Source organism: Marmota marmota, unplaced genomic scaffold (genome assembly GCF_001458135.2).
Source record: "Marmota marmota marmota unplaced genomic scaffold, marMar, whole genome shotgun sequence".
NCBI lineage: Eukaryota > Metazoa > Chordata > Mammalia > Rodentia > Sciuridae > Marmota > Marmota marmota.
Window position 1 is genome coordinate 42,546,431 of NW_026000108.1, and position 72,089 is coordinate 42,618,519.

General features: G+C 42.4%; 1 protein-coding gene and 1 pseudogene across 6 annotated transcripts; one reads left to right on the top strand and one right to left on the bottom strand.

The window, feature by feature from the left end:
• Positions 1-13,420: 13,420 nt before the first annotated feature.
• On the bottom strand, positions 13,421-43,215 carry Hopx (HOP homeobox). 6 transcript variants are annotated; one of them, XM_015482138.2, is made up of 3 exons: positions 21,852-21,995; positions 21,427-21,583; positions 13,421-14,196 (listed from the first exon to the last, which is right to left on the bottom strand). In XM_015482138.2, the coding sequence occupies exons 2-3, from the start codon at positions 21,568-21,570 to the stop codon at positions 14,119-14,121; spliced, it is 222 nt and encodes a 73-aa protein (XP_015337624.1). In that variant the 5' UTR covers positions 21,571-21,583; positions 21,852-21,995; the 3' UTR covers positions 13,421-14,118. The 6 variants fall into 6 exon arrangements, with proteins under 6 accessions (XP_015337624.1, XP_015337621.1, XP_015337625.1 ...); XM_015482135.2 differs by having other exon boundaries at positions 21,770-21,928; XM_048784538.1 differs by lacking the exons at positions 13,421-14,196; positions 21,852-21,995 and adding exons at positions 20,618-21,167; positions 43,192-43,215.
• LOC125611022 lies at positions 18,199-18,307 on the top strand (annotated as a pseudogene).
• Positions 43,216-72,089: the final 28,874 nt, after the last annotated feature.

The window sequence follows — 72,089 nt, forward strand, 5'->3', positions numbered from 1 at the left end:
AGAGCCATAAAGAAAGAAGTGACAATAGCAACTTTGGTGTCTAGAAGGGCCAAACCTGTGGGGATCTAAGTAGTGACCCACTCTGGGCCCCCTTGGTCACTTACCTTTGGTGGTTAGGGGGTGGATACAGAGCATCAGTATTGGTGCACTCACAGCCACAACAGTGGAAGAAAACTCTAGAAAGGAGACTGAGCAGAGACCGGTGGCTACAGGAAACGTCTGGCAAATAAGAAGACAAAAGTTGTTGGAGCCTGTGGAGTGGAGGAAACCCAGAGAAGGAGGGGTGGGGAAGGACCGGCATGTGGGTCTGTCTTTGGATAGCCGTGAGTCTAGCCACCTGCCTAGAATTAAAGTAAAATAAACAAATCTTATTGTGTGTACTGCTCACTGATTTATTACACATATGCACCTGTGGAAGGTTTAGAACATTTCCATCTTCCCAGAAAATCCTCTTATAGTCCAGGTTCCTGGACCTCTCCTCTTGTCTAGAAGTAGTTTCCACTCTTACTTATATCACGACAGAATTGTCTTGCCTTTTTCTTAAACTTCATATGAATGGACTCCTAAAGCATTTTTTTTAACTTGTGGATGGCATGTTTTTGAGGTCTTTCTATATTGTTATGACTTTTTTTTTCTTATTTCTGTGTGGTAGGTATTTCATGGTATAAATATGTCATGTTTATCCATTCTCCTGTTAATGGAAAAAAACCCCAAATATTGAAGGTTTTGTATTTTTCTAATACTGGGATTGAATCCAGAAGTGCTCTAACACTGAGCTATATCCTCAGCCTTTTAAATTTTGTATTTTGAGATAGGCTCTCACTAAGTTGCTTAGGGCCTAAGTTACTGAGGCTGGCCTTGAACTTGAGATCTTCCTGCTTCAGTCTCCTTAGTCACTGGGATTGTGGATGTGCGCTACTGTGTCTGGTGCAGGAACATGCACTTTTTCTTTTTTTAATTCTTATTTGTTACACATGATGGCAGAATGCAATTCATTTCCTATTACACATATAAAGCCCAATTTTTCAAGTCACTGATTGTACACAAAGTATTTTCACACCATTCGTATCTTCATACATGTACCTAGGGTAATGTACCTAATTCATTCCACCATCATCCCTGCCCCCTTGCCCCTTCCCTTCCCCTCCCTCCTCTTTGCCCTATATAAAGTTTCTCCATTCCTCCGGTGCCCCCCCCCCCAAATTGCCATTATGAGTCAGCATCCTCATATCAAAGAAAACTTTTGGCCTTTTGGTTTTTGGGGATTGGCTTATTTCACTTAGCATTATATTCTCCAACTCCATCCATTTACCTGCAAATGCCATGATTTTCTTCTCTTTTAATGCTGAGTATTGTTCCATTATGTATATATACCAAAGTTTCCCTATCCATTCATCTACTGAAGGGCATCTAGGTTGTTCCACAGTCTAGCTATTGTGAATTGTGCTGCTATAAATGTTGATGTGGCTGTGTCCCTGTAGTATGTTGTTTTTAAGTCCTTGGGTATAAACTGAGGAGTGGGATAGCTGGGTCAAATGGTGGTTCCATCCCAAGTTTTCCAAGGAATATCTATACTGCTTTCCAGATTGGCTGCACCAATTTGCAGTTCCACCAGCAATGTATGAGCGTGCCTTTTCCCCCATATCCACGCCAACACTTATTTTTGTTTGTATTCTTAATAGCTGCCATTCTGACTGGAGTGAGATGAAATCTTAGAGTAGTTTTGATTTGCATTTCTCTAATTGCTAGAGATGTTGAACATTTTCTCATGGGTTTGTTGATTGATTGTATAATCTCTTCTGAGAAGTGTCTATTCAGTTCCTTGGCTCATTTATTGATTGGGTTGTTTGGTGTTTTTTTTTTTTTGTTTTGTTTTTTGGTGTTAAGGTTTTTGAGTTCTTTATATATCCTAGAGATTAGTGCTCTATCTGATGTGCTTGTAGTAAAGATTTGCTCCCATTCTGTAGGCTCTCTATTCATCTCACTGATTGTTTCTTTTGCTGAGAAGAAGCTAGGAACATGCAATTTTAAAGACAGATCCCAGGTATTTTTTTTTTTTTTCGTTTTTTTGGATGGACACAATACCTTTATTTTATTGGTTAATTTTTTAATGTTTTAATTTTTAATGTGGTGCTGTGGATCAAACCCAGTATCTCACACATGCTAGGCAAGCGCTCTACCACTTTAAGTGCTGGCTGTCTTTTTTTGGGGGGGCACAACCCCGGCCCCCTCAGGTTATTTTTATTTGATATCTCAGCAAACATCTATTTAGAAACCCTGTGTAGAGATGCAGTGGTGCTTGCACATAATGTGTGCTGAGGTAATGGCAAAGACATTTTAGCACCTTGTTGATTGACATTACTTTTTTTTTTTTTTTTCAGAAGTTTTAAACATTTTGTTGAGTGTCCAGCTACTATGGATCTAACCCAGGGCCTTGAGCATGCTGGGTAACACTTTTACCACTGAGCTACATCCCCATTCCTTTTAAACTCACAAAAATCAAGGGAAAGTTTTGCCCTTCACTTCTCTGCAATTCTTCTTTGTTGTCATTCAGGTTAAAAAGTGGGATGCAGCTCTCCTCCTCTCCTTCCTTGATGACAAGGAGGACAGTCACCAGAGGCAACCCTCATCTCCCGATTTGAAGGGATTTAGGCGATTGGGTAGTTTCTATGGCCAGGCCTGGAAGTGGCCCACATCACTTTAGCCACATTCCAATGACCACCCTCACTCACACAGTTCACTCACCTGCAAAGTGGGGTGGGAAACGTAGCTGTGGGCACAGAAAGAAAAGGAAGAGGGTTTGGTAAACACGTGCAAACCTCTCCTGCAGGGGGGAAGGAAGAGACAGGGAGGCATAAGCCAGCGGCTAAGTGTTGTAATATGAGGAGGGAAAGATACAAACCAAATTTGGGCTTGGGCAGGCAGAATATCCAAAGAAACTGAGTTCTAAGCTGGTGGGGGTGGGGGCGGAGTTCATTTCTCTTTAGAACATGGTAACTTGTTTACTAGTGTGACTCTTTCTCCTGTGAGCAATTTTTTTAAACACCCAAACTTTCTATTTATTTTAAATTTTTTAAAATTGCATTTTATTTTTTGGTACTGGGATTGAACTCAGGGGCACTCGACCACTGAGCCACATCCTCAGCCCTATTTTGTATTTTATTTAGAGACAGATTCTCACTGAGTTACTTAGCGCCTTGCTGTTGCTGAGGCTGGCTTTGAACTTGAGATCCTCCTGTGTCAGACTTCCGAGCTGCTGGGATTACAGGTGTGTGCCACTGTGCCCAGTGTCCAAACTTTTTTTTTTAAACAATATAGCCATTGGGAGATAATTATCTCTTTTACTGAGCCACTCTTGTTCCCTGCGTTAAGAATAAATAGTGTAATGTGGCATATACTGTTGACTGACTGCCCAGAAGTAGTCATTCCTTTCTTCTCTCTTGATAAGAAAATGCCAATTGTCTTCAGCAACAATGTCTTCTAGAAAAATGGGCACAAGGAATGGGCTGCAGTTGGTCTAAGCCAACCATGGTGATCCAATTTACCCTTTGTTCATTCAATAGGTATTTAATAAGCTTCTGCTATACGCCAGTCTGCTTTAAGTGCTGGCTGTCTTTTATTTTTTTTGGGGGGGGGGTNAAAACCAGCCTCAGCAATTTAGTGAGGCCCTAAGCAACTTAGCAAGACCCTGCCTCAAAATAAAAATGTGGCTCAGGGATTGAACCCATGGGCACTCAACCACTGAGCCACATTTTTATTTTGAGGCAGGGTCTTGCTAAGTTGCTTAGGGCCTCACTAAATTGCTGAGGCTGGTTTTGAATTTGCGATCCTCCTACTTTAGCCTCCCGAGTGCTGGGATTACAGGCGTGTGCCAGCACACCCAGCTGTGCTGGCTGTGTTTACCAGTTATCAACATGGAGTTGGGCCTTATGCCCACTCCAGACAAATGGGAAGGAAGGGGAAGACAGCTAGGAGCTTCTGGGAAGAGGCCTTTCCTCCTGATAAAATAGATGCCCAAAGAGAAAGCGGGGCTTTTTCTTCCTGTGGTTGGATGATGTCATTTGGGATATGATGCCTGGAACTGGAGCAGTTATCTTGTAACCATGAGGAGGACGAGGAAAATCCCAGAAAAGATGACTGGAGCTCTGGCCGAGCTAACCAACCAAACCTGGAATCACACCTTTGTTATACAGGAAAATAGAAACCCGGTACTACACTTTCAATAGAATAGTTCTTTCTAACAAATGTACATTATTTTGTTTTTCTTGTGTTTTTTTTTTTTTTGGTTAAGAATAGGTAAATATTTTAATAAATGGATGAAGAACCTGATTTTCCACATTTTCTTCCTAGCTCTGTTGTTTAATCATAGAGGGATTTCCATCCCAGAAATCTTTGAGGACCGAAATCAAGTTCCATGAGATGTGTGTACTCCTTGTGGCCTACGAGAGTTTTGGAGACCTCCCTGAAGCTTGTTCAAACAGAAACGTGGCAAACTCCATATTCTAATTCAGAGCTTCCTGGCTTCTGGTTCAGTGAAACCCCAGCTAATGAATTAGGTTGGAAAGTCAATGATAGATATTTGAAATGAATAATAGAAATATTTGGGGAAAAAACCCTTTAATTTTGAAATAAGTAGGTTAGATAGCTTTTTACTGGAATGATTTGGCCTAAAGTCACAAATATTTCAGACATCACTTGGCTTTTCACTAACATCATGGTGACAAAAAAGCAAAAGACCTTTCTCATGCACTCTGGGATTTAGGTGTGAAAACATGTTTGCTCCGATTATTACACAGTTGATCCAAAAGACATTCATTTCTGCCCAGTTCTCAAGTTCTTCCATTGTTTTGACCAATCACTATCATTTGAGTGAGAACTATGGCATTGGTCTGCAAACCAACAGAAAATATATGGCAGAGGTAACTGGAGATACTTTAATAAAGGTACTTATTAAGGGAAACCAACAAGGGACAGTGGAGCATTGGGGCTAATGATAGTTATCACTTCTAGGCTTAGGATGGGTCATGGAAGGAGACATTACTGGAAGGTGGAGAGGCCTGTGGCTGTGGAGATGGCCTCCTGCCTGCACTGTGGCCTTGGGCAGAAGAACATAGCCACTGTCAAACCACAACTCTATAGGCTCAAAGCCAGGGGAAAAATAGCTGACATTTCTCTATGTTTATCTTATGATCTTCTGCTAGTGCTTCTTATTGGCTAAACCCAACCAGAAGTGGGAGGACCAGGGATCCTGGCTGACACTATCTATAATGGCATCCTCCTTGGCCACAGGGTAGGATGAAAAAGAATGAAGAATGGACATGAAAGGACAAGTGGAGACTGTTTATGTGCCTCTGTTTTCCCTTGTCAACAATTTAAGACCACTAAGCAGGTAGGCAGGCCTAGGCCCATTCTTAGCTAGATAAATGCCTTTATTGCTTACAATACAGACTAGGGTCTATAACAAGAAGCCCCTAAACACTGTAACTCAACTAAGATAAAATTTATTTCTGTATCCAGCTATTTCCTAGATAAGAGTCCAGGACTTGTGCATTGAGGTCAATATGAAGCTGAATTCCTGGGTAGATTGTAATTCTGCTAAAAAAAGTATTTCCAGGTCTTCATTCTTCAGAAATAAGGGAGGATTGTACTTCTCTGCCCCCTTGGGGTTAGATATGGTCATGCAACTTGCTTTGGCCAATGAAATGTGAGTGCAAATGTGTGTCACAGAAGTAGTTGGTTGCCAGTGCAAGACTCTCTCTCTTTTTCTCTTTGACTGAAATTTCTGGGAGTATTGATATACAGGACAGTTATCCTAGAAATTGCCCAGAGCTTCAGCAAATTCGTGGAAGTGAGAAATAACACCATTACTTTCAAAACACTGAGAATGGAGGTTGTTGGTCAGTGCCAATAAACCTAGTATTTCCTGACTAATAACTGAGACCGAGGCTCTTTCTCTGTGATTATCCTACAGTCCTTAGGCATCATCGTCATCCACATGATCTCAGATGGCTCATCACTACCTAGAATGGTTGCATGCTAGCTCAGGATGTGGCAAGGAAAGAGGAGAGAGCACACTTAATCTTTTCAGGGGCATGTGCACAAATGCCACCTATCTTTTTCTTGGCCACATCTAGTTTTGGATATCTCCTGCTGCATAACACATTGCCCCAAAGCTTAGCAGATTAAAACAACAAACATTTATTATATCAAACGATTTTGAGATCGGCATAGGGAAGTGGGGGTGGCTAAGGGGCTGAAGTTATCTGACACAGGCCAGAGGATGTACTTCCAATCTCGCTCACATGGTTGTTGGCAAACAGTTCCTCACTGGCTGTTGTCACGAGGCCTCGGTTCCTTGCTGTGTGGGCCTCTCCATAGGGTTGCTCAACATGGCTTCCACCAGAGCAAATAATATCAGAGGGAGGCAGGGTGGGGCTGGGCAGAGAAGAGGTCTTTCATGTCTTTTGGGAGCTTATCTCAGAAATGACACCCAATAATTTCTGCTGTATTTTATTAGTCACACAGACTGCCATGGTTTGAATATTATTTGTCCTCTCTGGAACTCATGTTGAAATTGGACTGCCATTATGGTGGTGTTGGAGGTGGGGGTCTTTAAGAGGGGATTAGGTTGTTAAGAGGGATTAATAACTTTCTTGTGGGACTGGGGTAATTCTGGTGGGACTGCGTGGGTTGCTGTGTGAGCAGGCAGTTATAAAGCAGGTCAACTCCTCAGGTTTCACTTCTGCACACGCTGGCTTGCCCCTTCTGACTTCCGCCAGGTTGTAAAGCAGCCTTCTCTAGATGTGGCTGCCCAATCTGGGACTTTCCAGTATCCAGAAACGTGAGCCTAAATAAACTTCTTTTCTTTATAAATTACTCCATCTCAGGCATTCTGTACAGCAACACAAAATGGATCAAGACACAGACTAAGCCTGGTGTGGGGTAGGAAGGAACTATGCAAAGCTGTGAATACCAGGAGGCAGAGATCCTTGGGGGCATCTTGGAAGCTGGCTAAAAACCTAATGACAAAGAAAAGTGAAAAAACTTAGTCTTTAGGTGGGTCACCATCTCTCAGACGAAACTCAAGAAGGGGAGAGGGCTAAGGGGACAAACAAAACTCTGTCTCAGCTGTCCCCCATGGCCATGCAAATATACATGTGCATTCTTATAAATCTACCCACGTTCTGTATCCTGACCATATTCTGTGCTTTGGGTTGGTAGTTCTTATGCCCCTGAGGATTCTTATTCTTAGGGTTAACATCTCCAGAAATTTGCATTCTTCACTCCCAGATGATGCCAAATTCCCATTTAGAAAGCTTTTAAAAACAGGAGTGGGAAGAAGAAGAAAGAAAATCCTTCTGCATTGCTAATCTGGAATTCTCAGGATGATTCATACAAACTCTGAGTCAGCTCATCACTGTATTTAAGTAATTGGATGAGTTACCTAAGTTGAGATTCAAACCAACATTTCTTATGTTTTTCTAAGTTTAGGGAGAAAACTCTTATAAGAAGCCACATTGATATTTGTTAACAGGAACACATTCCTCATGAGGGTTTGTAATAGTACAACTGGAATAGTGCAGGTGAAAGTGAAGGTGTAGGAAAAGGACTCTAGGAACCTTGGCTTCCATTCTTATACTTGTGTATAAAGGGCACAACAGCACAGCACCAGCCTACCTACATAAAAAGAACACACACGCAAATCTCATTATTTCATACTCCTGCTTTGCCAACATAAGCAGTGGCAGGTGTCCTACGTCCTTGCCTGACTATTGAGTGATACCTTTCAGCAGTTTCATCATGGGAAAAGAATGTACCTTCAAATTATTTTTATTATTATCATTATTGGTAGTCACTTTGGCACTGAGTGTAGGGACACATCTCAAACAGTTGGTATGAGGTTTTTAAATGACAGTAAAATATGTGGGACAAGATTTATATGTGGAAGGCAAGGGTTGAGAGAGTGAGTAGCAAAATGTGCCCAAGAAGGTAACAAAAGCTTATCTAACCACACATTTGCATCTACTTCAAAACAGAACATAACTTGGATGTCTGCAAATATTCTATTTATCTTTTCCTTTAATATGCAAAAATATTTTTTTTCTCAATTTCCTTTTGACTAAGAAAAGTCTGCTACTCTGCCCAATTATTTTCAAGATTTGTTGAACTGCTTCTTCTGGGTTCTAAATTATCCTAGTGGCTGATACTCGTCTTTCCATGTACTACTCTCTTCCTTTCTTCATCCTGCCATTAGTCAGGACTCCTTTTATGATGCATCACAGATATACACTATGAAGGGAATTCACAAGTTCATAGAGATAGTAAGGCTTAGGTAGACCATGGGGAGAATGATGATCAGAGTTGCAGGACTCTCTGTCTCTCTCTATCACTCTAACTCCCATCTCTGCTAGCTCCATCCTTTCCCATTACAGAGTGGCTGAAAAATGGATTCCTGCAACCAGTCCATCCTCAGAACTTTCCATGTAAGATCAATTGGGAAATCATCTCCAGATCAATTGGGAAAATTCTGGTAAAGGTCTTTTGATCACTTTGATTGCCTTAACTTACATTAGGAGCCTCTACATTGCTTCAGGGCCTGGAATTGTGATTGGTAATACTGGTCATGTGTCCACCTATCATGGGGTGGGTGGGGCATTTAGGACACCGAAATTAAGTGTTCTACCAGGATTGTGTGAAGTGGGAGGAGTTTCTGAAATGTACAGATAGCAGAAGAGGAGAGAAAGGAACAGCATAAAGTTCCTAAGCCAAGCCCACTATCCTCTCAAAGGTCCTCTTCTGGGTCAACTGACATTATATTTTCCTCAGTCTCTTCCTTGTTCAAATGCCAAAAGTTCCCAAATATTCTCCTACCAGAGTTTCCACTAAATTTACACTTTTTAAAAAAATTGAGCATAGTCACTGAATTTTTTCCCCTCTTCTCCTTCTAGATCTATATTTTGGACAGTCCCCCAAATATATCAAGATCTTTTTCTAAACAAAAAGCCAAGTTTTTTTCCTTAGGGAGAATCTTTTCGTTCTCTCAGGGCAATAGTTCAAACTGCAACTAACTTCTAAATATCAAGTATTTTTTTCCTTGATCTCTGATTATGCACAGAAAGTAGTCCTTCCCTTCAATATGGTAGTCCATAATACTAAGATTAACAAGTGGTTACCTCTGGGTGGTGTGATCCTGAGTAATTTTTATGAATTTTGTTTGTTATGTTGTATGTTTCCTTTTTGGATTATTTCTACAGTTAACAAATGAAACTAGTTCAAGTCAAAACAGGAGAAAAGGATAGCAGCCTGCTGTGTTACCTTTTATCAAGAAATGCAAAAATTACACAACCGAGTGTTACTCAGCAATAAAAGAGAATTAAATCATGGCATTTGCAGGTAATGGATGGAGTTGGTGTTATCATGCTAAGCGAAGTAAGCCAATCCCAAAAAACCAAAGGCTGAATGTTTTCTTTGATGAGTGGATGCCAATCCAATCAGGTGGGGCATGGGATGAGTGGAAAACTTTGGATGGGGCAAAGGGGAAGGGGGAAGGGGGCGCATAGGGGTAGGAAAGATGGTGACATGAGATGGGCATCATTACCCTAGGTACACGTATGATTGCATGAATGGTGTGACCCTACTTTGGGTACAATCAGAGAAGTCAAAAATTGTGCTCCATTTGTGTATAATGAATCGAAGAGCATTCTGCTATCATGTATAACTGATTAGAACACATAAATAAAATTTAAAAAAACCCCAGAAATATTATATACTATAAGAAATATGTGTCAACACAATAAAGGCTATATATTACAAACCCACAATAGCCAACATCATGCTGATTGAAGGAAACACTGAAAACCCTTTTTTTCTAACACCAGGAACAACACAAGGGTATAGTGGCGGTTACCAGAGGCTGTGGAGAGTAAGGTTAAGAGGAGTGGGGAAAGATTGATAAGGGATAGTGAGTTACAGTGAGATAGGAGCAAGACGTTCTGTTGTGTTATTGAACAGTAGTATGACTCTATAGATAACAAAAATGTATTCTACACTTCAAAAATAAATTATTTTGAAAGTTTTACTATGAAGAAATGATAAATGAGAATATAGATACCTTTATCATGAGTTAAAAATTACACAATGTCTGTATGTATCAAACCATCCTATGGTACCCCTCTTAATATGTACTATATGTAAGTTTTTATGTATCAGAGAAAATAAATTTAATTAAAAATCATCAAAAAACAAAAAACAAAAAACAAAAATGTGAACATGGAGACTATCATGCTAAGTGAAATAAGCCAATCCAAAAGTTCTTTCTGATATATGGATACTAACACACAATAAGGGTGGGGGAGGAAGCATAGAAGTTCATTAGATTAGGCAAAGGGGAATGAAGAGAAGGGAGGGGGGATGGGAATGGGAAAGACAGTAGAATGAATCAGACCCTACTTTCCTACGCTCATATATGAATACACCACCAGTGTAACTCCACATCAAGTACAACCACAAGAATGGAAAGTTATACTCTATGTATGTGTGATATGTCAAAATATACTCTATTGTCATGTAAATCTAAAAAGAGACAAAAAAAAAAAAAAAGAAAGAAATGCAAAAATGCAGCCAAGCATGCCCTGACCCCTGGGTTCAATTCCCAGCATTTCAAAAAATAAAATAAGAAATGCAAAAATGCTCCTTCAAGCCCCACCCCCAGTCTTCAATTTAAGTCTCATTGGGTAGACAGTGTCACATCACCACAACCACTTCAAGAGTGAGTAGAAAAGGGAGTATTTCATTTTTCCAGCTTCTATAGCCTGAATGGCCACAGTGAGGGACTTTGAGGATGATCTGTGCTGTGTCTGCAGTAGTGGAGCTAGGACACAAGGTGAGGAGAGAGAGCTTGGGCAATTTCTCTCAGTCTAGGGTGGATATTATCAGTTAGGGGCCTGACCCTGGGTGTCCAGCAGAGACTCTAGGATAACACTTGGAGCTCTGTTTTCTCATAAAGGCTTATGGATCAAAATAAGCCTGCCCTATGTACTTTAGTACTTTGTAGCAATGGTAATTATTACGTATTTACAAGAGGCTCTTTTTAAATAAAGTGTTACAATCTTTGTTTTATGGTTTAAAAAAAGCAAACTCAAGAATATTAGTCTTGGGAACAAATTCACATCTTAAAGAACACTGAATCCTCCTTCCTTCCCACTAGGGCGCTCAAGGACTCTATACTCCCTCAAGGGAAGTGAGACTTCTGCCCACAGGTTAACTCTTCTTGTCCTGGATTGTTCTTGAATCATGGCTCAGATGGGCTGGAAAGACTTCCCCCCTAGGTCTTAGACCTGGTTCAGCTTCTCTCTCTCATTACTGTATGAGCAGATCTGTGCTCTGTGTCACTGGCCCACAGTCCTCTCACTGTGTATCCAGTATCTGTGAGAATGCTTAGAAAAGTTTAAAAATGTTCTCTATGATCAAGTGTTAATATATAGACATACTTCTGCCTCATCCCTACAAGGAATATGCCTCAACACAATAAAGGCTATATATTACAAACCCTGCCTTCACCCTTCTTTTTTTCCAGAAAAAAAGTCAGCATCCAACCCTGTGGCTGGCAGATGCTTAGACCATCACTAATTAGGTTGAGGGGAGGATGCCAAGATGAGGCTATTCTGTTCAAGCCCTGGCTCACTATTTGTTTACAGAAGAAATGTTTTAAGGTGGGGGAGAGGAAGCTTGCCAAGGATGTTTAACAGGATCTTGTAAACAGTTGTATTCAGAACAATCGTTAGTGTTTTTACTCTTGGGCTCTTTATTTTAAAGAACTGGAAAACTGAGCTGGAATTGTAGGTAAGAGTTCAGAAGTGTTCACCAGCATCGTTCCTGGCTGCATTGATAGATATTATTAGTGGCCTTTCCAATATCCATCCTTTCCGTGTGTGTGTGTGTGTGTGTGTTTTACTAGGGATCAAATGCTGGTTGCTGGTGCACTTGAATCACCTAGCACATCCCAGCCTTTTTAATTTTTTAATTTTGAGACAGAGTGTTGTTAAGTTGCCCAGCCTTGCCTCAAGTTTGCAATCCTCCTGCTTCAGCCTCCCAAATTGCTGGGATTACAAATGTGTTCCAACATGCCTGGCTCTTTCCTTCTTGCTTTTTTTTTTTTTGGTTGGTTGGTTTTTGCAGTGCTGGGGTTAAACCCAGTAGGCAAGCACCCTATCACCCAGCTACACCCTCCAGGCTTTCCTTCTTAGCAACTGTACCCCATGCCCAATCACAAATGGACACTTTCCCAGATTCCCAGATTCACTTAGTGTTGGCCTTGTGACCCATTCTGGCCAGTGAGATGTAGATGAAAGCTGCTAGTGGGGACTTCCAGGCAGTGTGTGTGTGTGTGTGTGTGTGTGTGTGTGTGTGTGTGTGACCCCCCCCCCTTTTTTTTGTATTTTATTTAGAGACAGGGTCTGAATTGCTTAGTGCCTCTCTTTTGCTGAGGCTGGCTTTGAACTCGTGATCCTCCTGCCTCAGCCTCTTGAGCCGCTGGGATTATAGGCCTACACCACCTTGCCTGGCATGTGTGCGTAAACCTTTTTTAAAAATATTTTTTCAAGTTGTAGATGGATACAATACCTTTATTTAATATATTTTTTTAAAATTATTTTTAGTTGTAGTTGGACACAATACCTTTATTGTATTTATTTATTTTTATGCTGTGAACCCAGCACCTCACATGTGCTAGACAAGAGCTCTACCACTGAGCCACAGCCTCAGCCCCATGTGCAAACCTTTTTAAAAGGAAAGTCTGAGCTGGCATTTGCCTTTGGCTTGAGCACTTGCTCTAGCTGCCTCCCTCCCACCTCCTTTCCCCCACTACCATTGAAATGCAGATTCAGTCCCAGAATTGTCTCCAGTCTCTGGAGCCAAGTGCTAAAGATAGCAAAGTTGAGAATACAGAGGGACCCTAAATCCTTAACAGCATTAGGGAACTACTTGAATAGCCCAGGATTACCCACCTTTGTCTATTTGGTTCATCTGTTACCAAGTTACTATTCCATGCAATCTGACACCATCTTAACTGAGAGACCATTAAGACATTTATGAGCTACCTTAGCAAATGGATGTGAATTGATGTAAACTGACGGGTAGTGTCCTTTGAAACAGTGCTGCTCAAAGTTTCCTATGAATTAAAACCATTTGGGGACCTCAGTAGGAATGTAGAATCTGATTCCATAGGTCTGGATTGGGGTCTGAGATTCTGGGAGTCTCCCACTACCAGGCTTCACTGCTAATGCTAATGACTGGTCTTGGACCACACTTGGAAAAGCAAGGATTTGGAAAATGACAACTCTCAGTTCCTAGGAAGAACTGTTCTGTTTCTCTTTGATATGTTTCTTATTAGGTTAAAAAAATGTGTAAAGGACTCAATGCATTTTCAACAAAAAGTTAAGGTTTTATTTAGAATACCATTTCGGAGACAAAAAGCAGTTCATTTTATTTAGCAAAATAAATTTAACAAATGCATTAAATAAGGTAAATTCAAGACTTTTTGAATCTCTGGAGTTGCATTTTGGTTGACGTCTCTTCTAATCCATCGGGGTTCTTTCCCAATTAATGCAGCTATATGCCAAGGAACTGTTTTATAAAATCTGAATGACTCAAATACACCTCTGTATTCTCACCCAACCAAAAATGTATCAAAATGAAACATAAGGAGAAAAACTTAGGTAAGGAGATTCAGAAGGAAATGCCTTCCCTGCTCCATCATGTTATCTTTTCAACAGAGGCCTTGCTTGTTTTGAAATGGATGGTAAAAGCAAATTGTCATTGGGAGGTGAGGGTCCAAAGCAAACTTAGATGGCTTTCACACCATCTGTCATTCCAACCCAGAGGGAAACCAAGCCACACTGAGTTCCCAGCCAAGCCACTGCTTTATATGGAAGTTGAGGTTAGCTTCCGGTTGTTATTTTCTAGTTATATACAGCTAAAAAAAACACAACACTGTGTTAAATCCAGGACAGCTAACAATGGAACATACATCATTACACTGAAAAGTTGAATCGGCGTGGTGAAGTTGAGGAGAATCAGCAGACGGACCTCACGGAGGGGAGCTGCTGGTGCGGGGCCTCCTTAGTCTGTGACAGATCTGCACTCTGAGGGCAGGCCTTCCGACTGCCGCCACTGGGCCAGGCGCTGTTTAAACCATTTCTGGAAGAGAGAAGTGGGCAAGATTATCTGTCACATACTGAGAAACTGAAATGCCTGTTTACTTTCTAAAACATAGCCTCTGTGGCCCAGTTGGGAAGGAGGGAAGCAAGGGATGGGTTCATGGTGAAACGTTTCTCACATTTCACCCAACTTTTCTGTCTCAGGACATTTGCACAGTCATTTCCTATGCTTAGAATGGGCTACATTCTTTATCTGAGGGTCTTTCTGTGATCTACAGTTTTCAGCTTGAATAGAACCGTCTTGATGAAGTCTTCCTGACCACTCTTATCAAAAGTAGGTTCTCCTTATAGCTTTTAGTACCTTGTTGCCTTCTTAGAACTTTTAATATATTTAAAAAAATTATTTGCTTATGCATTCACTTTTCTTTTTGTTTTGTTTTTGGTACTCAGGAGTGAACCAGTGGAGTATTCTACCATTGAATTACATCCCCAGCTCTTTTTATTTTTATTTTGAGACAGGGTTCTCACAAGTTGCTGAAGCTGACTTTGAACTTGCCATCCTCCTGCCTTGGCCTCCTGAGTCACTGAGATTATGATTGTATGCCACAGTTCCTGGACTATTCACTTTTTAAAAAATCTATCCATCCTTCTAGAAACAGAAACTGTTTTCATATCATCACCATTGCATCAAGAGTTAGAGATTAATCAATATTTGTTGAATGAATAAAAGGAATTAAAGACATTGCTTGATGCTCAGATAGATCTCTATGGCTGATCTACTGTGGGCTTTGCTCATTGACAGCTAATTAGTAAGAATTTGATGAATAAAATGAATGGTAACTGAGCACTAGACAACCTGGCAGCACTCAGGGATCTGTGGAGTGGGCCAGCCCCCTCTCTCCTGCTCCAGGGCCACTGAGCAGTGAGAGAAGATGGAGAGGACCTAAGTTTATTAGAATCTTCCAGCTCTGTATGACTCACGTAGTCACATCTCATAGTGATCATGTGCCGGGCGAGGTGGCACAGATCTGCAACCCAGCAGCTCAGGAGGCCAAGGCAGGAGGATTGTGAGTTCAAAGCCAGCCTCAGCAAAAGCGAGGCACTAAGCAACTCAGTGTCTCTAAAGAAAATACAAAATAGGGCTGGGGATGTGGCTCAGTGATTGAGTGCCCCTGAGTTCAATCCCCAGTACTGCCCCAAAAAAAGAAGTGGCCATAATTTGGGGAATCTCCCCGATGGCATGCTTCTAGACCTGGTACCATAGGAAGACTAAAACATTTTGATGTGTTGTGATAATGCAGTATGTTACTCTCCTAGTCCCTGGCTGTCTTTGTTATGCTATGGAGTGGGTGAGAGTTCAGGAGAAGCATGCTGGGAATAGGGCTGGGGTCTGGACCAGGTTGATCAGGATTTAAGAAGTTGGGATTTAAGAAAACAAATTGGTAGGGTGTGGTGGTTCATGTCTGTAATCCCAGATACTCAGGGCTGACGCAGGAGGATTGTAAGTTTGAGGCCAGCCTCAAATTTAGTGAGATCCTATCTCAAATAAAAAGTAAAAAGGGTTGGGAGTATAGCTCAGTGGTAGAGCCCTTGCCTAGCATGCATGAATCCCTGGGTTCCATCCCTAGTACTGCCAAGGAACCCCCCCCAACAAAACAAACAAACAAAAAACCCCAAACAAAACAAACAAAACCCCCAAACAAACAAAACTTTGAAGAGGGAGTAGTGAGGAAACAGAGCAGCAAGCTTGATCCCCACCAGAGAGAACAGGTTAGCTTGACAAGGAAGTCGGGATCCCCAAGCTCTGTCCACCTCTGTGCTTCCCAGCGGCTCACATGTCCTGGTACACATTGGGAATGATGGTAGTGCCTGTCACTCAGTGTAAACAGGCAAGCTGCTTGGGGAGGTGGCCCAGGGCTCTGCAGCACTGGGCCCTTCCACCAGAAAGCTATATTGTAACTATTAGTTATGAAAACTTGAAAAAAAGTCCCTAAAAATAGAGCATCACTCAGCTCTTCTATAAATGAAGTAAGCTTGGTGGTGGGGGATGTCTCTACTCTCCCTTCTGAGCTTTCTGAAACTCACTCCTTCTAGGGGCAAGGGAATGAGGGGACAGATAGGAAACAACAGAAACAGCCCAGCTCTGAGACACCAGACCTGGGATGTGCTGATGGAGGCGGTGCAGAGGGAAGCATCTAGAGTGGCTCCATGCTTAGCATGACCTGATGGCTGCTCAGATGCAGTTTCAACCTCAGAACAGTGGGCCAGGCTCTAGGGCCATACTGGGGAAGATCTCATCTCTGTAGAGATCTAGAGATCTGAAAGGGAGTTTTAGTGTCAGCTCAAGATCAGAAGAAAGTGGGAAAAGCACAGGAGCAGAAGTGCCTGTAAGGACAAGTGCTGGAGGACAGGCTGTGGCGCTAGAAAGGGTGTGAGGCTCGAGGATGGCTTGGGGCTCCGTGTCAGTGCTAGGCTGGATGAACATCACAGGGCCACACCACAACGCCCCGATTGGTACAGCAGAGGTGTACCTCACGGCCACACACAGCTGTCAAGGTCAGTTGTCTATCCTCCTTTATACTGGGGGGTGGCAGCAGAGAAAAGGAATCTAAAGCCAGAGCAGAGGCCAGCAAGATGGGAAGGGAAGCCCTTTCTTTGGGGGTTGCTCTCTGGATGCCATATTTTACTCCTGGGGATCACTAATCTTTGAGAAGAGAAAGCTCCCATAACTTTGGTGGCTTCAACCCAAGTTCTGTGAAAGTTGGGCACATTTTCTTCTAGAATCCATATGTGTGTTCAGCTAACTCTGGGTTCTGGCCTGAGCACAGCGTGACACCAGCTTCCTTAATGAGGTAGCCCTGTGGGGGTTTCGAGGCCTCAAGTGCTGATTAAATAGGATTTCCAGTGACCAGAGCCCAATAAATGACAGCATTTTAAAGACTGACTAATTAAAACCTAGAGGAGGAAAATCTCACTTTCTATCAGAACTCATTTAAGACAAAATGGTTGAGCTGGCCCCATTCAAAAGAACCACCCACATCTTTACACTATGGAGTGAGGTAGAATATTGATGGCATTACCGAAAATTGCTTCAGCCTGGAACACGTTTGCGAATTTGCAAGTTGGCATCCAAATGTTTAACCAATTGAGTTCTAGCACTGGGGGATGGGAGTAGGTGCCAGAAAAGCTCAACTTTTTTAATATATATATTAAAATCAAATACATACATAATAATTTAACAAACCAGTTGCTATCCAACAAAAACCATTAAATCCCTCACTTGCGCCACCCCCCAACACAGTGGAATCTTATATGTCTCAGTTACATCTATGCTGATTTTCCACCTGGCTTTGTCCTTCCCTCCGTTTGTTTCTGTCATCCCCTGGGAAAGATATTCATCCCTAGCTTGCTTATAAATGCGTGCCCTCATTACCCTCACCCTCTGATGGAGATTTATTTACTCTGATTGAACAGATGATAATGAGACACTGGGATGGGAGGAGTTAGTGCAAAATAACATTGTTCGTATCCTTTTCTCTAGCAACTAACATTTCATTCTTTTCACGGGGAGACCTTTAGAGGTCTTTATTCCACAGATAAAACATCCAACAACTAAAAACCACTGGGTTCTGGGAACAAGCCCAAAACATCAAGAGGAGATAAAAAAAAAATACTGGAAACTTCTCCAAGAACCAATGCCAACTACACTGCACTTCAATTGTGTGTGTGTGTGTGTGTGTGTGTTTGTAAAATAGAGAACACTAGATCATCCTAGGCTCCCAAAGGGCTGATGAAAGAGCTTTCCCAGCCCCTTCTAACACTGACTTCAAAATGATAAAAAGAAGCATTCTAAATGGGTTCAACTAACTTAAATGTAGGTGATGTTTAGGTTACTATCTAGAGAGGGAAAAATCATTCTAGGACCCTAATACAACTTAAAAAAATTAGAGCATCCTTCATGTCACTCTGAATATCTGCCTGCCCACCCCCCCACAGCAGAGAGTTTTGTCCTACAGTGGGACAGCTATAAAGAGAGCTGCAGATTCTTTTGTGGTTGGTTCATAAGTGTAATGACTAGGTTTTTTCACGCCATCATGAGAGATGTGTCTTCCTCAAACTTGTTAGGATGTCAGTACATTACTCAACTGATGTAAGGAGGGTTGGAGGAAAAAAAAGAGGTCCACAACCCCCACCCCCCAGTCAGAGAATGTGTCTACCTTTTGGCTCCTCTTGCCCCTGTCAAATCATCAGTAGTGAGTCGTTGCAGGAACTGCCTCATAAGAATACCTCATGCTTATTTTTCTTGTTGTAAAGTATTATTTGTTGTAGGAAAATTAAGTGTGATGCTATCTGGAGGTGGCTGGTGTTAGGGTAGGGTGAAGATTCGGATCTATGTGATGAATATTATTTTGGCTTTGAACCTTGCTGTGTGAAAAGAACCACACTGGTGAAGAACAGAGACAGGGATGTGTTGATACAGATCCTGCTTATATGTGGGCCCAGCGGGCCTTGGCCCCCATGGAGCTATTCCAAGGTCCCCAAAAGAACTGCTACAAATAAAAATGATTTCATGAATGCCTGAAAGTTCATCATTGGACACTATATCTCCAAAAGATGCTTTTCTTTTTTGTAGAAGACACTTTTTAAAAAAATGTATAAGTTGTTTGAAGAGATTAGAGAACCATTCCCATCTCCTAGTACAGATGAAGATGGCAGGAGTGGAGGGCAGAAAGATTGGGAAGATGAGACCCAGTCTAGTAAGAAGTGACCAAGGACAGGCTGTCCGAGGAACCTAGGGGTCTTCTTTCCTGAAACTTGCTAAGCTGTTTCTCTTTGAAGCTCTGTGTTCCAGATGCCTCCCTGCAGGTCTAGGCAGGAAGACAGAGGCAGGCTGAGCTGTGGTAGCCGCAGGGAGGAAGAAGGTGTTGGCCCCATGGCAGGAAGAGGAAGCCAAGGGGCCCCTGCTATGAGGCTGACTCACCCACACCCACTGCTGTCAGGGCTGGGTCTACCATTTGTTTATTTGAGGATGGCAGAAGAGAGGGAATGGAGGGAGGGCTGCCTGAGAGGGGCAGGTGGATCTGATGTGTAGGTGTCTGTGCTGCAGACCTCAACCACAGAAAGAAGCAGGTGCCTTTCTTTCTGTGCCTACCCCAATTTAGCTTTTATTCTCTAATATCAGGTAGCTCTCGAGGAACGGTTGACTATGGCCTGGAGTGATCATTGTTTAATGCATGGAATTTTTTTTTTTTCAGAACGAAATATGAGTTTTCAGTCCTTTCCTCCTACCCACCCCGTTGTTTCCGTCCTACCTCTATCCTATAGAGGTCAAGAGTCTGGAATGTGAAACCAAACTTCCCAGGTTCAAGTCCTAGCTTGGCTGCCCCCTAACTGTGATCTTGGGCAAGTTACTTAACCTTTCTAAGCCTCAGTCTCTTATCTAGACAATTGGGCTAATGCCGCAGTCCGAGGGTAATGCATCTTGACTTGTTTACAGACCCTAACAGGCTAACAGTACCTACCCTCATGCTATGGTGGCAAATAAATAACAATACTTAGAGGATTCCTTGAACAACACATGGCATGTATTATCCATTCCAAAGATCCACACAGGGCTGGGGGTGTAGTTCAGTGGTAGAATAGAGTGTAAGTTTAACATGCTTGAGGGCTTGGGTTTGATGCCTAGCATCCATCTAACTTTCTCTTTTTCTCTCTCTCATACACACACAATATACACAGACACAAAACAGTGAACAACAAATATCAACATAATTACTCGGCTTTACAAGTAAAGGGATTAAAGCTAACTTGCCATGGGACAATCAGACACTGAGAAGGGGTTACCATCCCTTGTTGGTACTGTCCCTACAGTATCCTACAGCCTTAAAATGATGAGCTGTCTCTATAATCATTCCTCTTTCCTAAATATAGCATGGGGTTTAAAATGCTCAAACTTCAGTAGGCTGCCTCCTCAGGGGGTTCCAAGAAACATGAGCTGTTAGACTTGGGTTACAATAAATCACCTCCCGTTTAGTTCTGGTTCTGGTTAATCAGGCAGCTGTTCCATTTCCTAGAAACAGATATGTTTGCCTTTCTACTTGATCTGTGAAGGAGAAGATTATCCATGGGCAGGTTTTCCAAAATGCCTCTGGCTTAATTAGCAGAAATTATTTTGGGTTTGGGTCCAGGGTCTTGGTTCTAGGATCCTAGGGAGTATGGATTACAAGGTTTTAAGCTTCAAATGAGCATGGTGAGGAGAGGACAGAGTCCCTGGTGCTCTAGAAAATGGGAATAGTAACAATGTCCTTTGCTTTAGCTTTGAGATTAGAGGTGTGAAGTGCTTTGGGTTCCCACAAGAAATGCTAGTTCAGTTCCAAGTAGTTTATCACTGATAACAAATTGTCTTTTCATGATGGAAGGAAAAACAGAAGCCAGAGTTTGGACAGGGTTTATTAAAAAAAAAAAAAAAAAGTCAGCTGAAGACTCCAACATTGCACATAGGCAAGTGCTGCATTCTCTAAGCAATGTGGGGGATTAATAAAAGAGTTCTTAAAAAAAATCAGAGCACTTAAGGGGTATGTGCTGCCAATTCCCCTCCAGCTGTGATGTCAAATGTCTTCATTGTTGAAAAACTCCAGAAAAAGACTCTAAACCTTAAAACCAGGGAATTAAAAAAAAAAAAATCTGAGCCAAATTGGCCTGGCTAGGTACAATTTCAGTTTTGCAGCTAAGAGGGGCATGCTGTGGTGAAGAAAACACCCTTAAGGACCCTTGCCATCCTAACAACTCCCTCCCTCTGGGCCTTAGTTTCCTCATTTGCCAAATCTGAGGACTGAATTTGTTGCTAAATTCTAAGGTCCCTTCCAACTGTGACATCCCCTTTGAGAATTGATGCTCCTGAAGGTCTCCCGCCACAGCCCGGAGGGGATACCAAGCTGCCAGGGAAATCGAAACAAGAGCAGGCGACCGACGCGGCTCCCAGCCCAGAGGGAGGACAGAATTTATCCCGGGCTGTGAGAGAGAGAGAGTGGAAGAGCGGGGGACATAAAGGTGACCATGGTGACTTCGCAGATCCTGGGGCAACCACCGCAGGCTGAGGGTAGAGGGCAGACGGGGCGCCCTTGGGAACCAGGGAGCTGGGCTTGCGGGGGTGGCAGCGATACAGGGTCCGGGCTCTAAACCGCCCGCGATCAGGCGAGGGCGCGAGGCGGGAGGCGACCGGGACTCCTCCGCCCTAGCAGGTCCGGCCCCGGGCACGTGCGGCACTCACCTGGGTCTCCTCCTCCGAAAGGCCGGCCTCGGCCGCGATGAGGCACAGCGTAGTGGGGTCCGGGTGCTTGTTGACCTTGTTGAAGTTGTACTCCAGGATCTCCACCTGGTCCTCCGTGGGGCCGCTCGCCGTCTCCGCTGACATGGTCCTGGCGCGGCTGCAGGGAAGCGAGAAGCGGCTGCCGTGAGCGAGGCCGCGGGCGGGGAGCACCGGAGGGACCCAACTTCTTCGGGACGCGGCTGGACCACTGTGCTCGGCTGTCCCCTCCCGCTGCCCAGCTGCGCGAGTCCCCGGTGGCCGCAGGCAGCGGCGGGAGCTCGCGAGCGCCCTCCCCGGGGCCGACCTTCCCGGGTTGCACAAGGGGTCGCACAGCGGAGCGGCGCGTCCTCCTGCCTCGCAGGACTGGTCCCCGCGACTTCCCCGACCTAGTCTAGGCTGGTGCAGAGGAAGATGGCACCGCGCCCTCGCCTCCCGCCCTCTCCGAGAGGTGCTTTTGAAAACTCGACTTAAAAGCTATCTCCCGGGACGGGGAGCTCCCAGGGTGAGGACGACAGATGGGAGGGTGGGTTCCCTCAAGTCCGCTGCGGCCACGCCTCCCCCGCGCGTTCTTGGCAGCCTGCGCCAGGGAGGGCTGAGCACCCACACTTCCTCCGGAAAAACTTCCCACCAGGGCAGGCTACCTCTGAAAGTTGGAGAAGTGGTGATGCGCTTTTAAGATCTTTCTGTTTTACAGAGATGAAGACAGGTTTACAGAGCATAGGGGATTTAGGATGGGAGACTGAGTCACCTGCAGGGCTTGCGTGGGCCACTCTGCACCCTGTAACCTCCTCCTCCAACTGTCCTGCCTACTCTCTCTAATGCAATCCCTGAGTCCTCAAGACTGCAGCCTCTGGGCCAGTGTTTCACAGTAAATGGTAAAGAGCCCACTTCATTAAGTGCCGCCCCCCCCCCAAAAAGTAATCACTTCCAAGATGAAGCCCACACTCAGGAGGATCAAAGCCAACTGTCATTTAAAACCTCAGACTTCCCCTGTGATGGTAGTATAGACTTCCTATAAAGTCACGTTCACCATAAATGACATTAATCCTTTTTTTTCAGAGCCAAACATTGCCCAGATTTGCCTGCTATCCATATTTGCCTTTCCATACCTAGGCAGCCTTCAAATTGGGGCAAAAAAAAAATTGGCAGATGTGCCCCCTCTCCCAATTTAAGTTGTATCCAGGTGTAGAAAGTGAGCCTACTCTTGTAGCCTACTCTTGTATTCTTGACTGTGGATTTGGTACAGACCTGTCAGGACTTGACTGTTACTGACAGTAAAATAAAAAACAAGTGTAGGAATTATGAAATCACATTGGTTTGTTGTTTTAACAAACAATTGCAAAATCATCCAGCACAATCCTGAGTAGGTTTTGATGTGGTTTGTGCCTGGGGATGAGCCACACTCCCCTAATCTCCCTGTATCATGCACCCAGTGCTGTTACAACCTTTTCTTCTGTGACCTGAATCGTCTTCTCCCTAAATAAATGTCTTTGCCTTTCTACTAGGTCACCTTAAGGAACTTCAGGCAAGACAAGAAGCTGCAATACTGTGAGCCAGTCATGTTCAAATCGCTTGCCAGCTGTGAAATCATGTGTTTTGAGGGAACTGTGCTTCCCCACCACCATCACCTAAAAATCAGTAGCAACAATTCCTGTCTCAACACTGAGGCAGGAGGGGGGTCAAGCCACCTCTGAAACAGCTCCTCCCCTGTTTGCACCCATGTCTCAGCTGTCTTTGACACACAACTCCAAAGTTGGAAAGAGCCTTCCAAATTACCTCCTGCAGTCTCTTCTGTCACAGTCCAGGGAAATGGCTAACTTTCCCAATGCTTCCCAGTTAGTGACCAGCATCCTAGAATGGAAAGCCTTAGCTTTGGATTCAGCCCATGTTTGGCTTACCCCTTCTCAGCAGGCCAGTCTGTCTTCAGTTCAGTAGTGGGGAGGGAAATAAAGAGACCAACAGTCTAAATGCAGGTGGGGGCTTGTCATTTTGAATGGGCACGAACTATCCTAGTGGTGACACCACTTCAGGCCACAGCTGCCCACTGAAACCACCTACCACTACTTATTTTGCCTAGAAGAGACCAGGACAGCGAGACTACTGCTTCTAATTTTATTTCTTGCTCTAGAAAGTTTTCGTCTAATTCCACTTGATACTGTCGTGCTGGCTATGCCTTGAGGATCTCTGCTGCTGCTTTGTAGAATCCTCAGTCCTTCAGAAATGTTAGATTTCTAAACTAGATTCAAGATTGAAAGGCTGTTCTGTATATATTTCTTCCTTTCTTTTTGTTACCACTGTTATATAACTCAAGGGCTGCTTATTTTCTTACGTGGGTCAGGTGCGTTCTATTTTATTAGATTTCTGTGGCTTACTGTTAGAGGACTTTGTTTGAGGTTTCATAGGGAGGTCCAGGTTGACTTTAAAGTACTCCTTGGATTAGTTGGCAGAAAGCCATTGGTTTTGATTGGCGGTTAAGAAGATCTGTGGGAGGGCCACTTAACAGCACCTACTTCTCCAAGGTACACCCAAATAAACTTGCTTGGTTTCTAGAAACATAGGCAAAAGATCTCTACCGTCAGATATATTTGTTATTTCTCTACAAAGCTCAATCTCTGTTATTTCAGCCCTTGGTGGTTGACAAATGTTTGCTGTTGCTTCATTTCTTCTCTCTTTCCTTCTTACTGTATAAACCAAACTGCCCTGCTAACCTTGGCCTTAGAAAGCGTCTCAACAGTTTCTAATAAGGAAATGATTAAGAAGTTTCTCTGAAGGTAGTCTAAACAATTTCAGATAAAAAGAACTAAAAATATTTTAAAGCTACTTAAACTTTAATCTTAGCACAGGTTTTGTTTTTGTGGTTATTCACATCTTATGAAACATTCAAAGAGTAATGTGTCCTGTGATTGTATTTTTCTTTCATGGTTTGGTCAAGTCATTGCATAAATATTTTCAAGAGGTTAAGTGAACACTGGGCAAAGTAGTGTATGCCTGTAATCTCAGTGACTTGGGAGATTGAGGCAGGAGGATGGTGAGTTCAAAGCCAGCCTTAGCAATTTAGTGAGGCCCTAAGAAACTCAGCAAGACCCTGTCTCTAAATTAAACAAAAAAAGGGCGGGGCTAGGGATGAGGCTCAGTGGTAAAGCACCTCTGGGTTGAATCCCTGGTACCAACAACAACAACAACAAAAGAGGTTAAGTAAAAACTGCTGGTTTTTCCTAAATTAATTCTAATGACAGAGTAGACAGTTGTGTCAATGTGACAACTTTACTTCTACCTTTATAAACTAGCTCACGGAAAGTGCTACCAACTGGTAATCTTTAGTTACCGTTTTTTGGCATCTTTTCCTTCCTCTCCCAGCTAATCTGACCTCTTTGTAATGCCACCAATATGAAACCAAGAAACAAAGATTATCAACAGCAGATCCTCTCCCAAACTGGCCAAAAGGGAAACAAGCAGGTGGATGTTTCTTTAGGACCTTCTTTATATTCAGAACAACAAAACTCTGGCCCAGCCTTTGCACTGGCCTGGAGAGGCAGATCAATATTCCACCCCTTTTTGTAAAGAATTTTTTCTTTTCTTTCACCTATGTTTCTTTTATGTCTCTGTGAACTTCCTGTGAACAATGGGCTCTTGAAACATATTTTGCTAAGTGAGAAAATTGATGTGTGGCCACTTCCCTAGTCAAACTGGTGGGAAAAGCACTTCCCACTCATCACTGATTGAGCTGATCTGGAGCAACTAGGAGGGGGCTCACCCAGGCTGTCGGTGTCTCTCAGAAATTGATAAAAAGAAGGACTGGGGCTGCAGCTCAGTGATAGAACCTTGCCCAGCATGCTACACCTTGTGTTCCATCCCCAGCCCTGCCAAAAAAGAAAAGAAAAAAAAATTGACAAAAAGGGGTGGAATATTGATCTGCCTCTCCAGGCCAGTGCAAAGGGTTGGGACAGAGTTTTGTTGTTTTGAATATAAAACTGGTGGTTAGTGTCCTTAAGGTACTAAGAGCAGGAGATGTCCAGCCTGGTTAGGCTTCAGAATCACCTGCAGAAATGTCCAAGCCCACCAAAGACCTTCTGAATCAGAATCACACTTTAGGAACCCAGCATGGGAGAGATGAAAAGTATTCCAGTTCTTACAAGATTTTGCAATTTAATCATTAAAATCAACTATGAATGTTTAGAAATTCTTATGCCTGATACCTGCTCTGATGTTGCATATATCATTAATATATGAGTAGATGTTGAGGTATTTTTAAAGGAATATTTTTTTTTGAGAGAGACAGAGAGAGAGAGAGAGAGAGAGAGAGAATTTTTTTAATATTTATTTTTTTAGTTTTTGGTGGACACAACATCTTTATTTTATTTTTATGCGGTGCTGAGGATTGAATCCAGCACCCCGTGCATGCCAGGTGAGCATGCTACCGCTTGAGCCACATCCCCAGCCCAGGAATAAATTTTTAAAGTACATATAAGAATGAACAATTTAATCTTTTGTATATATGGTAAGAAATGGGAAAAGGCCTTTAAACTTATGTTAGCCAGAGAGATGCTGAGCTTTCAAAAATTCAGAAATAACATGTAACAACAAATCCCATCATTAGGTACAGCTGTAATGTACCAATAAAAATGTAGAAAAAAAAGAAAACTATTTCAAAAATAAAACAAGTCTTTAAAAAATATTATATTGAGATCAGAGGTTTTAAAAGCATATCATCAAAAGAAAAACCCTGTCCCATCACATTTATTTATTCTAATTGACTTAGAAGCTAAATATTACATAGAAAATATTTGGCAACCTTTGGTTTGATTGTCCTCTTTTAATTCCTTAAAATTTCCAGTGAGGAAATGCTAAAATTTAAGTTATACTTTATGTAGATAATATAGTTAATATAACTTAAAACTGAACATTCGACTCAAGATGCTTTATGTACATATAAGCATCATTGCTGCCTTCAGGGAAGCAAGATTCCAAATCTAAGCAGGAAAATATATTTTGAATTGTTCTATTGAAGATAGGAGTAGTGACGTTTGCCTGTAATTACAGCAACTTGTGAGGCTGAGGCAGGAGAATAGCAAGTTTGAGGCCAGCCTGGGTAACTTAGTGGGACCCTGTCTCAAAATAATAATAATAATAATAATAATAATAATAATAATAATAATAGAGATGTATCTTAGTGGGAGAGTGTTCGCTAACACGTGTGAGGACCTGAGCTCAATCCCTAGTACTAAAAAAAATTTTTAAAAAATGCTATATTGATTCCATCTTTTTACATATGAAAAAAAGAGGAAAATACAATAAATGTTAACAATGGTTATATTGTACAACTATGAATGGCCCAAAGAGTTTTCTTCTTTATGCTTTTCTGCTTTTCCGAACTTTGTATAATAAGCTCTCATCACTTTAAAATTTAAAAAATAGTTTTTTTCTTTAAAAAACAAAACATTCTTGATTAGACCAGAGACCTACCTTGCGCGAGTTTTATTATTGGTACAAAGTTACATTTCCAGAAAGAATGTGGGAATTGTTTCTCAAATCTAGTTAGAGATATAGACATTTTCATTTTCCACTCAAACATTATTAGTATTCGAAAGGGCATATGTTGCCGGGCACAGTGGTATACACTTCTAATCCTAGCTTCTCAGGAGGCTGAGGCAGGAGGATACAAGTTTGAGGCCAACCTAAGCAACTTAGAATATATCTCAAAAAATAAAATAGGTTTGGGGGTGTTTTTTGGTGGTAGAGCACCCCTAGGTTCAACCTCCTGTACCACAAAAGAAAAAAAAGATATTATATATATATATATATAATGCACATAAAAATTATGAAACATAAATTAAGAAAACACTAGTTTTGTGAACCCCACCTGGTTTAAGAATTAAAGCATCACTGAACTTCTGGAAGCTACCTGTATTTCTCCCTCAACTCCCTTTTGTTGGCCTGTCCCCAGAGGAAACCATGATTCTTAATTTTGTGTTACTTATTGTTTTGTTTTTAAGATTAGTTCTAGCACATGTGTATGGATCTCTAAATTTTTTTTAAGTTTTATATGTTATTAAATTGTATAAAAATCGTATTATACCTTTTATTTATTTCTCTTGCCCAATTGCTCTAAAATTTCTAGAATTATATTGAATAAGAGTGGTGAGAGAAAAGAAAAAAGAGTGGTGAGAATGGACACACTTGTCTTGTGCCTTTGCTTAGAAGAAACCCTTTTTTAGTTTTTCCTCATCTAATATGATGTTGGCTATAGGTTTGTCATATATAGCCTTTATGATATTGAGGTATGATCCTTCCATATCTTATTTATTCAGGGCTTTTATCATGAAGGGTGTTTAATTTTATCGAACTTTTTCTTTTCATCTATTGAGATGATCATGTGATTTTTATCCTTGATTTTATTTATGTGATATATTCTGTTTATTAATTTGTGTATATTAAACTATCCTTGCATCCTTGATTGAAACTAACTTGATCATGGTATGTGATATTTTTAATGTGCTATTGAATTTGATTTGCAAGTATTTTGTTGAGGATTAATTTGTATAATTAATATGCATTTAGAATTATAATTAAAATAGTATCATAATATATATATATAATTCTTTGGGAAATTACTTCTTTCACCCAGCATTTTTTTCAAGATCCATCCATATTTCTGCATTTAGAGAAGTTCATTCATGTTCACTGTTGATTCCATTGTATAAATATATTTTGACTGATTGACATCTCCTCATACGTGGGTTGTTTCTTGTTTTGCTGTTATCAACACTGTGTCCCTGAATAATTTTTTTTGAAGTGTTGGAGCTCAAACCCAGAGCCTCCCACATGCTAATCAAGCACTCTACCATGGAGCTATATTTCCAGTCCTTTTAAATTTTATTTCGAGGCAGAGTGTAAGTTGCCCAGGCAACTTACAAAACTCCTGCCTCAGTCTCCAGAGTCTTCTGGAATTACAGGTATGTGCTACTGTGCCTGACTCCTTGAACATTCTTCTCTTTTCCCCACCATTAGGAGTTCTCTGGAATCTTGCCAGGTCTGGAACTGCAGGCTTACATTAAGTGGGGTGTGACTATTTAACTTTACAACATATTATAAACTTATTTTCCAAAGTTGTTGAACAAAACTACCCTTTTACCTGCAGTATATAGCATTTCCTTTTCTCCACATCCTCATCAATAATTGTACTGTCAATCTTAGTTTTTGCCAAAGTTGATGTGTATTCTTTTTATACACGAACACTATCTAAACCTTGTTGAAGCTATTTATGTTTTCAGCTTGCATGACCGCTTGGGGTTAAAAGGTTCCATATGTTTACTATTTACTCTGCAAAAGTATTTCCTGTTCCAGGCCAGAAGGGGATTTGAGGTTTGTTTTTTTGTTTTTTTTGAGAGTCAGGACTTGGTCTCCAGGCTAGCTCAGTTATTTCCATTGGTGACCATGAACAATACCAAAATAATAATAATAATAATAATAATAATAATAATAATAATAATAATAATAATAATAATAATGGAAAACTAATTACTAAGACTTTTCATCTGGATCAGGATAGAAGTGTTACTCATTTTGCTGGGCATGGTAGTGTATGCCTGTAAATTCTAGCAACCCAGGAGGTTGAGGCAGGAGGATCACAAGTTCAAGGCCAGCCTCAGCAATTTAATGAGGCCCTAGGCTACCTAGAGAGACCCTGTATCAAAATTAAAAAAAAAAAAAAGAGTGCTGGGGATGTGGTTCAGTGGTTAAGTGCCTCTGGGTTCTGGTACCAAAAGTGTTACTGGTTTTGCTTCCATAGAGCTCAGGGAGTCAGGACTTGATTATGTACTTTAAAAATGTGTTAACCTATTAGTTTCCCCCAAAGTAAATATCAAAGTCTTCAAGTGAAAATCACAGAGATAGGTTTAAAATGACTGAGTAAAGAAGAAATGATACGAGATGGACAGACAGTGCAAAAAAGAGACATGATTAGGCTATGAGTTTAAAATAGCGTGTCCATGTGCACTCAGCGTGCTCAAATGTTTGAATGCAGTGCACAGAGCTCCAGGCAACCAGCAGGTTGATATTAGTCATTTCAGTTTCTCTCACATTCTTCTCTTAGAAATGAAAATGAACTTAGTCCTGTTTTGCAGTCAAGAGAGGTTAACTAACTTTTCTACATATCAGGGGGAGACTAAGGATTCTACCTTTTTTTCTGGCTATGGCAATAATGTAAATCAAGGCTTTGTTATCATCAAAATTTATTTACGCCCCCACAGACATTCTCTGTATGCTCTACTGATATCAGAAATCCTAAGCTATCGCTGAATCTATTGGGATCTTTGAGCTTTAACATGGTCATCCTCTTTCATTTTATTATTATTATTAGTAGTAGTAGTACTGGGGGTTAAACTCAGGGACATTTAACCACTGAGCTACATCCCCAATTCTTTTTATTTTTTATTTTGAGGGAAGGTCTCACTAAATTGCTAAGGCTGGTCTTGAACTTGTGATCCTCCTGCCTTAACCTGGGATTACAGGTGACCACCACTTCATCCAGCTTCCTCTGTCATTTTAGTAAAGAATTGGATGCAGGTGGTGCCAGTGTGGGTGGGGCAGTTGCTGGCTGGCTGTGGCCTCTCCAGCCTCTCTCTCCAGCTTCTCAGCAAGCAGTCTTGCCGACTTCCACGCATCTCTTGACATCAGACAACTGAGGTCATGGAATCTCCCTCTCAAGGTTTGTTCTTACTCCATTTTATGGATGAGGAAATGGAGGTACAGATAACTTGGGGAGATTGTTCAAGTTTGTCCTGGAGTGTCCGTACTCTTAACTTTAAGCCTGTGAAACGGGTACAGGCACAGGCAGAACCATGGGAATTCCGAAGTGGAGCATCTGTCCTCCTGGGACATTCTGGGCTTGACCATGAGGCAGGAAGACTGAAATGCTTGCTAAAATTCAAACCTCTCCAATGGGTCACCAGTGACCAGACCCTCCCAAGTACCTTATTCCTGCAAGGTTTGTCAGGCAAGGGTAGTTTTAGCCCTGCTGTGGATTGTATATCTTAGTTGTTAATTCATATCTTAAAAACATAAAGTACTGCCTTTTAAAAATTTTTCACTTCTGCATTTATGATGCTTTTTTAATATTTATTTTTTAGTTGTAGTTGGACACAATACTTCTATTTTATTTATTTTTATGTGGTGCTGAGGATTGAACCCAGGTTCTCGAACATGCTAAGCAGGTGCTCTACCGCTGAGCCACAACCCCAGCCCTCTGATGCTTTTTTAATATGTGTCCTGCAGAGTTGTTAATTATTCACCTTGCTATTTTCCTGTCCTCCTCCTCTTTAAGTTAGCTTTCCTCTTGCCTTGGAGACCCCCTGGCTCTAAGAAACATAGTAGAATTAAGAACAACATGAAATGTGAGTTAATATAGTATTTTTACCATACTGACCTTTTAGTTGAATATTTAGAAGAACCAAGTACTAATCACTTGAAATATCATTAGTGAGCTTCCATTTTTCTCAAGAAGGGCTATAATAACGCACACCTTTGCCCAGCTTACAACTTTGTTGTAGAGTTCACATAGTATTACAGGGGCATTTCTGTAAAGTGTAAAGCGCTTGCTTATGGAATAGATTATTGTCCCCCGCACCCCTCAGGACCAAGGACAGAACTCAGGGCCTTGCATGTGCTAGGCAAGTGCCCTGCCACTGAGCTAAATCCCCAACCCCAGATTATTACTCTTTAAATGGCTGTGAGCTACTGTCAAATGAAGCATCTCCAGGTTGGGAAACTGGTAAGAACTGTTTCTAAATTTCACTTATGATATCTTTTTTTAATCTTTCCAAAATGGTAAAGTACAATGATTGAAATTAGAACCTGTTTTTAAAAAAACCAAATGCTGCATATGTTACTTCCTTATAAAATGCATGCCTGGAGGAAGATCTCCAGACTGACAGGTGGGTGCAGGGGACTCAGCATCTCTTCTCTGCGTGGTGCACTGGTTGTATTTCATTATTGTTGGCATTTTCACTGAAATAGCGATTTCTTTGCCTATTCTTCACCACCACTTCATAATTTCTCCATTTATTTAATCTATTAACAAGGAAGTATTACTAAGACAGGAGTAGTAAAAAAAGATAATAATAATAAGAGGGAACAAATATTCTATGAATTAGTGAGTTGAGAAGTTTTTTGAAGTTCTCTTGGCCTTTGAGAATAATGACCACACTGAAATTGTTTAGAAATAACTTGTTCATGGGCCTGTTTTCCCCACCAAATTTTATACTCTTCTGTGGAGGCTGTGTTCACTTTTATACGTTTGTGTCTCCTAAACATTCATAAGAGTATCTGGTGGGGCATGGTGGTACATACCTGTAATTCCAGCCACTCAGGAGGCTGAAACAGAAGGATTGTGAGTTCAAAGTCAGCCTCAGCAATTTAGGGAGGCCCTTAGCAACTTAGTGAGACCCTGTCTCTAAGTAAAATACAAAAAAGGGCTGGTGATATGACTCAGTGGTTAAGTGCCCCTGGGTTCAATCTCTGGTACAAAAAAAAAAAGTATTTGGCATTTAATAGGTGCTCTTTTGGTGTCTGCTGAACAGAGCTTAAACAATGGCATCTGATGTGACTTGGATGGTATATAACTTAGGAAAAGACTGCTCTGTGTTTTTAACAACCAAGACTAGCCAAAGGATAAACATAGAAAGAACTTTATAGTTTTTGATATCTTTCCATCCTCAGTACCCCCAACAACATAGAGTTGATTCCTGTTGTTTAATTACATACAGAAATATCACCCATTTTAATAGCAATAGTATTATTTAATAGCAAAAGTTATTCATTACCATGTGCTAGGCACTGTCCCAAGTGCCTTCGCTGAACTAATTCATTTAATCATCAGAGGAATGGCAACTCTGTGACAGGCATGCCCCTCTGCATCTCACACCCGTGCAAACTGGCAGAGGGAAATTATACACCTTAGCCAAGGAGATGGATACAGCTTCCCCCAAATCACAAATCTCATAAGTGAAAAATGGAGATTCAAACTCAGTCTGACTTCTGCATCTACTTTCTTAAACACTATACTGTATTTCCTCTTTGTACTGAGCAGCTATGTAGATGAAGATCCTTGTTGGGTGGTTGTGGTTAGAGGGACAGCAGAGCTGGGTGGTGCCACCAGGGTCAGGAGCAGGGCAGTGCCCTGGCTCTCATGGGAGCCACACTTCCTTTCTGTGGCATATTTCTCAATTTTGGTGACCCAGCTCAAAGGCTCAGCCAGTAATTTCCATTAATATCACCAGCACCACCTGCTTGGCTGGCTTTCCTTCCCCTCACACTCTTCTTTCAGTGGTATAGACAGAGTTGAAAGAGGACATTAGCAAATAATGTATAAATGAGAAAAAGTTACAGCAGCCACTGGAATGGAATAGAAAGGTTAATAACTTCCACCGCACCACAGTAGGAGCTTAGTGACCATTGCTACCCCTTAATACTTAGATGGGCAGAATTTTATTGAATTAAGGATCCTCCTAAAACAAAATTCCCAGTGATATAGACTTTCTAGATCCCTTCAGAAAATAAGAAGATACTATTAAAAAAAAAGAAGTTATTGGAGGGGAGGGCATCTGTGAATGACTTCCAACCATGAATCATTGATTAACTGTGGATTCCTTGCATACACACTGAGTTCTTCTCATTGAGAACCCAACTCCTGTTTTAATCTTGTATGTGACAACATGGGAAAATGGTGACAGAGAGTAACAAAGTTTAGTTTCTTCTTTGAGCATGTTGTGAAATAAGTGGAGACTCTAGCCTACCTTTTTAGAAATAAATGGGCGCATGAAGGAGGGCAATGCCGTTTCCATAATTCCCTTGGAGGAGGATCTCCATTTTGAAAACTGGCTGCTTTTTCCAAAGTCCATGAATTCAGAAAAAGTTTTCTTTGTAAAGAACATTTTAAATGTAGATAGAATTCCAGGGTAACACCCACAGAGACCAGGGATGGGAGTTACTACGTATTTGTAACTATAAAAGAAAATAATCCTATCAAAATATCCTAGTGACATTGAATAAGAAGTTATTTATTTGGAAGATGCTTATGAAAAAGCTGTTTTAGTTGAAACCTGTCTTAGGGAAAGGAGGTTTGGATGCAGGTATGGACGGGACTTTCAGGGGATTTTTGAAGATAATAGATGCTTGCAGCACAATTCTGTTGTGTGTCAAGTTTCCACAAGAGTCCATCAAACATAGATTACTAAGTACTTACTGAATTCATGCTGATTAGAGCTTATTTTCACTTCAAGAAGTAGGTTTTTCTTTATCTTGATAATATAAAAGCATAATAATTAGAGCTGTGCTTGTGTCAGAGAGGGAAGGATGAGGGAGAGACAGGACAGTGATCGGGACTGTGGAGTGTTGATGTGAGACTTCCATTGTCTAAGATCTGATTAATGATGCTCACTGTGGGCAATAAAGAAAACACCAGTTACTTTGCATTTTGTCCTGCTGTTCATTCTTCCATTCAAAATGCCTCAAGGAAGAGAATAGGAAAGATTTTGTGGGTCACGTTCCTTGAGCCAGACACCAAGGGGCACTGTCACACGAGGACAGTTTAGTTGCTGACCACAGCTCAAGGCAGCTGGCAATTAGGGGCTTTTGGGTATGTGGCACTAGTCACAGAGGGGGTGTTTGTGTGTCTGCAATGGATAGTTTCACAGGAATAGCAGGGGATACTTTTTAAATTCTCTCTAGTGAGTGAGACCGTTAAACTGTGGGAGGAATGGGGGCACTGGGTGAGGACTCAGCTGAGTTTCAATTTTAACTCCTCTACTTAGTCATCACACGACCTTGGCTGTGTCATTTGGCTTATTTAAACATAGTTCTCCAGTCTGTAAAATGTGGCTAGGAATCTCCTTTCTTGCCTGTTTACTCCAGTAGTGATCCAGTGGTGGATGCTCATGAAACACAAATCAGAAAAGTGTAAAATGACGTACACATTTCTATAAGTGTTATAATCACTTTTTTTTTTTGTATCAGGGTTTGAGTTCTTTTTATTCTTTATTTAGAGACAGGATCTCACTAAGTTGCTTAGGGTCTTGCTAAGTTGCTGAGGATGGCTTTGAACCTGTGATCCTCCTGCCTCAGCCTCCCACATTTCTGGTAACACAAATGTGTGCAACAGTGTCCGGCAATTTACTTAATACAGAGAAGCAATGGTGTTGGGCAATGTGACAGTGATATCATTCCTCTCCTAAAATTCTGAGGATTGGTGTGGCCTGGGTTCTAAATTATCATGTTCTTCCTTATCAACAGTTTACCGATGTCATTGACCTGAGAAAGGGAGTAGACAGGCCTATTCTGAGCTCTGTCCTTGGTATGCTGAACACTTTGTGCCCAGTTCCTTCTTCAAAGGACAACTGAGAAGACTGAAAAATTTGGAACCCCTGTGCTTTTTAATATTCAGCCTGTCTGTTAAATTAAGGTGGCCGTATAATTTGTCATCTAACCCAGAACATTTAAGAATAAATGGAATGTTCTGAATACATACACCACTATAACAGGCAGACACCAGGAGCATTCGGGGCCAGCCTGGACATTGAGTCCCCTTATTATATGTAAGATTCTAAATTCCTCACTTCAGTTTGAGATGGTGAAGATTCCTGTTGAACTTGGACATTTTTGCTGCTGTTATGGATCAGCAAAATTTAGACCTGTGAGGCCCTTAGAGAACAGAATAACATAGATGAAGAAGAAGCTGTTTTTCAGTCTTAAGGAAAGACGACACTGCAGCTCTGTTGTTAAAGGTAAGAGGATACACGATAGCTTCAAATTTCCTGACCTTTCATTTTTTTTTGCAATGTAGGGTAGAAATTGCCTGGCAGGATGGATAATGCTTGGGCCTCTGCCTGCTGTGGGATTGTTGGTGTGTCCTGCTGATGCTTAATAGGCATGAATATTCATTACACCTCAAACAGAGTTCAGTCCTATGATCAAATATAAACAGGAACAAAAATGGTGTGTCCTGGAGATTTCTATGGGGCCCTGCCACGCACGCAGGGCTTTTCAAACCAGATCATACAGAAGGGATGAGGTTTGGGAAGCAAACTGAATGATCAAATAGCCTCTCTGAAAATGTCTGATGACCCAATGCACCAAGAAATCAGACAAATAGATTTCTGCCCTGGGGGAAAATTCTCAATATTTGCTAAAGAGAACCATTAAAGCCAAAGAGAAACTTGCATGACTAAGTGTGGAAGCAAATAACCAAAAGATCAACTTTTTAAATAGTTTGGGGAGAGGAAAAATGGCCCAAATAATTAAAAATGGTAGCTAATAAATATACTTTTATTGTTTCGGAGGATATTATTAACTTTTGGTTATCCTTTGACTTCCTTGTCATGTTTTGTTCAGAAGAGTGTTAGCTTAATTAGACCAACAGACTGCAAGGTAGGGAGACGTATTTGTTGCATACTGAGAAACATAAATGCCGATGATAGAAATCAGTCTGGCGTTCCAAAAACATCTAATAAAGATAAGTCACTCACAGATAATTGAGAATCAAGTAGATAAACTTGTCTGATTGCCCTGTCACCATCCAGTCACCTTAGAATGTTAAAAACTTAGAGCTTCTTTCCCAAAATATTCTCATTCCCACTGCCTGGCTTTGTAAAGGGATATTCATTTGTAATTCTGGGAATGTGAAACCATGATTTATTTGTTTGCGAATCTATGCTGGGTTCTACAGTATTTTTGCCCTAGCCCAAATTCCATGGTAAGAAATTTAGGGACCTGTGTGATATCGTGAACAATAGGCTCTTATACTGCCAGGGTGTGCCCTTTCTTAGGCTATTGTACTCTGCCTAAAGCAAGCAGGCATAGCTTCCTTGGATGCTTTGTGAATTCTGAGAAGTCCAGAAGAGATTCTTTGAAAGACTGGACTGGTAAATTTGTACAAAAATTCTTTAATCAATGATTTTTTTATGATCCAACGACCATTCTTATTTTATTGACTACAATTAAGTAACGGATAAAGTGACACACAGCAGTACCTGATAGAATTCCAAATTGTGCCAAAGTCCAAACACCCATACTACTTTTTGCTGCAATACATAGTTATATGGGTGAACAAACAGAGGTGCATAGCTTTAACTTACTTGTTAACATCACAAAATGATTGAAAGGGACAGATACACTAGAAGACCTGCTTAGGGCATAACTCTGAATTTATAATAGATCACCCTCTAAACATTAGACATGTTTCAGAAAGAGACTAGATGGAGCTTCAGGAAACCCGAAACTGCCTTCCAGCTTTTTTGCTTTCTTTTCCAAGCGACTTTGGACAGCTCACAATTGCTTTGGAACTTCATTTCTTCATCTCCCATTGTTATCATCCTACCCCACCTGTCTCACAGCATAGGATTCATTGAGATGGATTAAGTTTATGAATGGAAGTATCAATTATAAAACTATATAAATACAATGTACTACTCCAGCTTTCCCAGTGACCTGGGATAGGATGTAATAATATTGGGCAACCTGAATGACATCAAATTTGCGATCGTTAAAATGGCAAAACATTTTAGAAACTTTGCCTAACCTCAGAAGAAGTCATATGATTTCTTAGAACATTTCATTTGCTTTGCTCAAGATCATCTATGACCTATGTGGGAAAAATGAAATGCTTCTAGGATAGATGAATCCAAGTTTAAGAAAATGAGATCAAAAAAGGAAAATGGGGCTGGGGTACAGCTTAGTGGCAGAGCACTGGCCTACTATGTGCAAGGCCCTGGGTTCAATCCCTAGGACCAACCAACAAACAAATAAAATGGAGGAGGGGGACAGCTAAATATCTCTAAGTTCCATAAAATTACTTTTGCCACTCTGTCTCTTATTAAAATGTTAAGGAATCCAGAGCAGTTCCTAAATGTTTAAAAAAGGACTTGCGATGTCATATCTCTCCTTCATTGCTAAAGGACACACAGGCCACTTATCCTGCACCTTTCCCTCCCAACAGCCAGATCTGAAGGGCAGGGAGCATATGTTTGAGGATATGCATCACAGCATCATTTGTGGGAGTCAGGGGCAGGAGAGATGGCCAACACCAGAGGATAAGTTCTATTTACTTACCTATTCCATAAATGACAGACTAATAATAAGTAGTGTAAAACAATATATTAGAATTATCAGTGACATACATGGCTCTCTCTCAAAAAAAAAAAAAAAACAGCATGAAGCTCAACAGAGAGATGAAGGAGAAAGCAAGGGAGGAGGAGGAAACAAGAATGAGGTACAAAACCTTAGATATAATCTGAATTAAGCAATGTGTTAATGTAAGCCTAGAGGCCAAAGCAAAGAGTAAACAAACAAAAAACACTTAATAATTAAAAGGCGAATGGATTGCCCCATCTTCCAGAGAGACCTGTGTAATTCTTCCCAAAATATTTTTTTCACAACGAGGGGCTACTTTGTGGCTTGCTCAATGTCCCTCGTGCTGCAGCACATACCCATCCCTGGGCTTGGTTTTTACCCTCAAAGGACAAGATGAAGAGCTGGCCATTGACTTCCATGCTTTTCAACATCACCATTAAAAGGCCCTTTAGCTTTCTCTTGTCCAAGCTGAATCACACCAGGGCCTCTCGCTGCTCTTTCTAGATGTGCTTTTATTGCGTTTAGTCACGGAGGAGCTCTTTTGAACTAGTTCCAAGGACTCTCCTCCCTTTTCAATTGTGGAGCCCAGAACTAGGTGGATGACCTAATCCAAGGGGGAGTGACCTCCTACTGTTTTCCCTGCTTCTTTATAAACCCCAGTTGTAGCCAGCTCCAAAGGGTGAAGAGTGAGAAGACTTGATAAAGTTACGATACTTCCAGCATTCATTATGGAAGGTTTTTATAAAACCGATTTCTCCTAGCACTAGTAGACTAGAAATTTAGAAAGGGCTGAGGGGATACAAGCACTAAGGAAGATTGTTTATGTAAACTTCCTTAGGGAGACGCCACACAGGAAGGAAAGGGAAAAACATCAGTAGAGACTCACTATGTAAGCAGATCTGTCAGGACTGAAGAATTCCAGGAAATTTCCATCTTGATCTCTCTAGATCCAATGGCTAGAATGACTGTCATTAGCTTCCTGCTCAGTATATACTAAGATCAGAATGGATCACCATCTGTCTCAGGTTTTTTTTTCTTTCTTTCCTTTTAATATACAAGGGCAGAACAGTTATTTGGAAATGACCTGGCAGGGTTTTCATGTTGGATCACATTTTATCAACACCACCGAAAGCACATTATAACAAATTATGGTGGCATAGATAAAAACTGACTTCCCTATTTTTAATCGAGCTTCTATTGCTACCCAAACATGACTATGAGCTCATAAGAGCCTAAAGCAAACAGAGTAACTTGACCATGTGATGAATAATTCCTTGAGCCCCCACATAGACTCTGAACTTCTTGATGATGAGCCAACATAAATAACCAGTTCTCAGTCTGGGCAGTATGGGTACAAGGCTTCCCATAGGGAACCTGAGCATAGCAGGAGTCAATGACTTGTCACTGAGGCCAGATTGAGGTGTGGGGCGGCCTGGGTCCCCGAGCCAGGTCAGCTAAATCCCACGATTCCAGGCAAGCGAGCGTGCTCTCTCGTACCTTCATTGGCTGTTCTCGTGGGTGATCAGATAGATTATGGGTCAGGCCAGGTGTTTTGAGAGTGAAAGGGGGTACTATTAATAATCCCACTTGGGTGATTAATCTTTTGGGCTTCTTCCTGTTTTAAAATTCTATTACAGATGAGAAAATAGGGTTCAGGCTGCTCCTGAGCACCAGGCCAGTGCTTTGCTCCCTGAGCTGGACTATCTTCCGCCAGGACTAGCTAATGCTGCAGTTATGTGGAGGATCGGGACTGAAAGATTGATATAGGCATTTCCCAGCAACTGGAAGGCACAGCCTATCCCGCTCCTGCTTGGTTGCACACTCACACACCTCAAATCCCACATGTGTTCAGCATCTACACCACTGGAATGCCAAATCCACACCAGGGCCACTGAAAGCCAGGGCAGCCTGGTGATCAGGGCCAGGGGGCAGCAGATGCACCCCCTTCCGTAGGACACAGCCTCCTGCCACCTGCAGTGTGGGACTCACCCGCATCCCCACCAGCATGCTTCAGGTAATCAGGAGGGATGAATGGAACCCAGGAGGACAGGCATTGCCCTCAGGGCCCTCAGGGGTCAGGTTTTAACTGGCAGGTTGGTGCTTTATCCATCCCTCCAGGCCACAGGTCACCTTTCTGCTGTCCACCACCCCCATTTACTTGATATTTTAGATGCCTGAGGAAACCATCAACAACATTCAACACTTAATTCAGGTTAGATCATAGCACAGCCTGTTAAAAAAATGTTCAAGTGACCCTTTGAACTAAGCCATTCCACACTGAAAGAATCTAAAAATAAAGGAGAAGGGGAAATGTTCAAAGAAAAGTTATCCAAGGAGGACATTCTCCTTGGATACAAACCTATTTTTTCAGCAGTATAAACCTATCACTTGTTTAAAAATTATTATTATTTTTATTTTTGGTGAAACTCTGAACGACAGGAAGTAGTATTTGACTTTCCAACAGTAGCATTAAACCAGGGTTGGCTATCACCCCAAAGCCAATGGAAATTAGTCCTCTTTTACCAGAGCACAGTATCCAGTCCGCAGGGCTGAGGATGGAGCTCACCTCCGCCCTCTCTTCCCCAGGACAGCTCTTACTGCTGATCCTCTGGTTCCACCACACTCCTCTTCCAGGGCAGAGCACATCAAATGCAGCTGCCACTTGCTGTCCCAAGCTGAAGTAATCTGGGACAAAAGGGCTGACATGGGCAGAGAGCCACAGGGACTGGGGTGGGTGGGATGCACAGGTTGACTGGCCTACAAAAATGGGTCCTCAAGGAAGAAGGCTCCTGGTCACTAAAGTTGGCCAAGCTCCTCTGCTGGTGCTTACCTTCTGCTCCAGAGAGGAAATAGCTCATGTTTTTAAAACTCTATGAGCATGCTGGGTCTGGTCACATGCCTGTAATCCCAGTGGCTTGGGAGGCAGAAATGGGAGAATTGCAAGTTCAAAGCCAGCCTCAGCAACTTTGCAAGGCCCTAAGCAATTTAGCAAGACCCTGTCTCAAAATAAAAAAAATAAAAAGGGCTGGGATGTGGCTCAGTGATTAAGCACCCCTGGGTTTAATTCTCAGTATATATAAAAAGAGAGAGTGCAGAATTTCTTGACATTTTGTCTCTAGAGATCTTAGGAGGGCTCTTCATTTTTTTCAGAAACACAAGTGAAATGTAGCTTCCTCCAACGAGTATAAATACATTTAACAAAGAGTGGTCTAATTCAGAAAAAGAAATCTATCCAACCAAGTCCACGGTCTGGAGATGGTTGCATACAGGATTCTACTGAAAACCCACAATCTGGGTATATTGTCTACCAACAAGTTGTTTGAAAATTCTGACCAGTAGGGTTTATATATTTTACCTAAAACTGATTCTCCCGATTGCCCCATTTTAGAATTCAGATGGCAATTATGTTTACATAACAGTCCAAAGAACTCCCAGATATGTTATTTGGGTGGAACTTACTTAATATCCCAGGGAGGGATATCACTCGTTAAGCAATTATTGTCCATCAACAGTATGACTTTAATTAGTTTCCCAACGATGGGTAGGCAAAGCCCTGGGAGAATGAGACCCCAGAAACGGCACACTGTGGTGAAAGGAGAGATAGGAACCCACCAGAACATGGCAGCTGGCCAGGGCAGTGCGGTGAGGTACTGTGGTCCCATGCCCCAGTACCCACACAGGTGGTGAGGGATAGGCAGGAAGGGTATAAGTCACAAAGACAGAGGTCACTCACTCAGGCTTTTGCCCAGGGCTGCTCTGGATATCCTAATGAAAGACCCTGGGCTAGACAGACTCACCCCAATGCTGAGAACTCATGCCATTTCCTGAACCAGCAATGGAACATGGCTGGACACCAGAGCAGAGCGCCCTGTGCTTCCGCAGAGATATCTTTCAATAAGTATTATCCTCTTGCTTAGACCAGATATTATGTAGGGAACAAAAGGAGGCTATAGTTTTGAAACATCCCTTCTTACCCTCCTTTTTGACTCATAGCACAATCCTTAAATAATGCACCTCTGAGGCTCAGAGTAATTCCTGCCGCTTGCTGCCTGGAGCACTTCTGGGTTCCAAGAATTCTCTTGGAAGGTGTTGGATACCCTAGCCAGAGCTGGAAGTATGACTTTGAGGACCCAGAGCAGCCTCTTCCTCATCCTGTAAGCTCCCATTACTGTGCTCCCCAGGCTTCCCAGCCTCTCTTACCCTGGGACACACTGGTCATAGGGCTGGGGGACCATCCCCACCCCTTGTCTGGGCCTTACTATCCTCTCAAAATACAATAAAAGAGCTGGTGACATGGCTGAGTGGTAAAGGGCTTGCCTAGCATGTGTGATGCCCTGGTTTCCGTCCCTGGTACTGCAAACAAAAACCAAGAAAATAACCAAGGTCAGAGTTGCCCACCAAAGAGCTGCTGATTTAATTGCACTGGGGTGGGGCTGAGTCCTGATGTTTTTAAAAAGATTCTCCAGGTCCAATAACCTTTAAGTTAGATGATCTCTACAGACCTTTCTAGTCCTAAAAGGTCTATATCCTGACTCTCTCATTCCTCCACTTTATGTCTTTAGTTTCTCCAAAACTACTCATAGTTTATTTTCATGTTACATTGGCTGATTTAATTGTAAAAAAGAACTATATTGTACAGTACTGCCACAGTATTGTTGAGCTGTAATTGACATCTAATAATGTACATGTTCATAGTATACAAAGTGATAAGTTTTCACAATAAGAAATGGTCACTGTAGTCACAATGGCAAACATATCTGTCAGCCCCCCCAATTTCCTGTGCCTTTGGCAATCCCTGATCTGTCTTCCTCTACTACAGATGAGTTTGTGTCTTCTACAAATTGAATCATAAGTAAATACTGTTGCTTCTTATTATTACATCCTTGGACTTTACATTTCAATACCAGGGTCTTTTTTATTTCTTTTTTCCTCCTCCCAGCCCCCAGTTGATCTTTGCTCAGAGAAACCGCTTAATCATTATTTGTTGGATTGAAAAAAAGGCCTTTGTAAAATTATAATAGCTTCAGTTTGGTGATCAAGAAGTGCCCATCGAGTTAAGGTTTTAACTTTCCACTTCTTCCCAGTTAAAAAAATAAAGCATGATTTAAAACCAAGGTATCTTAATTTAGGGTCTGTGGACTTCCAGGAGTCTAGACAGTGAGCTTCTAGATATGTGTTGAGGACAGGGGAAGCGGCTGGGGGCTGAATACCTGGGAAAGATCCTTGGCTTCTGCCAGTCTCTTAATCCCTAGATTCTAGACCCAAATGGCTGAGCTATGGAATGAATGCCACACTGTCTTCTTTTAATATCCTACATGCATTTTATAAATATGATGTCTAGTTATAAATCCTCTGTAATCTACTCCCTCCTTCTCTCCCTCCCTGCCTCCCTGGTACCTGTATTTTGTTCTCTGCCCGGCCCTGGTTGGTTATGCCTACACAGGGTTAACCTCAGGGTGTGATAAACACTCCAGGCGCTGTCTACTGCCTGGGAACGTTTGGCATTCTTCTCTTCCACATCTTCTCATCTAAGCTGTGTGGCATGAGTCCTTTTATTCAAGGGCTCTTCCTCCAGCTTAATACCAGAGTTAAAAAATCACAAACCTCCATTTCCTGAAAATTCCAGAGTTTAGGATTTCTATTAATCTTTTTTTTTTAAAGAGAGAGAGAGAGAATTTTTTTTAATATTTATTTTTTAGTTTTCGGCGGACACAACATCTTTGTTTGTATGTGGTGCTGAGGATCGAACCCTGGCCACACACATGCCAGGCGAGCGAGCTACCGCTTGAGCCACATCCCCAGCCCTCTATTAATCTTAAACAAGATCAATACTTTCATTGTTATTTATAAGCATAATGAGAACAAAAAATATACTAAGTAACACTGCAAATTCATCATTAAGCCATCTCTACTCAATCCAGAGATGCCCCCTCTTATACATCCCACATACAAAAAAAATTTTTAAACTGATCTTAGAAAAGGCTGAAATATACAGTAGCAATTATCAGCTTCTAAATAACAAAACTATGCATCTGGCAGTTACACAAATGCAGGTTTCAAAGTGTCTTAATAGGGAGAGAGCAAAAAGAAAACACCTCACCTGCTGGCCAAAAGACCAACAGGACTCCCCACCTTGCTTCATCCAAAGTCAGCTCAACCCCATGTTTGTTGGCAGGGGGTCTGGTGTTTTACTTCCAGCAGCATTCTCTGGCTCCCTGCTGGGGGTAGGCATTACATTTTTATTCTCCCTTTCACGTCCACCCTTTTCCAACAGAAAAGCTATCATGGTAACTATAGCATTTTGGTCTAGTTTCTATGCAAGTTCATTCTCTGCATTAAAGGCAGAGAATGAAAGTTACTTACGTGCAAGTGGCCAAGGGGAGCCCTGGATTTGGAAGCTGCGTTTGCTGATGCCTGCCTGCTTAAATAGCTTGGCTGGCTGACGCAAGCTGCTGATAGCACTTTTGTTTACGCCCGTGAATGCACGCTCAAGCAAGGACCTGAAAAACCTGCAGCGTGGGCAGGAGGGAAACAGTCTGCCCGGGGAGGGTACGTCTCTCCTGGTTATTCAGGTTTGATACCCAGACGGTGACTTCTGAGAGTCCCATGGAACTCTCCCCTCCTCCCATCCTCCTCATCCCTGTCCTCTTACTTATCCAAATAAGACTCTTCAAGATTGGATGGAAGATGCGGCTGCAGGAAGAAGGGGAAGCGAAATAGGACCCTGGACCCTTTCCCTCAACTTCCCTATTTGGAATGTGCTTCCTGTTAGATGTCACATCATTTCAAAGCTTAGGACTGATGTGGCTCTGCAGGCGGGATGCCCAGCTCAGTGCCTGGACAATTGCCCAATTAATGAAAAGTGGTTTTCCCTCTGGACACCGCATGTACAAATAAAGGAACAATTAAAGGAGAGGGCAGCCAGTATGAAACAACTTTAGGTCCCCTTCAAACCCTGTTTTCACCCACTCCCGGTCCGCATCTATGCTGTCCTCCTCCTTTCCCCTGCCCTTCCTTTGCTAATGAAATTCCTATCTAAGAGTTGAAAGATTCTCCACGGGATTGCCAATCAAAAGGCAGTGTGTGAGCAAGGCTATGGGAAGATGCACACCAAAGGTGAACGAATGAGCTCAGGGTCTCCTGTGACTATCCCTGGAACTGTTTCTAAAAATGAGGGTGTGTGGGGGTGTGAGGACCCAGCTGGTCGATGTTTATCTTTTCTTTTAGCTAGATACAGCAGTTAACAGTCAATTGCAGCACACTGAACACATGAAGTGGGCATGATATGGAGAAGAGGAGGGAAAGGGGCAGGCTTTGGTGAGATCATTTGTGGGGGTATCTGTGTGTATTTGCTGATATGAAGCACAAACCCTTAAATGGCAACCCTTATGTACCCCCCACTTGATTCTCTTGGGAAAGTAGCCGTATTATGAAAGAAGAGCGGCAATCATTCAGAATATTTCTTTCCCTCTTGCAAAAGAGGGTAGGTTATGGTTATAATATGTGTATGGAGAAAAGCACCCTACCTGGTCACCAGGAGATTCTTTGGTTCTCCCTGTTAGTTGTGTAACTGCCAACTGTTCTATGGACAGATCTGGATTCTTGCCCCCAGATTTCTTGAGAGCAGGGTATATGTATTTTCATCTCTTGACACCCACAATGCCTTGCATTAGTTATTATGATGATGATGATGACACTCTAAAATCTAGAAGGACAATTGTGACAGGTTCTTTGTGGAACACTTCACAGAGAGTCTTTGCTCGCTGATTCCCTACAAGTCTGTGAATTAGTGTCTTGGTGATCAACATCTTGCCCATAAGAAACTGATACCCAGAAAGATTAAATAACTTTCCCAAGGTCAGAGTAAATGGTGAAGGTGGGATTTGAATGCAGATCTCTCTGATTTCAGAGTCTGGGTTTATATTGAGAACTATTTTAAGCCAATATTTAGAAAGTTGGCTATGAATGTTTCCTCTTATCCTTAATTTTCTGCTTGTTTATCACCCGTCTTCCAGAACATGATTTCCAGGATCACAATGACTCTGTCTGCTCTGTCCACTCTTGTAACCCAGCATCCAGCACAGTGCTTGGCATATAGAAGATGCTCAATAAATATGTGCTATTTGCTCAGCTTCTAAATTCCTTTGGAATTTGGCAACAATAGAGTCTCATCTTGGTTCAGTCAGATACATTTCTTTTGCTCCTACATGATGTGTTGGCTTCAAGCTATTTTCCTTTTCCAGCATATCACTGAGATGAAACCAAAAAGCAGTTTGTATGTCACCAAGATTGTTCTCTTTTATATTGTGGACCTCAATGAAGCAGCATTGTCTCCCCTCATGGTGACATGTGATGCAGTAGATACGTGCATCACATCCTTAAGCAAAAACATCCAAAGACAAGTAGGAAAGTGCCTGGGATTTCTCCTAAGTATCTTTTTTTTTTTTTTTTTTTTACTTGTTAAGAGTAGAAAATCTTTTCAGAAGCCATGTACAGACTTCCACTTACATGTTCTTGCTGAGAACAGGGTAAATGGCCACTACATTGACTAAATCCATCATTTGCAAAAAGGAAATGAATCAGGCTGATGATATAGTTTCTTCACTGGGCACAAGGGAAGGATTTACCTTCCTTAGACAAATAGCTTAGGATGCAGTTAATAGGGGAGATGTAGAAAAGTGCTACCAACAGTTCTGCCAATCCAGGAAGTCATTTAAATGATAACCAAAACTGCTTTAGTTTAGTTCGGAGCATGGTAATTTGGTTTCACCATATCAGCTTGATTTTTATTTGTTTGTTTTTAACAAGGAAAGCTTGCCCTGCCTTTCAGCAAAATTAAAAGTATTTGAATGACTCACAAACAAGGGAAGTAACTGGCTTCAGTGACATTTTTGTTGTTGTTTTGGGTTTTCCTTATAGGTTTGGAACATTATGTCACTACTGATTTCTAGAGACCAGCACACAGTCCGTCAGCCTCTTGTTTTGGTACCACGAGGGATCGGTGATGTTGTTGGTTTCTTAGAAACGCTGGTTCCAATACTGCAAATACTTATAAAAAGATAGCAACACAGTCTTTAATGCTTTAACACTCATTTGCCCTACTCCTCCTCTTGCCTATTATACTTCAGTGGGACTTCCTAATCCACGTTTGCATCTATCTCAGCCACTGCCTGGAATATGCCAACTAGAAACACCTTTCTCACAGTTCCTCTCTCTGCCGTCAACAAACTTCAAATGAACACAGGCAAATAGTTCGTTCTTACCCTTCTATTTGCTGTTCTAGACTTTTTCTTGGGAATTCTAGAACAGACCTTGGGCATTCTTTTCTACATGGTCAAAGATCAAAAGAAATGGGAGAAAAGATAAGCTAGTTGTTCAGCTGCACAGGGGAGGAGCCTGTCTGGGAAATGGCAGATGCTCAACATATGTCTGGTGAGTGAGTGGGAGAATGGTGGACAGGAAAGAGTGAAGGCTTTTGAATCATGCGGATTCACTTGTGTTCACCACCTATGTGATCCAGGGCAACTTCTCTCAGCCTCAGTTTCCTTATGTGTAAAATGAGAGTAGTGATATTTTTTCAGAGATGTGTTGTAAACATTAATGATAATATATGCAAAGCACTTAGCATTAATGCCTCAAACATAATATATGCCCAATAAAATGGTAGCTACTGCTAATGATTACAACCAAGCCCATCCCTAGTCATCTTTGTGAAATCCACAAAAAATTGGTAAAATTTAGCCGGGGCAGGCCTGTAATCCCAACGGCTTGGGAGGCTGAGTCAGGAAGATCACGAGTTCAAAGCCAGCCTCAGCAATGGCGAGGCCCTAAGCATTCAGTGAGACCCTGTCTCTAAATAAAATACAAAATAGGGCTGGGGATGTGGCTCAGTGGTTGAGTGCCCCTGGGTTTAATCCCCAGTACCAAAATAAATAAATAAATAAAAATTAGTGAAATCTAAAACTCCTCATTGCTATAGCGAACCAGGGCATTGGTAGAGCCACATAGAAGGGAGTGATAGCTGGTTAGTAGGAGCAGCTAATCTTTTCCTACCCAAAATAGAGATTATGGTGCAGGAAGCTAATTTATAATAGGGGGAATGTGGAACTAACAAGGGTGGAAGAGACAGAAGCCATTCCTCAAGAGACAGAAAATTACTGACATTTCAGCAAGTTCACAATGTACAAATCTCCCAAGGACCAAAATCTGAGCTGTAGGAAAGCAAATGAGGAAGAGGTGCGGTCAGAAGATAGGAGCATCCCTGCCCCAAATTCTGCCCCTAGAATATGAACTTGCAGACCCAGAGACTGAATCTGCAGACCTCTGGAAGTTCTAACTGACTTAGGGCCCTTCTTGGCCTAACCTGGCTGGGACCAATGAAGTGGAAGAAGCAGAGTGGCAGATGACAGAGAAGCTGCACAAAGAAAAATTTGAATGCCAACCCACTGATAGAGACAGTTCCCCTGGCTTCTCCTGGTAGAGGAGTTCTCATGATCCCTGGTGAGCGGGGAGTGAAAGTCAAGACGTAATTACACTAGGTATTCTTGGTAGTTGGTTGTTGACATGGTAATGATGCCGTCATCCTTTCAATGAACTGTATAGGCTTTATTCAAGGTGTGGATTCCATCATTTCATCTGACCCACTGTGTCCTCATGGAGCCCTAGTCAGTCGATGCCTGGTGGATAGATGGGGTGGCCCATGAGCAGTGCCTGTTACAGAGGGGCGCCTGGACGGAGCTGTTCAATTTGGGGTGACCCTAATTGTGTTCACCTTTCTGCTTAAGAACCAAAGTTTCTTCAGCTTCCTCATCCAGGGTCTAATGCATGAGCAGGTTCCAGGCTCATAATGAATGAGCTCATTTCCTTGTCATCTCATTCAGGTGATTGGCTGGAGGAGGGCAGCCTTGGATAACGGGGGAACGGACATCACCCCCATCCATGGATTGAGGGAGGGAGGAGGTCTCTTTCTTCACCTACGAATCCTGGCTCCTTTCCTGAACACCAGGGCTTCGCTGTTGCTGGCAGAAGCTGCCAAGAAGCACAGGACATCATTCTCGAGGGGGCGGGGGCGGTGCCTCACCTAAGAGGCGGTCCCCTGGGTGAAGGACGGGAAGACGCTGTGGGTTGAGGCCACCCACCCAACGGCAATCCCCTGTGCGGAGGAGGAGAGTCCCCACACCCCTCCTGAAATTCCAGGGATGGTCTCTGTGCTTTGAGAAAGCAGCCAGCCAGGAGCTGGGGCAGAGAACAACAGAATCCTATGGAAAAAGGCTCCTTGGCCGGGCAGCAGACCTGGCCCCTCTGCCCCCTGGTCCCTTGGGCTCCTGGTCTGCACTCCTAACCTCTGTGCAGCACAGCCTTTGCAGCCACTTCCAACGCGTCTCACCGGAGCCCCAGGTGGCAGATGAAGAGCAGGCGTCGCCTCAGCCACACTGGGTGCTCCTGACCCCAAGTTCCACCAAAGTCGCTTGAATTCTACTCATGGTTTTACTTGGCTACAGAGAGGACAGGGAAAGGAAGACTGAGCGGACAAACAAATGAAGTTGAGAGACAAAGACAAGGCAAAATCTAAGTACATGTTTGACACAGTAGAGAAAGAAAGGGTTGAAAATGATGTAGGCTAGTCAGGTGCCTCAAACCTGGAATCCCAGCAACTAGCTGGGGGCTCAGGCAGGAGGATTGCAAGTTCAAGGTTAGCCTCCACAATTTAGCAAGACCCCCAGCAACTTCAGGAGACCCTGACTCAAAATAAAAAATAAAAAGGACTGGGGATATAGCTTCACATCCTTTGGTTTAATCCCCAATACCAAACTCTTTTTTTTTTTTTTTTTTTTAAGATTTAAGTTAAATCATGGAGCAGCAGGCCAGAGAGGGGGAAGATTTTTCAAAATTTAATGTATGTGTGTATGTACATATGTATTTATACTAGGAATTAAACCCAGGGGCACTGTACCACTGAGTTACATCTCCAGTTCCTTTTTATCTATCTATCTATTTATTTAAAAATTTTAAGAGCATGTCTTTTTTTTTAATATTTATTTATTTTTTGGCGGACACAACATCTTTGTTTGTATGTGGTGCTGAGGATCGAACCCGGGCTGCACGCATGCCAGGCGAGCGCGCTACCGCTTGAGCCACATCTCCAGCCCTCCTTTTTATTTTTATTTGGAGACACATGGTCTCCTTAAGTGGATGAGGTTGGCTTCAAACTTGGAATCCTCCTGCTTTTGCCTCTGGAATCTCTGGCATTAAAGGCATGCACCACCAACAGAGGAGAGCTTTGACTAGAAGCCACAAGACCCTTTTCTTCCTCCCTCCTTCTCTGCCCCAGAGGCACCAAGATGGAGAGGCAGATGTCACTTTGAGAAGTTCATACCTTCATCCTCTCCTCCTTGTGTTAAGGAGGAAGCAAACCTGATAGGTTCTCTGAGGTCCTTTCTGTTTTAACCTCCTGTCCTCCAAGAGAAGCATTTCTGGGGCAGGTGAATGGGGAGGAGGCCCCAGAGCAGTTCAGTAAAAATCTGCCTCCTCCATGGCCCTCTCTGAGGTTTCTGCAACCAGGCCTGGCAGGTCTGCTGGCGATGATTTATAGCTGCTTCTGGAACACCTTCTGATGTGGCATGTTACATAAATAATGGTGCACACTCACGCATCTAGCTTTTACCTCTCTAGAGAGTCAGCTCCCCGACTAGACTTTCCAGTGGGTTCTGAATAACCTGTGTGAGGACCTGGTGTCCCAGTTTGACACACCTGACTTTGTCCTCTGACTCTGCCTTCTTCATGGTACTGCCAGTAGATGCCCTGATGTCCCAGAGCCCAATCTCAGGCTGAGAACAATTGAGGGTTGTGTTGGGTTTCAGAGGAGAGGCTTTGGAGACAGATTGGACTTGGTTCAAACCTGTGGTGTCCACCTTTCTAGTTTTCCATAATTGTCCTAATTTTAGAACTGCAAGTCCTGTATCCCGGAAAACCACTCAGTCCCGGGGAAGCCAGGATGGTTGGCCAGTCTCCTTCAGCTCTCTCGTTCCCAAGACATTAACTTCTTTGAGACTTAGTTTCATTCAGTGTGAAATAAGGATAATAATAATAGCAATCTCATAGAGTGTGTTTGAGGACCAGAGTTGAACTGCATCTAAAGGTTCAGGAAAGAAGTGGAAGACTAGGTGACAAAAATCCTATCTTTCTGCCCCCTGTCTGAAGGAGTAAATGTCTCCTCCCCCACAATGTGCTTTGACTTTTCCAAGTGTACTTATGAGGGCAGCTCTTGAGGATTCCAGAACACTCTTCAGAAAGCCTCCCCGGCTCTAGCTAATGCAGAAGGGTGGATTAAGCGCTTTCCCAGCCCTGTGATTATCCGATAAAGAGTAAATGACTGTTTGCAGAAGTCACTTTTAGCAGCTACCATTTGGGAGTCACAAATAAGGGATTATGAAGCTTTTTCTTTTCAGCCTCTTTGTTGCTACTCAGCTATTGTCTACAGAGATTCTAACCACGTTCTGAATGACTGTTTTCCAGTAACTACTGTTTCATGGCTCAATAAGGAAAAGAAGTCAATGTTTTCTAAGGACTCCCTTGCAAGGCATTTGCAGTGCAAGGGTGGATTTCACAGGCATCTTAATTCCTGGCACTAAACGCTGGGAGCTGTCTTGGAGACCAGAAGCAGCAGGCAAGAACTCCATTAACAAAAGAGAGGCAAGGGATTATTAATGCAAATGCCCTGATAGAAGGAGGCCTAATCAAAGACACCATAGAAAACAAGCTGCAGGCAGAGAGGGAGGATTTAGAACACGAGAGTGTCAAAGGGACCAGGCTTCTCTGACCGGAAGGAAATGATTGGGGAATGATCTTTCATAATTGAGCTGAGTTGAGTCAGAATTATATGCCAAGGGCTGGGATTATTCCATGTGTAAAGACCTTTACCAACCTGGCCCTCCCACCCCCCTCAAATGAAGCAAAGATCATTAAATTAGTGCCAGATTCTGACTGAAAATAAGGGTCTGCCAAAGCTGGAAAATTCAACATGCAAGACTCTGGCGCCAGTGATAATGAACTTGTTCGAGTCCATGGCAGTTGGGGACACAATTTTGCATAATTAGAATACCTTTGGAAATAGAAAGAAAAAAGGGTCTCTGCAATTTATGTAAATTCACTGATTTACATAATGAGTGTGGTTAGTGGTTTCAACTCCTAAGGTACCTCCTTGACATCTACATTCTAAATTAACCAAGGGGCAGAACGTCAAAGAGAGCAATATTGACTGCTTTTAGTGGCTCAGAGAATTACCCCCAGACTTTGGGGTAATTCTACAAAAGTAGATGTTTCTAGGTTACCACCTCATTCTTTCTCCTATGCTTCCCATCCTTTCCTGAAGAAAATGAAATTCTGAAACACTTGATTTAAATGTCAAGAAATTTAATTATTAGAGTAATGCAATAAGGCATGTCCATTATCCACTTCAACATAATCAGTCATCCCAAGACCCACTGGCTTAAATGAACTAGAGTCATTTTGTTACCTTTCCTGGTTTCTTTTTTTTTTTTTAACCTTTCCTGGTTTCTGTGGATCAGGAATTCAGAGAGGGCTCTGTGGGGAAATTTGGCTTGGGGTCAGATAAAGCTGGAGCCACAATAGAAGAGGGGCTGGAGTCCCTGCGGCCTCCCTGGGCATCTCTGTCTTTAGAGTCTCAGCAATTTCTTTCCACATGGTCTCTCTCTAAGAGTCAGGTTGAGCTTCCTTACAATATGGTGACATCAAGGCAACTAAATGCTCCAGTGCAAGACCCTACTCCCAAGACAGCAGCTCCATCAACTTTTATGACTGACCTTAGAAATGTACCCTCCCTTCTATAACATTCTGTTGGTTACAAGTGAGTCACAGCCCATCTACATTCAGAGGGAGGGAATTCAGGACATTACCTCCTAATAGAGAAACAGCAAGTTTCTAAAAGGGCAATGTAAGATGAGAGCTAGTGTGGCCATCTCTGGAAAAGACAACATAACATCAGTCATAAATAACTAATGACCATCACCTTTTAGGAAAATATTTGTATTTTAAGAAAATAACATATTAACCCAGATAAATTTTTAATGAATAGAAAAAGTATTGAAGAACTTGTGTCAATTGCCTTCAATCCCTTGTTCTCCACCATAAAGCAGTTGAGTGTGTTTGTTCTATTAGTTTCCTGAGCTGCCATAGCAAAGTACTACATGCCTTGCGTGTGTGTGTGTGTGTGTGTTTGTGTGTGTGTGTGTGTGTAGCGGGGGGGTGGGGGTTGCTTACCATTAGGATGTACGGTCTCACAGTTCTGGGGGCTAGAAGTCTGAGATTGTAGTGTTGGAGATGGATTCTTTCTGAAGTCTGTAAGAGAGGATCTGTCCCACACCTCTCCTCTGTATCTGGTGCTTGGCTGGTGGTCACCTGTGTTCCTTGATTGTAGATGAATCACCTGGCCTCTGCCTTCATCTGCACCTGGCCAATGGTGAGTGTGTCTGCATCCAAATTTCCCCCAAGTCCAGTAATAGCAGATATGGTGCCCAGCCTACTCCAATGTGACCTCCTCTCTTACCTAATTACATCTGCAATGATCCCATTTCCAAATAAGTATACATTCTGAGTTATTGAGAGTTATGGCTTCAACATATGAATTTGCCCAACTCAACCCATAAAGTGTCTCCTATTTTCTGATATGGTCTCTGAGAGTATGTCTGGGGCTGTTTCTATATTCTCCTAATACCTTTCATTATATAGCTTCAAGGTGCATAGGATTTGTCAAGAATGTATTGCCCTTGTAACCTGGGGCTCATCTATGCAACAATTTAGTTGCAGGCTTAGGAGCATTTTATTGACTTGGGGGACTTAATATTGTTCTCTCGCTCTCTTTCAGTACTAGGCAGACATTTAAAAATTTATTTCCTTTTGATGTTTAAAGTGAAAAGAAAAAAAGGCAAGCATATTCAATGACCTCATCAGGGAAGCCACAAATCTCTGGTTTTCCTGTCCTGGTGCTTATTTTATACTTGATGCTTTCAAAATACCATCTAATCATTAAATAGCCAGTTCCCACTACATCTTTGTGAGATGTAAGAACTCTTGCCATTTTTAGTAAAGGAAATTAAAACAAAAAGCACCAAGATGTCCTGCACAAGGTGATATCACAAATACCAGAGCCAGGTGATTGCCATTTCATGAACTGAATCTTGGTCCTGTGCAAGCCCAGGAACAGTCATGGCCTGGTCTTTTCTCTTCTTCCTAGAAGCTAAATTCCCACTTTCGCTTTTGTCCTATAGTCACCAGGGAAAGGAGGGTAGGGGGTTTGCAGATGCCAGCGCACCAGGACATTGCCCAGCAGACACCCACTGGGAGAAAGCTTATTAGAATCTTAAGGGGAACCCCTGGGATGTGAAACTCCAAGTCTGCAGGTGTGGGCACCATGGTGCACTCCCTTTTGAACCTACAATGTGCTGACATCTGGGAAATTTTAGATTCCATAGGCAGCAATGAAAATGATGTGGAAATTATGCCTTTTAGTCCTAAAACACTGTAAGCTTCTTGCGATTTGTTTGTTTTGCACTAGGGATTCAACCCAGGGGCACTTAACCCCTGAGCCACATCCCCAGCCCTTTTTATTTTATATTTTGAGATGGGGGTCTCACTAAGTTGTTTAGGGCCTCACTAAGTTGTTGAGGCTGGCTTTGAACTTGCAATCCTTCTGCCTCAGACTCCTGAGTCACTGGGATTAAAGGCATGAGCCACCGCGCCCTTTGAGCATCAGTTCTTAATAAATATCATAGCGAACCTTATGGGCTTTCCTTCATTCTGGCAAGGTGCTGCAGGACAGAATCAGAGACAACTCTGTGCTGTCAGGCAGAGACAACTCTATGTGGCCTGGAAGACAACACAACACCTCTAAAACTTAGGAAATTCTCTAATCTGCTCTTCCTGCCTATGCCTGCATAGAGAGAAATCAAATTATCTTACTTAAAGTGCCCACTTGGACCACTGTTCTACTCTGAGGCCATGGAAGCAAAAGGCATGATGGAAATCCCATTCACCTTTCCTGATGCCCGACAGCCCTTTCTGGGCATTTCTCCAGAGTCACCCACTTCAAAGCCGACTAGGGGCTTTTCACTGGGTCTTTTTCTGGATAAGAATTTTGGTTTTCACATCAAAATGCCATCTTAAACCTCACACTTAAATTCTAAGCATAGGGTTCTCAGAATTCAGGTGTGTTTTCATAATCTGTAGGAAACTCATCCTATTTCTCATTTTATCTTAGCCGCTAGGAATCTCAGAGTCAAATTTAGACCTCATTTTCACTGTGTATTCTTAATTTAGGTTCTTAGGTATAAAACTGCCTTACTCAGTTCAAGTCTTCATAGTTGAATTACAGACTGAGTGATTCAAATAACAAAATCTTGTTTCTCTCTCTAATATTTTGGTCTAAGGACTAGACTATGTAGGAAGGGAAGTTTCCTGGTTCATAGCTGTCTTCTACTGTGTTCTCAGATGTCAAGAAGAGGGCGGGAAAGCTCACTGGGATGTCTTTTAGAAGGACACTAATCCCCTTTTGTGAGATCTCTCCTCTTATGACTTCATTACCTTCCAGAGGCCCCATCCCCTGATACCATCCCTTTAGAGGACATTCATTTCAACATAGGTATTTTGCACAGACACAGACATTCAGAGCATAACAAAAAACCTTAACACACATAACTTATTAGTTCCATATTTTAATGATTTTATTTTAGAGGATTTTTTTTACTACAAGCTACCTCAGATCTCTTATAAGAAATAACGTAAGCATGGGATTCACAATAAAGACATATATCCATATAATATTCAACCTTGAGAATATCCTTAAACATCACAGTTTTGTCCACAGGTTGATCCGAGGACCCTGATAAATGACAACTACTTCTGGTATTTAGCTGGGACACACCCACACTGCCATACTAAAGTTAATGTGCCACAGCCCGGATGGCTGGGCAAAATAACGGGGGGTGGGGGGGGGTGACGAACAACTTGTGTATGTTGATACAGCAGGAGTAGGAGCCGTTTATTGTAGGACAGGAGCGATATTTATACATTCCACACAGCTTATCTAATTAGCATAAACTAGATACATCAGTCAACCAATAAGGAATCTCCACACTTAATGGCTCGCTTTTGTTACTTCTCAAACCACTCCCTCTGGCATTTTGCCAGGCGTCATCCAGACTTGTTTACAGACTCTAACATTTTCCAGGCGCCATCCTGACTTGTTTACAGACTCTAACATTAATGAACCCTTTCTGTATGAATTGTTGAAAGCCATGGCCCTGAGCATCCTGAGTCTCTTCTCCAACCCTCTAACTCCACTCTCCCCTGGGACCACTCCCTCCTGCACCTGCCCCAGGGTCCAGCAACCAAAAGAGACCTAAAGGATCAGCTCCTGGATGTGATCAGAAGCCAATCTCACAGATGGGTGCTTTTGCCACTCTGGTTGTTAATTTTTAAAAATTTTTTTGGGGGTTAGGGGTACCGGGGATTGAACTCAGGGGCTCTCAACCACTGAGCCATATCTCCAGCCTATTTTGTGTTTTATTTAGAGACAAAAATCTCACTGAGTTGCTTAGTGCCTCACTTTTGCTGAGGATGACTTTGAACTTGTGATCCTCTTGCCTCAGCCTCCCAAGCCGCTAGGATCACAGGTGTGTGCCAGCGCACCTGGCTGGTTGTTAATTATTTTAATATCCCCTTCACAGAGAACATTTTGCTCTTCTTATTTCCTGCTGGTGTGAGCATGAGCTTTGCTTTTTTTTTTAAAAAAATATATTTTAGTTGTAGACGGACATAATATATTTATTTATTTATTTTTATGTGGTGCTGAGGATCAAACCCAGTGCCTCACCCATGCAAGGTAAGCGCTCTACCACTGAGCCCCAGCCCCAGCCTGAGCTTTTTCAAGTTCTGGGTAGAGTGCAGACCCTGGAGCTGGACAGCCCTGGTTCAGCCTCACCTAGTCCCTGTGACCTCAGCAGTTTCTGTGCCTTCCTTGTGCTTCATTCCTTTACCTGGAGGTCAGAGTAGCAGCCACTGCTTGGGATTGTTGTGTGAAATAAACAAGTGTATACAGTCGGCCTTCCATATCCTTAGGTTCTGTATGTGCAGATTCAACCAACCACGGATTGAAGATATTTTTAAAGTTGCTTCTGAACATGAACAGACTTTTTTTTTATTATTCCCTAATCAATACAGTTGAACAAATGTGTACAAAGGATTTAAATTGCATTAGGTATCATAAGTCATCTGGAGGTAATTTAAAGTGTACAGGAAGATGTTCTTATAGGTTATATGCAAATACTGTAACTGTTCTATGCAAAGGACTTGAGTGTCCATGGTTTTTGGTACCCGTGAGAGTTCTGGAACCCAGCTCCTACAGATGCCGAGGAGTGCTGTATACGTAAGCAGTTAGACCAGTGCACAGAGCAAGCACATTTTTATTGACTGTTATTATTGAGCATCTTATGTGTGCCAGACAGTGCTAAATGTTTGGTGTTTGTGCCTCATCAAGTAGATATTATCAACCCTAAAGAGAAACGTAGAAATGAAGAAATGTGCCCACAGCTACAGAGCTAGTAACAGGCTGAGCAGATTTCAATTCCTCGCTCTTCCACCCAAAGCCCATGCTTTGCCCTCTGCCTCTGATTCTTTGGTGGAGGCAGCAAGAGGGTACAGAAGACGGCCAGGAGCTCGCAGGCACCTTTGGTGAATGCTGAGCCGGTGAAGGTGCTCAGTGGGAACAGAGATCTCGAGGAGGATGGGGGCACACGGGCTTCCCGGGGAGTGGGATATTCTCAGTCACTCAGGCTTGAGTCCTGGCGTCATCCCCGTCCCTCTGGTGCCCTCCTCCCAGCTCCAGTCACTCAGCTCTGCTGCAGTGGCGTCTCTCACACCCCTCCCATTCCTTCCCGCCTTGTGCTAACACTCGCTCCAGGTGCTCATGACCTTATGTCTAGATCATGGCAAACGCCTCTTACCTGCTCTCCCAGCCTCTCGCCCGTCATCCCTCCCGCCACATTATTCCTGAAGAAACTGCCTCTGCCAGTGATCTCACTCAGAACCCTCCAGTGACCACCCAGTGTCAACCAGCTGAGAAGTGCAGCTCCTCAGACCAGCATTTGAGCTCCTTCTTCATTAAATTCCAATCTGCATTTCCCAACTGCTCTCTCTTGTGAGAATCCTATGGTTTAGCCAGCAAGTTGACTTGCAATTTCTTTCTTCCTTTTTTTTTTTTTTCGGTAATGAAGATGGAACCCAGGAGTGCTTAACCACTGAGCCAATCTCCAGCCCCTTTGTTTTTTTCTATTTTTTTTTTTTTAGTTGTAGATGGACACAATACCTTTATTTTCTTTATTCATTTTTATGTTGGGCTGAGGATCGAACCCAGTGCCTCACACGTGCTAGGTAAGCACTCTACCACTGAGCCACAAACCCAGCCCTCCAGCCCTTTTTTATATTTTATTTTGAGACAGAGTCTCCCTAAGTTGCTTAGGGCCTCACTAAGTTGCTGAGGCTGGCTTTGAACTCACGCTCCTCCTGCCTTAGCCTCATGAGCCTCTGGGGTTACAGGCATGTGCCACTGCGCCTAGCCACTTGCTATTTCTTAAACACATTCTTTCTTTTCCTGCCTCCCAGCCTTGACCCACTCCATTCCCCATGCCTGGCACCCTGTCTCCAGCCTTCTAAACCCTGCACACCCACCACAACTCCACTTGGCCCATCCCTGCTGTGACACCTTCTCTGCCCACTCCAGGGCAGGGGGACCTGTGATAGCACTCTCTTGGCCACCACCCTGCAGCCTTGTATTACCTATTAGCCTTTGATTTGCGGATGCTCTACTTTTCCAGTTACTCGGGGAATGTCTTGTAGCCAGAGGAGCAAAGACACAGATGGCTGGAGGGTGCTGACATGGGGAGGTGGTGGACAGCCTGCTGGTCACGCTCCTGGGCTAGGAAATCAGACAGACCAGGCTGGGCCACACCTCCGCACTAACCAATGAGGTACTCTTTGCCAAGATACCCAATCTCTCTCTATCTTCATCTGAAAATGCAGATATGACCATGTCTCCCTTGTAGGGTGGCTGTGAGGATTCAGTAAATTGGTGCACACAGAGGGAGCCTTTACCCAGGGCCTGGCACATAGATCAAGTTCAATTAATAGTTGTTTTTAGGGGCTGGGGATGTGGCTCAAGCGGTAGCGCGCTCGCCTGGCATGCGTGCGGCCCGGGTTCGATCCTCAGCACCACATACAAACAAAGATGTTGTGTCGGCCGAAAACTAAAAAATATTAAAATTCTCTCTCTCTAAAAAAAAAAAAAAAAAAAATAGTTGTTTTTAGGACCGGGGATGTAGCTCAGTGGTAGAGCACTAGCCTAGCATGCACAGGGCCCTGTGTTCAACCTCCAGCACTGAAAACAACACAACAACAAAACCAATGAAGCAATAAGATCATGCTCATTATGGAGTGTTTCTTTGTTTTTCTTCAGTCCTAGGGATTGAACTCAAGGCCGTAAGTGTGCTAGGCGAGCACTGTACCACATTTCATGGCCCTGCCCAGCTGACATTAAGGAGCTACACCCCTTGCCCCATGCTCATTTTAGAGAGGAGAAAACTGATGCTCTGAAAAGTTTGGTCCTGTGGCTGATGAATCAACCTCGATTCAGCCCTGAGTCCAGAGATCATTTCTCTCCACTAAACTTAATCCAGTAAGTTCCTGAAAGCCGACAAAAAGACTTGGACTTCCTTATGATTCTGTCAGTACATCACAGATTGTTTGACAACATGTTATTGCTGGGCAACTGGGAGGTTTCTTAGAACACCTCGGCAGCCAGTTCTGTGGGCTGAGATTGCTATTTGCCTCCTACTATTTCCTCTGCCCACCCCACCTGCCTTCAGACTCCTGGTATTTAACTGGGCATAAGGTCACCTGAAACAGAAGTCAGCCAACGTTTCTTGCAAAGGGTGGAATATAGTATATAGTTTAGGTTTTACAAGTGGTCTCATTTCAGTTACTCAACCCTGTCTTTGTATACCACAACAGCAGGCATTGACACTATGTATAGAAGGGAGTGTGGCTGTGTCTGTCCCTACAGCCTTTGTTTACATACACAGGAGGAGGGCCAGATCTGTCCTGTGGATGCAGTTCGCTGACACTTGACACAGTTGACCTAAAGTGAAGATGCCATTGACTAACTAAGATAGAGATACCTGTGATGGTTAACTATGTGTGATAGCTTGGTAGGCCCACAGTGGGCTCAGATATTTGGCCAAACGTTATTCTGGGTTTTTCTGTGAGGGTATTCTCTGAGATTAACATTTAAGTCAGTGAACTTTGAATGAAATAAATTGCCTTCCATCACATGGGTGGGCCTCATCTAATCAGTCTAAAGCTTGATTGACCAAAACGACAGCCCTGAGCAAGCCCCTATGAAGAGGGAATTCTCCAGTGGACTGCTTTGGACTTCATCTGCAACCTTGACTTTTCCTGGCTGTCCAGCGCTGCCTTTGGACTAGACCCAGAACACCAGCTGTCCTGGGTCTCCTTCTGCCTGTCCATCCTGAGGTTTGGGTCTTGCCAGCTTCTGTAATCAGATGAGCCAATGTCTATATAGACACATCCATGGCTTCTACTTCTTGAGACAACCCTGCCTAATACAATGCCATTTCCCAGCTGCCCTTGTGGCAAGAGGTCTCCACGTGTCCAAGTTAACACCAATGGAATATAAAGAAGCAATGCTGTGCTGAGGATATTTATATCCAGGAAATTCATTTAAATATATCATATTTACAACCAGGAAATTTTCTTGAATGGCAGAAGGCCCATGCCTCAGGGCCGTCACTCCTCCTTGGCTGTCCTGCTGTTGGAAGGCAGATAGGATGGCCCCAGGGCCTCCGTGGACTGTTAAAGCAGCAAAACAGAAAACAAGAGTAGCCGGGGTTCAAGGACCGAGGGTCCCTCTAACCAGACCTGAAGGGTCTGGACTTCTATATGAGAGAAAAATAGAGCCCAGGCTTGTTTAAACCACACTTCAAGACCTGGTCCTGCTGACATGGACTCCAACAAGCACAATTTCTGTCATCCTGGTGCAGGGAATTGGCAGCACTTCTCTTTGGTGGCCACGAGGAAATTTATTTATAATATTTTACAAAAACTCTACTAAGAGGGTATGACCCCATTTAAATCTTTCCTACACTAGGAAATTTCTCTCTTTAGAGGGAGCAGGAGGAAATGAGATTGAAGAGAGGAAAACAGAAATGGATTCTTAGTTTTCGGCGGACACAACATCTTTGTTTGTATGTGGTGCTGAGGATCGAACCTGGGCCGCACGCATGCCAGGCGAGTGCGCTACCGCTTGAGCCACATCCCCAGCCCCAGAAATGGATTCTTTCAAAGTGGTAGGTGGGGAGAGCAGAGCTGAACCAAGCTCAGGGACTTGGAAGCTGATACCAGATAGCACCAGGGAATCCAGCAGCCAGCAGCAGGAATGGTTGTCTCCAGCTCTGTAGATCTTAAGCCCAGCCTCAGGGCACAGGCACGCCTGGAGCTGGCTCTGGATTTTTGGGCCGTGGTTCACCAGTTTGCACTAAGTTGTGACCTTGTTTTATTCTCTCTCTGGGTCTTCAACTTAGAGATAAACAAAAAGGGGGGAAATACCAGTAAATAGGTAATCAAATCAGTGGCATGACATCCCATGTTGTAACTCCTTCTGGTTTAGTGAAGAAGCTTGTCCTTTCACAGAGCTGAGAATTTCAGCTATTCATGTTTGAGAGTCCCTAAAAGCTAGGGCATAAATATGATACCTGATTGGTCCAATTACTTGCAAAATCTGCTGAGTCTTTTATAAGAAATACCTTAACTTCATCTAATCTTTTTGACCTATGATGCCTGGAGCTGCTGCAGCCGTCTTGCTAGTGTGAGGGAGACATGGTTGATACACTGAGGAAGGCAGAGTCAAAAAAAAAGCAAAACATAACACAACACAAAACAAAACAAACAACTAGATGCTTGCTGACATCACCGGCACAAACTTTTAAAGTTGAACGGCACCCAAATTTATTCCTATAAAAATAACAAGAGTTTATTATTTAACTATTTGTGGTTAGATAGGCTGTTATGTACAGCCAAAAGCATCCTTACTGATATAGTGGCCAAAAGCATTCTAGCATTCTAAGTTCTAGTGCTCTGTTGTTATCAGCCACTTTAGTTCAAACAAATACAGCTCACCTTTGCTAGCATGTTACTGCCCCATTTTCTAATTGGAGACAGATAGGAAAAGTTTACCATATCCACTCAATGGAAAATTTATGCAGTTAGACAGTCTATTTGAACTTGGGAACACTACTTAACTCTTCTGTGTCTCAGCTTCTTCATCTATTAAATGCAAAAATAATTGTCCTATCTCATAGGATGGTACTGAGGTTTAAATGCACTCATACATGTAGGATACACAGGACTGTGCCTGCCATAGTATAATAACCAGTAAACACACATTTGCTTCATTACCATCCTCCCCAGCAGCTCACTCTTCTCCAAGTTTCCAAGGCAATTTGCTGTCATGCTTCCCGCCCACACTTTCCTTTGCCAGGTACTTGTGGGAATAGTTGAAATAGGGGAAGGACATGCCCCTGCCCCCATGCAGGCTTCTTGGTAGCATGCAAACCACGAGATCATCAGAAAAGAAGTTTAACTATCAGAATGTAACAAATATTTTTTGCCCCGAGACACATACTGTTGTCCCCCTTTTTTGCATGAGAGATGTGTTCCAATCTCAGGGGATGACAGAAACCACAGAAAAGACCGAGCCCCACATATACTATGTTTTTTTTTTTCCTTTCTACACATACCTAAGAAAAGTGTAATTTATAAATTAGGCACAATAAGAGATTACCAATAAAAACTTAACCTAGATTTTAGCAACCTTATGATTTTTTTCCCTTTCATTTTTTTTTTCCAATTAAAAGAAGCACTTCATTGGATGTCTTTCACCGCATGCTTGAAGACAAAAGACAGCAAGCATTCCTCTGGGTCAGTTTTCCCATAGGCCTCTGGGGTGTGCACACCCTCCCACAAGACCTCAACCCTGAGGGGTCCCTCGTACATTAACAGGCCTAGTAAACAGCAGGGGAACCCCACACACCCTCTGACCCCACTATCACTTTCAACTTTGCTACCTGAAATTTCTCCATCCCTTTAGCTTTTTCTCTGAGCCAAGAATGCCTTCTTACCTTCTCCACTGGGAGGCCCCTCTTCTCATCTCCCCCTACTACACACCCCTTGTCTGCCTCCCACCCCCCAGGGACTGCAGAGCTGTCTCAGCTTTTTCACCTGCCATGCACGAGTGGCTCTGAATTGGCTTACAGCCAATATTTCTGTCCATTTCAGCTGTAGAAGCTGTTGGCAGCTTCCAAAATACTTTGGCCCAAATTATTTAATCCAAAGATCTTGTGTGATGCATGTTATTATTCCACAGCAGAATCCCCAGGGCTTTTTCTTTTCCTGTAGAGGTCAAGGGCAGAAGGAGGTGGGACCAAACCAAAAACTAACAAAAACAAAACAAACAAACAAACAGAACCTCATTTTCTTTGCAGTTCTAAAGGCACTAAAGACCTTCTGTACTCTCACCTCCACTGTGGGTATTTTGGGGGAGAGAAAGTAAAGCTCCTACAGAAATCACCTGAAGTCCAGCTGAAACTTGAAGACTTGGCTTTTGAAGAAAGAACCACCATCGGCTTCGTCTCTGGACAAAACAGTGTGGTTGTGACTCTTGGTCGACCATCCAATCTAGAATCGAGGGAGGAGGAGAAAGAAGTCTCTAGAAATTAGACCCACCTGGGCTGGGGACCTAAATCGGTGGTAGAACACATGCCTAGATTGTGTGAGGCCCTGGATTCAATCCTCAGCACTGAGAAAGAAAGAAAGAAAGAAAGAAAGAAAGAAAGAAAGAAAGAAAGAAAGAAAGAAAAGAAAGGAAGGAAGGAAGGAAGGAAGGAAGGAAGGAAGGAAGGAAGGAAGGAAGGAAGGAAGGAAAGAGGAAGGAAGGAAGGAAGGAAGGAAGGAATCAATTTTTAAAACAAAACAAAAAAACCGAAGGAGTACCTTTTAGTATGAAATTTAAAAACTTTAGAATTTTAATGCTTTTTAAAATTTATATGAAAACATAAAATTGTACATATTAATGGGATACCGTGGCAAGTTTTGATACATATATACATTGCATAATATTTAAATGGGCTCAAGCTTATTTATCTCTTCAAACATTTACCATTTCTATATGGTGGGAAATGTCAAAACCCTTTCTGCTAGCGTTTTGACATGTACATCCCTCTTATCAGTAGCCACCCCTCTGTGCAATGGCCCACGGTGACTTCTTGTTCCCAACCATAACTCAGTACACATTGATCCACATTTCCCCATCCCTCTTCTTTCTGATGTGGAAGTTTTGCCATTTCGTAGTGAGCAGGATATTGGCTCTCTTCCCATCAAAGAGGCCCTATTGATTTGCTCCTAGTGAGCCTCAATGTCAGGTCGAAACTAAGGCTGTGCCCTGTTCTCTGCCAGAGCAGAGGAATCCGTGAGGAGCTGGCTTTGGGCTGTCTCTCTGCAGGCCCCAGGAGCTCTGCTTGCTGGGGGCTGGAAGGGAGGAGGTGGGACTGGTACCAAATAGCCTGCCACCTGGTGTCTGTCAGAGCTGCCAGACTCACAGAAAATTTTCTTCTATTTCTTAAATATTCAGTGCCAGGTTGGGTCAGAGGCCCAAATACCTCACTAATCAGAACAGTATAAGTGACAGACACTATTTTTTTTTCTTTTCTACCTTCTGGGAAGATTTAAACAAGGACAACAGAAAATCAAACCCCTCATTTTTTACTTTCAAGTACAGCCCATTCCGTCACCAGACAGCAGCAGCCCACAGAGCAACATTTATTCATAAAGTCTCTATTCAGCTCTTCTTGCTTGTTCTTGGCTCAGAGTTCAGCTAACTGGTTCCCACAGAGCGCAGACCAGCAGGGGATGTGGGACTCACAGCAGAGCACAGCTCAGCTCTCGCTTTCCTGTGGATTCCAGAATGCAATGGAAAACCACAATATTTCCGGATGAGTGCCTTGGAGCACAGTGGTCACTTTATTCCCTACTTTCTGCCCTGGGTGGGGCTCACCTGCTCCAGGCCAGCCAGGCTCAGCCTCCCTCTGCAAGGGGCCTGTTGGGGAAAGGGGGCATCTTCCTTCCCTGTCACTCCAAAGGCTCTCTCAGGCGCCTTTGTGTGAGTGATTCTTCCCTCAGGAGGCCAAGGAACCATCCTGCTGGCTGCTCAGGGTAAAGACAGGATCATCCTTGACTCCTTCCTTCCCTACATCCCACTTCCAGTCCTCTAGCTTAATACTGTTGGCTCTGTGTACAAAACCTGCTCAGGGTCTGGATCAGTCAGGGTTCAACCAGAGAAATAGAACTGGTCAGAGGTATTTGTTAAGCGATGTATTGAAAGGAAGTGGCTCATGTAATGGCAGGGGCTGGTTGGGTGAGTCCACAATCCATAGGGCAAGCTTCAGGAAGGGCAGGCTGGAGCTCTTGGGCATGAGCAGAAGTTGCTGTCCACAGGCAGCCTTTCTTCTCATCAGGATGCTGGCTCTGCTCTTAAGGCCTTTCAACTGATCGAAATAGGCCCACCCTACATTTATGATAATCCCTTTGCTACGAATCAGTTGATTAGGGACTTTCCCCCTGACCCCAGGACTGTGTTCTACACAGCTACATCTACAGCCCACAGTGGTATTCTGCACAGCTACATCTACAGCCTACTTTAATATATATATATAATATTTATATTATATTATATATTATATATATTATATTTGTATAACATGGATTATTTTGCATTAATTTTGATGTGACATTAAAATGTTATTCATCCTGAATACTGAGATTTTTGGTCTTTGGAGGCTAGAAAAATAAAATAATTGTTATTTTTTAGTTGTAGTTAGACACAATACCTTTGCTTTATTTATTTATTTATTAATTATTTTAAATACATGACAACAGTGGAAGGTATTACAATTCTTATTATACATATAGAGCACAATTTTTCATATCTCTGTATATAAAGTATGTTCATGCCAATTTATGCCATTATACATGTACTTTGTTTTGTTTTTGTTTTTTGCATTACCATTCTTAATACACAAAATACCACAATTTTTCTTATCGCTGTTTGTAGATAAGGTATGTTGACATCCAATTCAAGTCTTCAAACATGTACTTTGTATAATAATGACCATCACATTCCACCATTATTTATTTATTTTTATGTGGTGCTGAGGATCAAACCCAGGGCCTCGCACACGCTAGGCAAGCGTTCTACTGCTGAGCCACAACTCCAGCCCCCATCTACAGCCCACTTTTAAAACTTATTTATTTATTTAGAGACAGGGTCTCATTAAATTGCCCAGGCTGGCCTTGAACTTTTCTCAGTCTCCTGAGTAGCTGAGATTACAGACTTGCACCACTGTGTCTGGCTGATTCCTGACTTCAATCACATACGTAATATATCTTTACTACAACACCCAGATTGGGGTTTGATTGAACAACTGGGACTGTTGACAGTTAGTTTGATACATAAAACCCCAGCCACATTATCCAGCCTCAACTCTGTCCTCCATAGTTACCTCCTTCCCTCCCTCAGTCCAAACCTCCATCATTTCCCCCTGAGTTTTCACCTTAGCCTCTTTACCTGTTCCCTGTTTTTCTTCTGTCCTCCCTGTCCCCCACCGACTTCCCTCAACTATTTCCACTGAGGCAGATAGAGTGATCGGTTTTCGAGTTGAGTAAGCTATTGCTCCTTGACGCAGAGCCCTGTGGTGGGCAGAATAACTATTCCCTGGAGATGTCCACGTCCTAATGCCTGGAGCCTGTGGATGTGTCACCTCACCTTGCCAAAGGGACTTTGCAGATGTTCCTAGGGGACTTGAGGATGAGGAGAGTATCTGGAATATCCAGGGGGCCTGATCTAATTGCATGAGTCCTCAAAAGCAAAGAATGAGGTCTGATGGGAGAAGAGCTTGAGCTTGGTCCTCCACTGACTGCTGGTTGAGGTAGAGGAGGCTCCCCCGCCCCCAGCCAAAGGAAAAGAAGTCTCAGCCCTGTGGCCTCCAGGCACCAAACTCTGCTGAGCACAGGATGTGCGGGAGTCAGAGCATCCAGTGAGGAATGCGGTCTGGCCCTGGCAGCTTGGTGTTAGCCTGGTGAGACCCTGGACCACCCATCTGTATGGCTTACAGTAACCTGACTGGTTTTTTTTTTTTTTCAACCACTGACTTTTCGGTGGTTTATTATGGCAGCAATAGAAAATGAAGCAAAAGCCAAGCTCCTCAGAGCCCCTACCCATCTCTGACTTGTTTCCTACCAGCCTCCCCCGTCACCCCCCACTCTGCTTCATCTCCAGAGCCTGGCCTAGAGAGAGCTGGTGAGCTCTAGCCTCCAAAGGCCAAAAGTCTCAGTAATCAGGATGAATAATATTTTAATGTCACATCAAAATTAATGCAAAATAATCCATGTTATACAAAGTATAAAAGTTTGGAAGCCAGACACAGTCTTGCTCATCTCACCTCCTCTGCTTTTCAGTCCCAGCCCTGATCCTTGGGCTCTCAAACTCCATCTGCAACCCTCCCAGCTGCTTTGCCTGCATGGATTCCTCCCTGGCTCGCAGCAGCGTTGGCTCCAAGGTCACCTTCTTACCGGGTCTTTCTTGGCCATTTATTTATAAGGCCCCCCTACCAGGACTCCCTGACTCCTCCCTTACTTGGTATTTCCCCAAAGTGCTTAACGTATATAACATACTATCTCATTTATTCTCTACTTTTGTTCATTGCTATATCATCTCTAGCAGTATGTGGCATGGAGCAGGGAGGGGTTCAGTAAGTATTTGTGGTGGGAATGAAGGAAGTCAGGAGGGAGGGAGAGAGGAAGGGAGGCCCTTTTAAGGGAGACTACGGCTGGGTGCAGTGGGGCGTTGTCTGTAATCCAAGTGGTTTAGGAGGCTGAGGCAGGAGGATCATGAGTTCAAAGCCAACCTCAGCAATTTAGCAAGGCCCTAAGCAACTTAGGAGGCACTGTCTCTAAATAAACTATAAAAAGGGCTGGAGGTGGCTCAGTGGTTAAGTGGCCCTGGGTTCAATCCCCAGTACCAAAAGAAAAAATAAAGGGGGTGGGGTGGGGGGAGACTATGTCCATGCAGGGAAGGACTCCTTTCCGTGTACTGGAGGTGAAAATCCCAGAAGACTGCAGTAAATTTTAGACCATGTGTTTAAGAAAATATTTATTTATAAGCAGGGTTATTTTTTCTTCTCCCCAAGGGGGAATAACCGCCAAGAGCCAGTGTGTTCTATGAGATTAATTAGCAGATTTGGACGAGCTATGTGCTTTCTTTTCTAGGAATTTAGCTAAATTCTTTTCTACTGAAACTCTGGGAGAAATTTGAATCCCTCGAAGTTTGTCCCAGATCCTTTAAGGTAGAGTCTTTGAAGCCCTGTGTTGAATAATGCCTAGAGGGTTTATTCCCTTCAAGAACCCTCTCGACAATTAAAAATTCAATTTTGATGATTCTCTTTAATTTTTTTTCTAATGAGAGAAGTCTAACAAAGTCAATAATAGCTTGTAGAAAAATAGATTTTTCTGCGTTAATAACAAAATAAAATTATCTAATACATCTATTTCAGTGTTGATGCCGATGGAAATGAGACCCAAGTTTTCCCACTACCGATCTGGGCTGGGCTTCAACACCTGGGCTGGGATTTGAGCAGAGTGGAGTTACAGAGGGTGGTGTGGGGTTGTGGGCCAGGCTGGTATGTGCCGGAGAATTAAACAGTGGATCCAGGTCAGGAGAGAGAAGAGAGAAAAGGAGAAGAGGAAGCAGAACAGATAAAGACAGAACCCAACCACGAGGGACCCTTGAGAGAATGCAAGAAAATCACCTCCTCCTTCCTGAAAGTTCTTCCAGTTCCTTCCTTGTGCTGCTAGTCCATGGATTCCCACAGACTCTCTCCACAGTCCTGCTTTGCAGTAGTTTGCTCTTTGTACTCAAAAGAGCTCACTACACTATGTATTCCTGAGGGTGGTTATTGAAAAAGCAAAAAGTTCTCCAAGCATATTTGGAAAACCAGTGCCATGATTTGCAGTGTGTGCCACAGGTATTGAAGAGTGGGTTTCGAAGTCTTTGGTAACATGGAAGAAAGGTGAATTTTAACTAATAACAATGGGTACCTGGGATTGGATCCTGGAATAGAAGAGTGATACTGGTGGTGGAATTTGAATGACTGAAGTTTGGTGAATAGTAACAATAGCAATATTAATTTCTTAATCTTGATAAATGTGCCATAGTGACAAAGATGTTAATGTTAAGGGAAACTGGGTGGAAGGTGCTCGGAGCTCTCTATACCATCTTTGAAATTTTTCTGTAGACCCTGTGCAGCTTTGGCCAGGATGCTTCGCTTCTCTCATTCTCAGTTCCCTCATGAAAGTCGTGAATATGTTCATTGTGTATTTGCCAGTATAACAAAGTGGTTAAGACCATGGCTATGGAGTCATGTCTGGGTTTGAATCCTAACCCCACCATTTAATATTTTAATACAGGTTGAACATTTCTAAACTGAAATACAAAAATGTTTCAAAATCCAAAACTTTTTGAATGCCAATAAAACACCACCACAAGTGGTAGATTCCACGTCATGAAATTTGGTTTAATGCACAAAATTACTTAAACCACTGTATAAAATTACCTTTAGTTTATGTATAGAAGATGCATATGACTCAAAAATGGTCTCCAGCATATCTCATTATATACATGCAAATGTTCTGAAATTTTAAAAAAATCCAACATTTGAAACACTCTGGTCCCACACATTTCAGCATGGAATCCTTGGCCTTAATCTCATGTTCCTTACATAGGGAAAATGATAAAACTTGTTCCCAAAGATGCTTCAGATAGCTAATGAGGTGATGCATGCAAAGAACAGAGTGGTATCTGACAGCGGACTCTCCATCCAGTATGGGCTCTTACTATCACAAAGCTTGTAACAGTGTGTAATAACCTGAACATTATAAAAATGTACAAATTCTCCACAATTCCACCCACACTGCCCAAGACACTCAATATGACAGTGTAGTGGGTATTTCTCCTCTCTGATACCTCTCCAATTTTATTTTTATACATTTACCAGCATAGTATCTTTCTCTTGTTTTTTAAACCAAAAAAAAAAAAAAAAGCACATGGATTTTATACACCTCACCTGTCCTGACTTGTTATTTTCAGGGCAATGTTTATAAAATCTTTCTTTTCAGTAGTTGCAAGAAATTGCTTTATACATGCAGAGGTGACTCATTTAACTACTCCTGTGTTGAAAGACACTGGTTTATTTGCATTTTTTCACTATCAGAAAAGTACTATAAAGGATATAAACTAAATTAAAATAAGTTATGTTCCAGGTATGAATGTCAAAATATACTCTACTGTCATGTTCATCTAAAAAGAACAAAAAAGAATATATAGTATTTATATTACCATTTATTTTTTATTCTTATTATTTCTATTTTTTTGGTACCAAGGATAGAACTCAGGGGCACTTAACCAGACCTTTTTTATATTTTATTTCCAGACAGGGTCTCACTCATTTGCTTAGCGCCTTACTTTTGCTGAGGCTGGCTTTGAATTTGTGGTCCTCCTGCCTCAGCCTCCCAAGCCACTGAGATTACAGGTGTGTGTGCCGCTGCACCTGGTTTGATTTATGAAAGTAATTTTTGTAGAATGGAAATGGAAACAATGTGACAAAGGATATAAATATTTAACATTTTAATATATATATCAGAATTCCCTCTGAAAACCTAAAAAAGTTTTTAAAATTTTCATCAACCTTGTATATTAATCAATTAAAACTTTTTTAAGCTTTGCCAACGATGAGCTAACAGTATTTAGTTTAACTTTTCTTTCTTTCTTTGTTTTTTTTTTTTTAGGTAGGGTCTCACTGTGTTTTCTAGGTTGACTCCAAACTCCTGCTGTCAAGTGATCTGTCTGTCTCAGCCTCCTGAATAACTGAAACTACAGACACGTGGCACTATGTCTGGCTTTATTTATTTAATTACAAGCAAAGTAGATTATTATTATTAATTATTACTATTATTGGGTTTTGCATTTCTTTTCCTAACTATCACTGTATTAATCTTCCCCATTAAGTTATTTATGTTTTGCTCATTGATTTTGTGTTCTTTATACTACAGCTATGACCCTTTTGAAATTTTTAAAATATTTCATTCCATTTTTCCTAAACATGTTTATGTCTTCTTAAATGGAATTGATGTTTCCATTTTTTATATGGTTAAATGTATCAATTCTTTTCTTTGTGGGGTCCTAGTTTTGTGGTTCAGTTTAAAATGGCTTCTTGCGTCAATAGTATTTGAGTAATAATTTATGGTTTTGTTTTTTTAATTAAATATTTAAACTGTCTGGAATTTTGTATATAATATAAAATTGAGATCTAAGCTTTTTCCCCCAGGGCTAAATGTTGTCCTTAATGACCACATAGGACTTGGTAACCTCGTCCTAGCTGGCAACCTTCAGTTGTCACCATCATAGAGACCCTCCCCACCTCCTTGATGGACTTTTTCTTGTGGTGACACTTTCTGAACACATACAGGTGGAACCAAGTGCCTGCACGTACGCTCCTCCAGGATCTAAACCCCTTTTCGGGTCTCTGAGTTTCTGTTTCTTATCCAAAAGGGGGTCCTCTTCTCTGAATGACTGACACTGGGAACCTCTGTGTCCTGGATGTGATGTCAGTCCAGTCAGGTCACCTGTACCTGACCATCAACGTCCCAATTGAGCACACAAGTTCCAATCACAGAAGAGATAGAGTCATGCACAGGTAGAGGTTGGGAGACCCTCTGACCAAGAGAATAGGAATATTTTAATGATCCCTGAAACATACCGCTCAATCACTTTCCCTAAGGTTGTGGTTACAACTGTAAAGTCCCTGGTTAGACTTGAGAGTGCTCGTTTCTTCCAACCCCTGTCAGTGTCCATGTCACTAGCTGGCTGTCTCTCCATCTGGAGGTGGCTGGCATTCTCCCTTGAGTCCATATTCCTTGCTTTACTCCAAAGGTCTCTCTCTTGAGATGGTCCCCTTCTCCCTAAATGTGTGTCTACTTTTCTAAATAAACCTCTGTCAATGCATTAAAAACAACAACAACAAACTTTTTTTTTGTTCACGAGATGAACGTGATTTTTAAAATTGTATCTGTGTTATTTATGAAACAAGCATTATTTTGCACACTTGTTCCATGATGGTATTTGTTCTTTTGTGATCTTTATTTCTATCCTCAGTCAGTTTATATTTGTGGTCTTGGGGTTTTTCTCGCCCGTCTGTATGGACTTTTCTCATATTAAAAATAGTAAACCTTGGGGCTGGGGTGGTGGCTCA

Bases quoted from the DNA above. Each gene is read 5' to 3' on its own strand.
- Hopx (XM_048784538.1), bottom strand. From the start codon at position 21,570: ATGTCAGCGGAGACGGCGAGCGGCCCCACGGAGGACCAGGTGGAGATC. The intron at 21,168-21,426 runs GTGAGTGCCGCA...TCTCTCTCACAG, and splicing joins TTTCGGAGGAGGAGACCCAG to CCCGGGATAAATTCTGTCCT.